The sequence below is a fragment of the Eubalaena glacialis genome, chromosome 3, assembly GCF_028564815.1.
Source record: "Eubalaena glacialis isolate mEubGla1 chromosome 3, mEubGla1.1.hap2.+ XY, whole genome shotgun sequence".
NCBI lineage: Eukaryota > Metazoa > Chordata > Mammalia > Artiodactyla > Balaenidae > Eubalaena > Eubalaena glacialis.
Genome location: NC_083718.1, coordinates 97,327,626 through 97,399,714, shown reverse-complemented (window position 1 = coordinate 97,399,714; position 72,089 = coordinate 97,327,626). Strand labels below are relative to the sequence as shown.

Here is a 72,089-nt window from a genome sequence, read left to right as displayed (position 1 = left end):
CCTGCAGCCTCTGAAAAGGAGACCCCAAACACAGTAAGTTAAACAAAATGAGAAGACAGAGAAATATGCAGCAGATGAAGAAGCAAGGTAAAAACCAACCAGACGAAACAAATGAAGAGGAAATAGGCAGTCTACCTGAAAAAGAATTCAGAGTAATGATAGGAAAGATGATCCAAAATCTTGGAAACAGAATGGAGAAAATACAAGAAACGTTTAACAAGAACCTAGAAGAACTGAAGAGCAAACAATGATGAACAACAAAATAAATGAAATAAAAAATTCTCTACAAGGAATCAATAGCAGAATAACTGAGGCAGAAGAACAAATAAGTAACATGGAGGATAAAATAGTGGAAATAACTACCGCAGAGCAGAATAAAGAAAAAAGAATGAAAAGACTGAGGACAGTCTCAGAGACCTCTGGGACAACATTAAATGCACCAATATTACAATTATAGGGGTCCCAGAAGAAGAAGAGAAAAAGAAACGGTCTGAGAAAATATTTGAAGAGATTATAGTTGAAAACTTCCCTAACATGGGCAAGGAAATACTCAGTCAAGTCCAGGAAGCACAGAGAGTCCCATACAGGATAAATCCAAGGAGAAACATGTCAAGACACATATTAATCAAACTATCAAAAATTAAATACAAAGAAAAAATATTAAAAGAATCAAGAGAAAAACAACAAATAACATAAAAGGGAATCCCCTTAAGGTTAACAGCTGACCTTTCAGCAGAACCTCTGCAAGCCAGAAGGGAGTGGCAGGACATATTTAAAGTGATGAAAGGGGAAAACCTACAACCAAGATTATTCTACTCAGCTAGGATGTCATTCAGATTTGATGGACAAATTAAAACCTTTACAGAGAGCAAAAGGTAAGAGAATTCAGCACCAACAAACCAGCTTTACAACAAAGGAACTTCTAAGACAAAGGAACTTCTCTAGGCAGGAAACACAAGAGAAGGAAAAGACCTATAAAAACAAACCCAAAACAATTAAGAAAATGGTAATAGGAACATACATATCAATAACTACCTTAAATGTAAATGGATTAAATGCTCCAACCAAAAGACATAGACTGGCTGAATGGATACAAAAACAAGACCTGTATATATGTTGTCTACAAGAGACCCACTTCAGACCTAGGGACACATACAGACTGAAAGTGAGGGGATGGAAAAAGATATTCCATGCAAATGGAAATCAAAAGAAAGCTGGAGTAGCAATTCTCATATCAGACAAAATAGACTTTAAAATAAAGACTATTACAAGGGACAAAGAAGGGCACTACATAATGATCAAGGGATCAATCTAAGAAGATATAACAATTGTAAATATTTATGCACCCAACATAGGAGCACCTCAATACATAAGGCAAATACTAACAGCCATAAAAGGGGAAATTGGCAGTAACACAATCACAGTAGGGGACTTTAACACCACACTTTCACCAATGGACAGATCATCCAAAATGAAAATAAATAAGGAAACACAAGCTTTAAATGACACATTAAACAAGATGGACTTAATTGATATTTATAAGACATTCCATCCAAAAATAACAGATTAGAATTTCTACTCAAGTGCTCATGGAACATTCTCCAGGATAGATCATATCTTGGGTCACAAATGAAGTCTTGGTAAATTTAAGAAAATTGAAATTGTATCAGGTATCTTTTCTGAACACAATGTTATGAGACTAGATATCAATTACAAGAAAAAAATGTGAAAATTACAAACACATGGGGCCAAACAATACACTATTAAATAACCAAAAGATCACTGAAGAAATTAAAGAGGAAATCAAAAAATGCCTAGAAATAAATGACAATGAAAACATGATGATGCAAAACTTATGGGATGCAGCAAAAGCATTTCTAAGAGGGAAGTTTATAGCAATACAATACTACCTCAAGAAACAAGAAAAGTCTCAAATAAATAACCGAACCTTACACCTAAAGCAAACAGAGAAAGAGGAATGAAAAAACCCCAAATTTAGCAGAAGGAAAGAAATCATAAAGATCAGAAATAAATGAAAAAGAAATGAAAGAAACAATAGCCTAGATCAATAAAACTAAAAGCTGGTTCTTTGAGAAGATAAACAAAAATAATAAACCATTAGCCAGACTCATCAAGAAAAAAAGGAAGACTTAGATCAACGGAATTAGAAATGAAAAAGGAGAAGAAACAACGGACATTGCAGAAATACAAAGGATCATGAGAGATTACTATAAGCAACTATATGTCAATAAAATGGACAACCTGGAAGAAATGGACAAATACTTAGAAAAGCACAACCTTCCAAGACTGAACCAGGAAGAAATAGAAAATACAAACAGGCCAAACACAAGCACTGAAATTGAAACTGTGTTTTAAAATCTTCCAATAAAGAAAAGCTCAGGACCAGAGGTCTTCACAGGAGAATTTTATCAAACATTTGGAGAGGAGCTAACACCTATTCTTCTCAAACTCTTTCAAAGTATAGCAGAGGGAGGAACACTCCCAAACTCATTCTACGAGGCCACCATCACCCTGATACCAAAACCAAAGATGTCACAAAAAAAGAAAACTACAGGCCAATATCACTGATGAACATAGATGCAAAACTCCTCAACTAAATACTAGCAAACAGAATCCAACAGCACATTAAAAGGATCATACTCTATGATCAAGTGGGTTTTATCCCAGGAATGCAAGGATTCTTCAATACACACAAATCAAACAACGTATACACCATATTAACAAATTGAAGGATAAAAACCATATGATCATCTCAATAGATGCAGAAAAAGCTTTCAACAAAATTCAACACCCATTTATGATAAAAACCCTCCAGAAAGTAGGCATAGAGGGAATTTACTTCAACATAATAAAGGCCCTATATGACAAACCCACAGCCAACATCGTTCTGAATGGTGAAAAACTGAAACCATTTCCACTAAGATCAGGAATAAGACAAGGTTGTCCACTCTCACCACTATTATTCAACATAGTTTTGGAAGTTTTAGCCACAGCAATCAGAGAAGTAAAAGAAAGAAAAGGAATCCAAATCAGAAAAGAAGTAAAGCTGTCACTGTTTGTAGATGACATGATACTATACATAGAGAATCCTAAAGATGTTACCAGAAAACTCCTAGAGCTAATCAATGAATCTGGTAAAGTAGCAGGATACAAAATTAATGCACAGATATCTCTTGCATTCCTATACATTAAAGATGAAAAATCTGAAAGAGATATTACAGAAACACTCCCATTTACCATTACAACAAAAAGAATAAAATACCTAGGAATAAGCACACCTAGGGAGACAAAAAACCTGTAGGCAGAAAACTATAAGACACTGATGAAAGAAATTAAAGATGATACGAACAGAGGGAGAGATGTACCATGTTCTTGGACCAGAAGAATCAACATTGTGAAAATGACTATACTACCCAAAGCAATCTACAGGTTCAATGCAATCCCTATCAACTACCAATGGCATTTTTCACAGAAGTAGAACAAAAAATTTCACAATTTGTATGGAAACACAAAAGACTCCGAATAGCCAAAGCAATCTTGAGAAAGAAAAACGGAGTTGGAGGAATCAAGCTCCCTGACTTCAGCCTATAATACAAAGCTACAGTAATCAAGACAGTATGGTACTGGCACAAAAATAAACATATACATCAATGGAACAGAATAGAAAGCCCAGAGATAAACCCACGCACATATGGTCACCTTACATTTGATAAAGGAGGCAAGAATATACAATGGAGAAAAGATAGCCTCTTCAATAAGTGGTCCTGGGAAAACTGGACAGCTACATGTAAAAGAATGAAATTAGGACAGTTCCTAACACCATACAGAAATATAAACTCCAAATGGATTAAAGACCTAAATGTAAGACCAGAGACTATAAAACTCTCTCTCTATGACAGAAATCACAGTAAGATCCTTTTTGATCCACCTCCTAGAGAAAGGAAAATAAAAACAAAAATAAACAAATGGCACCTAATGAAACGTAAAAGCTTTTGCACAGCAAATGAAACCATAAACAAGACAAAAAGACAACCCTCAGAATGGGAGAAAATATTTGCAAACAAAGCAACTGACAAAGGGTTAATCTCCAAAATATACAAACAGTACATGCAGCTCAATATCAAATAAACAAACAACCCAATCCAAAAATGGGCAAAAGACATAAACAAACATTTCTGCAAAGAGGATATAGAGATTGCCAACAAACACATGAAACGATGCTCAACATCACTAATCATTAGAGAAATGCAAACTGAAACTACAATGAGGTATCACCTCACACCAGTCAGAATGACCATCATCAAAAAATCTGCAAACAATAAAGGCTGGAGAGGGTGTGGAGAAAAGGGGACCCTCTTGCACTGTTGGTGGGAATGTAAATTGATACAGCCGCTACAGAGAACAGTATGGAGGTTCCATAAAAAACTAAAAATAGAACTGCCATAGGATCCAGCAATCCCACTACTGGGCGTATACCCTGAGAAAGCCATAATTCAAAAAGAGTCATGTACCAAAACGTTCATTGCAGCAATACTTACAATAGCCAGGACATGGAAGCAACCTAAGTGTCTGTCGATGGATGAATGGTTAAAGAAGATGTGGCACACAAACAACTAGTAAGACAGGAACACAACCCCACCCATTAGAAGAGAGGCTGCCTAAAATCATACTAAGTTCACAGACACCACCAAACAGCACTGGACGTGACCCTGCCCACCAGAAAGACAAGATCCAGCCCTAACCACCAGAACACAGGCACCAGTCCCCTCCACCAGGAAGCCTACACAACCCACTGAACTAACCTTAGCCACTGGGGGCAGACACCAAAAACAACGGGAACTACAAACCTGCAGCCTGTGAAAAGGAGACCCCAAACACAGTAAGTTAAGCAAAATGAGAAGACAGAGAAACACACAGCAGATGAAGGAGCAAGGTAAAAACCCACCAGACCAAACAAATGAAGAGGAAATAGGCAGTCTACCTGAAAAAGAATTCAGAGTAATGATAGGAAAGATGATCCAAAATCTTGGAAATAGAATGGAGAAAATGCAAGAAGTGTTTAACAAGTACCAAGAAGAATTAAAGAGCAAACAAACAACAATGGACAACCCAATAAATGAAATTAAAAATTCTGTAGAAGGAATCAATAGCAGAATAACTGAGGCAGAAGAACGGATAAGTGACCTGGAAGATAAAATAGTGGAAATAACTACCGCAGAGCAGGATAAAGAAAAAGAATGAAAAGAATTGAGGACAGTCTTAGAGACTTCTGGGACAACATTAAAATCACCAACATTCAAACCAAGAGGAAGAGAAAAAGAAAGTGTCTGAGAAAATATTTCAAGAGATTATAGTTGAAAGCTTCCCGAACATGGGAAAGGAAGTAGTCAATCAAGTCCAGGAAGCACAGAGAGTCCCATACAGGATAAATCCAAGGAGAAACACGCCAAGACACATATTAATCAAACTATCAAAAATGAAATACAAAGAAAAAATAGTAAGAGCAGCAAGGGAAAAACAACAATTAACATACAAGGGAATCCATATCAGGTTAACAGCTGATCTTTCAGCAGAAACTCTGCAGGCCAGAAGAGAGTGGCAGGGCATATTTAAAGTGATTAAAGGGAAAAACCTAGAACCAAGATTACCGGCAAGGATCTCATTCAGATTCGACAGAGAAGTTAAAACCTTTACAGACAAGCAAAAGTCAAGTGAATTCAGCACCACCAAACCAGGTGTACAGCAAATGCTAAAGGAACTTTTCTAGGCAGGGAACACAAGAGAGGTAAAAGACCTACAAAAACAAACCCAAAACAATTAAAAGAATGGTAATAGGAACATACATATTGATAATTACCTGAAATGTAAATGGGCTAAATGCTCCAACCAAAAGACACAGACTGGCTGAATAGATAGAAAAACAAGACCTATATATATGCTGTCTACAAGAGACCCACTTCAGACCTAAGGACACATACAGACTGAAAGTGAGGGGATGGAAAAAGATATTCCATGTGAATGAAAATCAGAAGAATGCTGGAGTAGCAATTCTAATATCAGACAAAATAGACTTTAAAATAAAGAATATTACAAGAGACAAGGAAAGACACTACATAATGATCAAGGGATCAATCCAAGAAGAAGATATAACAATTGGAAATATTTATGCACCCAACATAGGAGCACCTCAATACATAAGGCAATTGCTAACAGCCATAAAAGGGGAAATTGACAGTAACACAATAGTAATAGGGGATTTTAACACCCCACTTTCACCAATGGACTGATCAGCCAAACAGAAAATAAATAAGGAAACACAAGCTTTAAATGACACTTTAGACAAGATGGACTTAATTGATATTTATAGGACATTCCATCCAAAAACAACAGAATACTGTTTCTTCTCAAGTGCTCATGGAACATTCTCCAGGATAGATCATATCTTGAGTCACAAATGAAGTCTTGGTAAATTTAAGAAAATTGAAATTGTATCAAGTATCTTTTCCGACCACAACGCTATGAGACTAGATATCAATTACAGGAAAAAAACTGTAAAAAATACAAACACGTGGAGGCTAAACAATGTGCTACTAAATAACCAAGAGATCACTGAAGAAATCAAAAAGGAAACCAAAAAATACCTAGAAACAAATGACAATGAAAACACCATGACCCACAACATATGGGATGCAGCAAAAGCAGTTCTAAGAAGGAAGTTTATAACAATACAGTCCTACCTCAAGAAACAAGAAAAAACTCAAATAAACAACCTAACCTTACACCTAAAGCAATTAGAGAAAGAACTGTATGCCAATAAAGTGGGCAACCTGGAAGAAATGGACAAATGTTTAGAAATGCACAACCTTCCAAGACTGAACCAGGAAGAGATAGAAAATATAAACAGACCAATCACAAGCACTGAAATTGACACTGTGATTAAAAATCTTCCAACAAACAAAAGCCCAGGACCAGATGGCTTCACAGGAGAATTCTATCAAACATTTAGAGAAGTGTTAACACCTATCCTTCTCAAACTCTTCCAAAATATAGCAGAGGGAGGAACACTCCCAAACTCATTTTACGAGGCCACCATCACCCTGATACCAAAACCAGACACAGATGTCACAAAGAAAGAAAACTACAGGCCAATATCACTGATGAACGTAGATGCAAAAATCCTCAACTAAATACTAGCAAACAGAATCCAACAGCATGTTAAAAGGGTCATACACCATGATCAAGTGGGGTTTATCCCAGGAATGCAAGGATTCTTCAATATACATAGATCAATCAATGCGATATACCATATTAAAAACTTGAAGGATAAAAACCATATGATCATCTCAATAGATGCAGAAAAAACTTTTGACAAAATTCAATGCCCGTTTATGATAAAAACTCTCTAGAAGGTAGGCATAGAGAGAACCTATCACAACATAATAAAGGCCGTATATGACAAACCCACAGTAAGCATCATACTCAGTGGCGAAAAAATGAAAGCATTTCCACTAAGATCAGGAAGAAGAGAAGGATGTCCACTCTCGCCCCCTTACTCAACACAGTTTTTGAAGTCCTTGCCACAGCAATCAGAGAAGAAAAGGAAATAAAAGGAATCCAAATCTGAAAAGAAGACTAAAAGTGTTACTGTTTGCAGATGACATGATACTATACGTAGAGAATCCTAAAGTTGCTACCAGAAAACTACTAGAGCTAATCAATGATTTCGGTAAAGTAGCAGGATACAAAACTAGTGCACAGAAATCTCTTGCATTCCTATACACTAACGAAGAAAAATCTGAAAGAGAAATTAAGGAAACACTCCCATTTACCATTGCAACAAAAAGAATAAAATACTGAGGGATAAACCTACCTAAGGAGACAAAAGACCTGTATGCAGAAAACTATAAGACAGTGCTGAAAGAAATTAAAGACGATACAAACAGATGGAGAGATATACCATGTTCTTGGACCAGAAGAATCAACATTGTGAAAATGACTATACTACCCAGAGCAATCTACACATCAGTGCCATCCCTTTCAAACTACCACTGGCATTTTTCACAGAACCAGAACAAAGTATTTCACAATTTGTATGTATACACAAAAGACCCCAAATAGCCAAAGCAATCTTGAGAAAGAAAAACAGAGCTGGAGGAATCAGGCTCCTGGACTTCAGACTATACTACAAATCTTCAGTGATCAAGACAGTATGGTACTGGCACAAAACCCAAAATATAGATCAATGGAACAGGATAGAATGCCCACAGATAAACCCACGCACATATGGTCACCTTATCTTTGATAAAGGTGGTAAGAATATACAATGGAGAAAAGACAGCCTCTTCAATAAGTGGTGCTGGGAAAACTGGACAGCTACATGTAAAAGAATGAAATTAGAACACACCCTAACACCGTACACAAAAATGAACTCAAAATGGATTAAAGACCTAAATGTAAGGCCAGACAATATAAAACTCTTAGAGGATAACATAGGCAGAACAGTCTATGACATAAATCACAGCAAGATCCTTTTTGACCCACCTCCTAGAGAAATGGAAATAAAAACAATAATAAACAAATGGGACCTAATGAAACTTAAAAGCTTTTGCACAACAAAGGAAACCATAAACAAGATGAAAAGACAACCCTCAGAATATGAGAAAATATTTGCAAACAAAGCAACTGACAAAGGATTAATCTCCAAAATATACAAGGAACTCATGCAGCTCAATATCAGAAAAAAGAAACAGTCCTATCCAAAAATGGGCAGAAGAGCTAAATCGACATTTCTCCATAGAAGATATACAGATTGCCAACAAACATGAAAAGATGCTCAACATCACTAATCATTAGAGAAATGCAAATCAGAACTACAATGAGGTATCACCTCACACCGGTCAGAATGGCCATCATCAAAAATCTGCAAACAATAAATGCTGGAGAGGGTGTGGAGAAAAGGGAACCCTCCTGCACTGTTGGTGGGAATGTAAATTGATACAGCCACTATGGAGAACAGTATGGAGGTTCCTTAAAAAACAAAAAACAGAACTACCATGTGACCCAGCAATCCCACTACTGGGCATATACCCTGAGAAAAGCATAATTCAAAAAGAGTCATGTACCACAATGTTCATTGCAGCACTATTTACAATAACCAGGACATGGAAGCAACCTAAGTGTCCATCGACAGATGAATGGATAAAGAAAATGTGGCACATATATACAATGGAATATTACTCAGCCATAAAAAGAAATAAAATTGAGTTATTTATAGTGAGGTGGATTGACCTAGAGTCTGTCATACAGGGTGAAGTAAGTCAGAAAGAGAAAAAGAAATACATATGCTAACGCATATGTATGGAATCTTAACAACAACAACAAAAAGTTTCTGATGAACCTAGGGCCAGGACAGGAATAAAGATGCAGATGTAGAGAATAGACTTGAGGACACAGGGAGGGGAAAGGGTAAGCTGGGATGAAGTGAGAGAGTAGCATCAATATATATACACTACCAAATGTAAAGTAGATAGCTAGTGGGAAGGAGCTGCATAGCACAGGGAGATTAGCTTGGTGCTTTGTGACCACCTAGAGGGGTGGGATAATGAGGGTGGGATGGAGATGCAAGAGTGAGGAGATATGGGGATATATGTATACATAGAGCTGATTTACTTTGTTATACCGCAGAAACTAACACAACATTGTAAAGCAATTATACTCCAATAAAGATGTTTTTAAAAAAATGTACTAATTTTAACAAAAACTGGTATCAGCCCTGTAGTGGTGTTAACTGGAGTTATTAGCAAAAATGATGTATATTGCAACTTCATTTCTGTTTTAAAATAAGATAAACATCTTGCATATAATTAATTAAAAAAAAAAGAAGACGTGGCACATATATACAATGGAATATTACTCAGCCATGAAAAAGAATTGAAATTGATTTATTTGTAGTGAGGTGGATGGACTTAGAGTCTGCCATACAGAGTGAACTAAGTCAGAAAGAGAAAAGAAATACTCTATGCTAACACATATATATGGAATCTAAAAAAAAAACTTGGTTCTGATGAACCTAGGGGCAGGACAGGAATAAAGACGCAGACGTAAAGCATGGACTTGAGCACATGGGGAGGGGAAGGGCAAGTTGGGACGAAGTGAGAGAGTGGCATGGATCTATATACACTACCAAATGTAAAATAGTTAGCTAGTCGGAAGCACGCACATAGCACAGGGATATCAGCTTGGTGTTTTGTGACCACCTAGAGTGGTGGGATAGGGAGGATGGGAGGGAAACGCAAGAGGGAGGAGATATGGTGATATATGTATATGTATAGCTGATTTACTTTGTCATTAAGCAGAAACTAACACACCATTGTAAAGCAATTATACTCCAATAAAGATGTTAAAAAAAGAAAAACAAGACATAATGAAAAAAATAGGAAAAAAACAGTAAACAAAGGGAAAAGACACACAAAGCCTTCAGATATTGCAATCATTCAACACAGAGTATAAAACAGCAGTGTTGGGGACTTCCCTGGTGGCACAGTGGTTAAGAATCTGCCTGCCAATGCAGGGGACAGGGGTTCAATCCCTGGTCCGGGAAGATCCCACATGCCACAGAGCAACTAAGCCTGTGTGCCACAACTACTGAGCTTGCACTCTAGAGCCTGTGAGCCACAGCTACTGAGCCCTTGTGCCACAACTACTGAAGCCTGCATGCCTAGAGCCCGCGCTCTGCTACAAGAGAAGCCACTGCAATGAGAAGCCCGTGCACCGCAATGAAGTGTAGCCCCCACTAGCCGCAACTAGAAAAAGCCTGTGCACATCAATGAATACCCAACGCAGTTCCCCCCACTCCAAAAAAATAATAAATAAATAAATTTAATAAAACTGTGTTTAATGAAATAAAAGAAGAGCTGAAAATATCATTAGGGAATAGGAAACTATAAAAATTAATTCAACTGTTAAAAAAGAACTAGGTAAAACTTCTAGAAACAAATAATAACCAAATTTAAAATTCAGCTACTCAGTAGCAGATTAGGATAGACCAAGAAACAATTGATAAATTGAAACAGAGTTGAAGTAAGTTATGCAAAAGGCAGCATATATAGACAAAAAGATGTAGAAGGTAGAAAAGAGAGATTAAGAATTATGATGATAGATGAAATCTATAGTTGATTAGAGTCCCAGGTGAAGAGGAGATAGAAAATAGGGACGCTGTAATATCTGAGGAGATAAAAGCTGAGAATTTTCCTCAAACTGAAAAATATTGATGTATCTACAGATCTTCAAGAAGTTCAACAAATTCCAGTCATTACAAATGAAAAGAAATCCACACCTAGATACATCACTATTTTTTTTTTTTTGGCAGAAAATCTGAGACAAATATAAAATCCTAAAAGCTTTGAGAGAAAAATGCAGAGTACCAAAAGGAGTAACAGTTAGACTGACCACTGTTAGATCAGCAAAAACAATGAACTCAAGAAGATAATGTTAATAACATTTTTAATGGGTTAAAAAAGGTCAACCTATAATTCTATACCCAGCAATAATATTCTTCAAGAATGAAGATGAAATAAACATTTTCAAACAATAAGAACTGGGATTATTATCACCAGAAGTATTTTACTAGAATAAATTCTATGGCTGTACTTCAGTTTAGGCAGTTTGGTGGTTTGAGATTCAAGAAGGAACAAAGAGCCAAAAATGTGTAAATATGTGTATGAGTAAAAATAAATATTGACTATATAACACTTCTAATGGAGTTAAAATAATAGAACTAAGATAATCAAAATCAGTATTAGTTGAGACGAGAAAAAGTGAAGTTAAAATGTTCTAAGACTTCTGTATTACCTAGGTGAGGATAAGATATTGAAAGTTTTTATATTTGAATAAATTAAATGTGTATGTTTTAATTTATGTAGCAATCACTAAATGAGTAGAAATAGAAAGCATAACTTGTAATCTAATAAGAGGGGGATGGAAATATGAAGTCAGAAAGTCCAAAAGAAGCCAAGAAAGGAGAGAAAAATAAACCTAGACTAAAAGGCAAATACAAAAACAAAATAAAATGATAGATTTAAATCCAAAACAAATTAATTACAAATTTGGTAAAGCTAAAAACAGTTTGTTGTGGTAGACTGAAGAATTTTAATGGAATTCTATTTATGAGTTACATTTGAAACAGAAAGTATAAAAATACAAGGATGGAAATAGATAACCCATAGAACTACTCACATTTAAAAAATGGAACATGTGGCAAGTGGGATCTTTGTTCCCTGACCAGGGCATCGAACTTGTGCCCCCTGCATTTGAAGCATGGTGTCTTAATCATCAGACCACCAGGGAAGTCCGTGGCTATTCTATTTTAGTCCTTGAATCTGGGTCTGGCCATTTGATTTGCTTAGGGTCATGAGTTGTTAGCAAATAGAGACTTATTTAAATAATGTCCTATTGTTATTATTTGTTTTTTACTTTACAAAGTGCTCCTGTTAATATCTATCTATCTATCTATATATATGTATATGTTTTAGTTTTCTTTAAAAAACAAACAATGTGTAAACTCACATAACAGGAAGTACAGAGGTTGGACAAGCTTCAGGGTGGTTTGATTCAGTGGTACTGTGATTGCATCAAAGACTCAGAGTAATTTTGTCCATGGATCTGCTGTACACAGTGTTGTTTCCATCTTGAGACTGACTTTCTTCACAGGCTTAAGATAGCCATAATGTGCTTCTTTGTACGCATCCAGAGGAACAGAGGAAGAGTAACTTTACCTACACCATGGAACAAGAATTCTTCTCTCCAGTCTGGACCAACTTAAGTCCTATGCCTACCTCTGGACCAAAAACTGTTAGTAGAGAATGCTTTGGAATAAATGGCTTACATGACGATTCCTGGGCCACTACCTAGGGAAATAAACATGATTGACTTAATCAGGGCCCAGCTCAGAGTAGAACTAGTTTCTCTAACCATACTACAGTTACACAATGAGAAAGAAATGGAAATGAGGAGTGCACTACACTTAGTTCTGACCTTCTCATGGCTTAATGTTGTAAAATTGGGAAGTTCATATAAAACAAAGAGACCATAATATTGGTTGCTATTGGAGATTCTTATAAAATTATAAAAATTTTTTAAAATTTGGATTGCATACTTTATGGGTGTGAGCATGCAAACTGAAACTGACAGACGTACAAAAGGATTTTATAAACCTCATTTTCATTGGAGACTCCATCTATTTTTTTCTGGAAACCATTGGTTTCCTGTCAATTATTCTATTTATTTTTTGGTAATCTACCCTGAGACATATGTCTCATCTGCAGCTTTTTCCTAAGGAAAATATTTCTCTCCCAAGACCTTAGACTCATACTTTCAATCATCGTGAATTTCTCTAACCAAAATATGATTCTCTACTAATGCCATGCTTACTGTGGTTATCTTAGTCCATTTGGGCTGCTATAACATAAATATCACAGACTGAGTGGCTTATAACAACAATTTTTGTTTCTCACAATTCTGGAGTCTAGGAAGTCCAAGATCAAGGTCCTAGCAGATTCAGTGTCTTGTGAGGACCCACTTCCTGGTTCATAAATGATCATCTTCTGGCTGTGTCCTCACATAGTAGAAGGGGAAAGTTTGTTCTCTGGTGTCTCTTTTATAAGGACATTAATCCCATTCATGAGGGCTCCTCTTTCATGACCTAATCACCTCCCAAAGACATACAATGAAATAAAATCAGACAATAAGAATATAGTTGAAATATATTTATTAATATGTAAGGTTATAAGTATTACATTAAATTATTATAAAAAAGAGTGAACAGTATTACTTGATTCCTGTAAGAATGTGTGGTGTGTATGTGAGTGTGTGTGAGCTAAGAGAGGGAAAATAGAGAGAAAGAGAAAAAAATATGAAAGGATATACATCAAAATATTAATAGCAGTTATTTTTAGGTGATGGGATGTAGTAATTTTATTTTCTTCTTAAAAATAAACTTTTTAAAAACAGTCTGTTTTCAGTCCATCTGTGACTTCACGATTTATTTTTTATTTTGCAAAATGATGGCATGAAACTTTGTGTTACACAGGTCAGTCCAATGCTATGTTCTGAATCCCCCTAGCTTCAGTTCTGACTTTGACTTTCTACTGTTACTGATTTCTGCATATCATCATCATCATTATCATCATAATTTGCATTGCTTTATAGTTTACAAAGCTCTTCTTCTGTATTGTTTCATTTTCCCATTAGGAAAACAAAGGAAAAAATCTAATGACTTGACCAAATTTACACTGTAAAAAACTTCCAACAATATTTAGAGCTTAACTCTTTACACAACATTGGTGTTCAGAGTTTTAGTTTTTATAGGCAGTTAAATATGTCTTAATGCCTTCCTTTAGTCAATAGTTTTCTATTGGGGACATAAAATTTTAATTTTTTATTTATAAATTTTTAAAATTTTCTTTTGAACCAGATACATAGTAAACACTCAATAATGCTTGGTTTTGGATGTTGTGGTTTGATACTCTTGATTGCTGGTACTGATTTTGAATATAATGTTGTTGACTGCTGTTTGAGATGATGACTGCCTTGATTTCAATTGTTATCTTGTTGCTCAATTTATTATACTTCACTTTAACATCTTATCCACAATGTCTTTTGTGTAGTTTTATCACCTCTGTTCTTGAAAAATGTTCTTTCTCACCAGTCTTTTAATGATTAGCTTTTCAAGATTATCTCCCAATGTTAAAAAAATTCTATTGGAAAGGATGGAAACAAGAATAATTCACAATAAAAAAGATAAAATAGCAGTTGGATCTACTTTGTTGGATGCTCAGAATTAAAAGATGAAATTAAACAGCTCAACTAGTAGTGTTGCTGTGTCAAATATAGGTCTCCTAGTAGCCATTCTCCCTTTTTTCCTAATAATTACAGAACTTTCTCTCCTGCCAAAAAAATTTCAGCAGGGCAAATGACTATCAAGTAAGAGTTGACATTTCCAATGATGTAAGTGCAGTAATGTGTTCAATTTCCTTGTCAAATTATTAAAAGGAAATTGCTTGCTTTCACTTTCTCCTTTTCCTGATATTACCTTCTCCTTCTCCCTCTTATTTCCTGTTTCTTTCTTTCAAGAATATGAATGTGAGGATTGGGGCTACATATCCACCTTGAAATAATGAGGGAAAAGTCAAGATCATCACGGAAACCTCAGTCCTAAGATTCTGGGCCATCGAACCTATGCCAGTATCTGCTTAACTAACACTTCTTGTGACATGAGAAAAGTACCATCCAAAATGTGTTTAACCATTATATAGATAACTTTTCTGTTACTCATAGCTAAACACTATTCCTAACTGATTCATGAAAGAGCAAAGAGAAGGTAACTCTCACTGAGGAAAAAGAGACAAGATAAACTTCCTTCAGCAGAAACAGATTTTGCTACCTATTATTTACCTATTGCTATTATAAACATGCTGTATAACAAATGACAATAAAGCCTCAGTGGCATTAAATAGGAAACATTTATTGCTTATGAATCTGGAGCCTACTGGAGGTTGGCTAGGTGGCTCTGCTAATCTTGGTTGGGCTTGCTCACATATCCAAGGATGGGCTGTCTCTTGGCTGATCTAGGATGCCTCATATGGGTTGGCTTGGGTGAGTCTCTACCTGTTTACCATCCTCCAACACAATAGCCCTGGAATGTTCTCATGTTAGTTGCAGAGATACAAGAGCAAGGGTAAACTCAAGTGCTCAAGCACTTTTGAAGTCTCTATTTGCTAACAACTCATGAGCCTAAGCAAATCAAGTGACCAGACCCAGATTCAAGGACTAAAATAGAATAGCCACAGACTTCCCTGGTGGTCTGGTGGTTAAGACTCCATGCTTCCACTGCAGGCGATGCAGGTTCAATCCCCTGGTCAGGAAACTAAGATCCCACATGCCATGTGGTGCAGCCAAAAAAAAAAAAAAAGAATAGCCAGGACACAAATTATAGCACTATGTTAGGATAAAGCATTTGTTCACTTAGGAAAGAAGGTAGTAACTCAGGTTATCTCTACACTGGTTATTTTGGGGAAGTTAGGGATAGGTACCACTATCCCCCCTGAAGTTACTAACTTTGCCAGAAATTTTAAAACAGCTGAGATCAAACATCTACAAAGATAGATATGATCACCTTAGGACATGGCGATTAAGTTAAGACACTTTTGATTGCAATTATCAGAAATTCCACTTCCAATATCTTAACTAATAACACATTAAAGAAGTGGAAATATGGTAGAGTAGATAAGCTGAAAGATCTTCTACCTAAAAACGTCTAGAAATGCCTAAATTCTAGATTAAAACAACAACAACATCTTTCAGATGTGTGACTGAGCTCAAAGATAGGAAGAGGAAAAAAGCAGAGAAGGCAAAAACTAGGGGAGTGAGTGAGTGCTGAAGTCACAGTCACCTTTGGGGCATTTACCAATCTCAGAAGACAAGACACTTGTTTTTTAATGGCTACATGAGGCCAGGGAATAAAGCTTTGGGCTCAAATGAGGTATAGTTTGAATTTAGGCCTCAGTTTAAAGCTGAGACCCTACATGTCCTATATGTTCAGTGAAAGGGTGGATTAGAAAATAGGCAATTCTGTCAAAAAGAGATAGCAAAGACTATCTGAGTGGAAAGTAGAGTAATCTAAAATTCCTAACCACAGCCTTTCATCAATCATGTGGTAGGTAGAATAATGTCTCCCCCAAACCCCCAAGATAGCCATGTCTTAATCCCTGAAACCTGTGAATATGTTACCTTAAATGGCAAAAGGGACTCTGCAGATGTGGTTAAGTTAAGGATCTTGAGGTGGAAAAATCCTCAGTTATCCAGGTGGATCCAATGTAATCACAACTTCCATATAAGGAGGAGACAGGAAGGAGCATCAGAGAGGTATTTGACATCTGGTTTGTTTCACTTAACATAATGCCCTCCAAGTCCATCCGTGTTGCTGCAAATGGCAAAATTTCATTCTTTTTTATGGCTGAGTAATATTCCATTGTATGTGGAATCCACATCTTCTTCACCCATTCATCTGTTGATGGACACTTAGGTTGCTTCCATATCTTGGCAATTGTAAGTAATGCTGCTGTGAACATAGGGATGTATGTATCTTTTTGAATTAGTGTTTTTGGTTTCTTTTTGGATACATACCCAGCATTGGAATTGCTGGATCATATATTAGTTCTACTTTTAGTTTTTTGAGAAACCTCCATACTGCTTTCCATAGTGACTCTACCAATTTATATTTCCCACCAATAGTGTGCAGTTTCCTTTTCCTCCACATCCTCACCAATATTTGTTATTTGTGATCTTTTTGATGATAGCCATTCTGACAGATGTGAGGTAATATATTTTTGTGGTTTTAATTTGCATTTCTCTGATGATTAACGATGCTGAGCATCTTTTCATGTGCCTGTTGGCCATCTGTATGTCTTCCTTGGAAAAGTGTCTATTCAGGTCTTCTGCCCATTTTTTAATCAGGATTTTTTTTTTCATTTGAGTTGTATGAGCTGCTTATATATTTTGGATATTAACCCCTTATCAGATATAATGTTTGCAAATATCTTGTCCCATTCAGTAGATTGCTTTTTGTTTTGATGATTGTTTCCTTTGTTGTACAGAAGCTTTTTAGTTTGATTAGGTCCCATTTGTTTATTTTTGCTTTTATTTCCTTCACTTTAGGAGACAGATCCAAAGAAATATTGCTACAATTTATGTCAGAAAGTGTTCTGCTTATGTTTTCTTCCAGGAGTTTTACAGGTTCTGGTTTCACATTTAAGTTTTTAATCCATTTTGTGTTTATTTTTGTACATGGTGTTAGAGAATGTTCTGATTTCATTCTTTTACATGTAGCTGTCCAGTTTTCCCAGCACCACTTATTGAAGAGACTGTCTTTTCTCCACTGTATATTCTTGCCTCCTTTGTTGTAGATTAATTGACCATAAGTGTGTGGGTTTATTTCTTGGGTCTCCGGTCTGTTCCATTGATCTATGTGTCTGTTTTTGTGCCAATACCATACTGCTTTGATTACTGTAGCTTTGTAGTATATCAGAAAAGCATGGAATCTCTTTCCATTTATTTGTGTTTATTTCTTCCATTTCTTTTATCAATTTGTATCTTCTTCCATATCTTCAGTGTAGAGGTCTTTCACTTATTTGGTTAAATTTGTTCCTAGGTATTTTATTCCGTTGATGCAATTATAAATGGGATTGTTTTCTTATTTTCTCTTTCCAATAGTTGTTTTTAGTGTATAGACAAGCAACTTTTTTTGGTAAATTGATTTCATATCCTTCAATTTTACTGAATTTATTTATTAGTTCTAGCAGGTTTTTGTTTTGTTTTGTTTTGTTTTGTGTAGTGTCTTTAACGTTTTCTACCTATAATATCATGCTATCTGCAAACAGGGACAGTTTTACTTCTTCCTTTCAAATTTGGATGTCTTTTTTTTTTTTTTCCATTTTGCCTAATTGCTCAGTCTAGGACTTCCAGTACTATGTTTAATAAAAGAGGCAAGAATGGGTATCCTTGCCAGGTTCCTTATCTTAGAGGAAAAACTTTTAGGTTTTCACTATTGAGCATGGTATTAGCTGTGGGCTTCTCATATATGGCCTTAATATGTTGAGTTACATTCCTTCTATACTCAGTTTTTTGGGAGTTTTTTTTTTTTTTTTTAATCAGGAGTGGATGTTGAATTTTGACAAATGTTTTTTCTGCATCTATTGAGATAACCATATAATTTTTATCTTTCATTTTGTTAATGTGGTGTATCACATTAATTGATTTGTGGATGTTGAACCATCCTTGCATCTCTGGAACAAATCCCACTTGATCATGGTTTATGGTTCTTTTAAACATTGTTTAGTTTAGTTTGCTAATATTTTAATAATTTTTTGCATCTAGGTTGATCAGAGATATTGGCCTGTAATTAAGTTTTCTTTTACTGTCCTTGTCTGGCTTTGGTATCAAGTAATACTGGCCTTGTAAAATGAGTTTGGAAGTGTTTCCTTGTCTTCAATTTTTTTGGAAGAGTTTGAAAATGATTAATATTAATTCTTCTTTAAATGTTTGGTAGAATTCACCAGTGAAGTCATCTGGTCATGGACTTCTATTTTCTGAGAGGTTTTGATTACTGACTCAATCTCCTTATTAGTAATTGGACTTTTAGATTTTCTATTTCTTTATGGTTTAATCTTGATATGTTGTACATCTCTAGGAATTTGTTAATTTCTTCTAGGCTGTTCAATTTGTTTGTATATGATTGTTCAGAGTAATCTCTATAATCTTCAAACTTGTGGGGATCAATTATATTAATTTTCACTTATAATTTTATTTATTTGAGTTTTTCTCTTTTTTTTCTTGGTAAATCTATCAAAAGTTTGTCTACTTTTTAAATCTTTTTTAAAAAATAGCACTTAGTTTCCTTGATCTTTTCTATTATCTGTTTAGTCTCTATTTCATTTATTTCCACTCTGATCTTTGTTATTTCCCTCCTGCTACTACTAACTTTGGGTTTAGTTTGTTCTTTTTCTAGTTCCTTGAGGTAGAATGGTAGTTTGTTTATTTAGATTTTTTTTTTAACATAGGCATTTATTGCTATAAACTTCCCTCTTAGAACTTCTATCATTGCATCCCAAAGTTTTGGTATGTTGTATTTTCATTTTCATATGCCTCAAGATAGTTTTAGCTTCTCTTTTATTTCTTCTTTGACTCATTGGTTATTCAGGAGCATGTTGTTTAATCTCTGCATATTTGTGAATTTTATAGTTTTCTTCTTGTAATTGATTTCTAGTTGCATACTGTTTTGGTAAGAAAAGATGCTGGATATGACATCAATCTTAAATTTATTAAGATTTATTTTGTGGCCTAAAATATAATCTATCCTGGAAAATATTCCATGTGTGCTTGAGAAGAATGTATATTCTGTTGCTGTTAGATGTGATGGTCTGTAAATATCTTTTGGTCCATTTGATCTAAAGTGTAGTTTATTTATTTATTTTAAATAAATTTATTTATTTTTATTTATTTAATTTTAGCTTGTTGGGTCTTTGTTGCTGCACACGGGCTTTCTCTAGTTGTGGTGAGCAGGGGCTACTCTTTGTTGCGGTGTGCATGCTTCTCACTGCGGTGGCTTCTCTTGTTGTGGGGCATGGGCTCTAGGTGCACGGGCTTCAGTAGTTGTGGTGTATGGGCTTAGTTGCTCCATGGCATGTGGGATCTTCCCACACCAGGGCTCGAACCCATGTCACCTGCATTGGCAGGTGGATTCTTAACCACTGTGCCACGAGGGAAGTCCCTAAAGTGTAGTTTAAACTCAATGTTTCCTTATTGATTTTTCTGTCTGGACGATCTCTCTATTGTTGATAGCTACCTTCACTTTTTAAAATTCTTTTTTCTTTTTTCTCCTCTGATTGGATAATTCAACTGTCCTGTCTTCGAGTTTACTGATCCTTTCTTCTGCTTGATCTAGTCTTCTACTGAACCCCTCTATTTAATTTTTCAATTCAGTTATCATATATTTCAGTTCTGTGATTTCTGTTTTGGTACTTTTAAATATTTTCTATCTCTTCATCAAAATTCTCACTTTGTTCATGTATTACTCTCCTGACTTAAGTGAGCAACTTTATAACTATTACTTTGAACTCTCTATCAGGTAAATTGCTTATCTCTGTTTCATTAAGATATATTTTTGTAGATTTATCTTGTTCTTTTATTTGGGATATATTTCTTTTTTTCTTCATTTTCCTCAACTCTCTGTGTTGGTTTCTATACATCAGATAAAAACGCCACCTCTCCCCATCTCAACAGAGTGGTCCTGTGTAGGAGATGAACCTTGTCTATCAGTCCAGCCAAATCTCCTGATTGCCTCTCAAATCTTTGATTGTCCAAGCTTATTCTTAGTACCTCCCCATACCTGTACCAAGACCCATTAGCATCCCAAAGGAAAGATTACATTCAGCACCTAGATGCAGGCTGATTGGAAATCACATCCTCTGACAGCAACTGAGAAAGTATATAGTTAAGCTCCTTCCAAGGAAGAAGAAACTGGGAGATAGTTGATTTTGTCTGTTTTCTCTGTGCTGGGCCCAAGTGTATAGCTGTAGAGGTGTTCTCCTGCACCTGTTAAGAACTGCTTCTTTGTTTGCTATAGTACTATGGGACTTGTGAATTCAAACCCCATTGGCTATCAGAGCCAGGTAATCCAGAGGCCCATCCCTCAGGCAGCAGCCACACGATCTGAGGTACCAGATATGTGTACAAGCTCTTTCCAGGGAGATACTTGTGACTTTGGGGTGGGCTAGAGGGAGAAGAGTGTCCAGCATCTTCCACAGAAACTGGAGAGGACTATAGCCAGCTCCCAGATGCATGCTATATTAGAAGCCTGACCCTCAGGTAGAAGCTCTTAAAGTATTCAGATAGAACTTTCTCAGGGAAAAACTAGAAGCAATTTTGCCTGCTTCCTCTCTGTTGAACCTTGGGGAGACAGCCATGATGAGTGACTGCACCTGCTAACAACTGTTTCTTTGCTATAGTTTTGTGGGTCTTGTGAATGCAAACCTTGTTGGCTTTCAGAGCTAGGTGTTTTGGGAGCCTGTCATTCAAGTTGGAGTCTTAAAAGTTGGGGTCCTAAATATGGGGCCCAAACTTTTAATTCCTCAGGTAGAAGTTTGGAATTGGGTGTTTCCTCCCAATTGTATGACACTGTGCTGAGCATGGGGCTTATGGCAAACATGTCTCACTCTGCTTTCCTACCTGTTTTGCTGTGGGTATTTTCTTACTCACCCAATATGTAGGAGTCACACAGCTTGCTTCTGGATTTCTTTCAGAGGTAATTGCTCTCTGTGTAGTAACAGAACATTCATTGTGTCCATGAGAGAAGTGGGGTTAGGAGCCTCCTATGTCATCATCTCAGCTGACCCCTCTTTCCCTCAGTCTTCTTTTAAAGTCGTTTTACTTATATCTCATTTTATTGACATTATCTGTTTGTACTCAACCTCCCTAATTGGACTCTAAATAACATGAAGGCAAGGAGTGTACCTTCATAATTTCCAGTCTGCATTACCAAATTAGCACAGAGTACATAGTCAATAAATGAACAAAGACAAAAACCAAATGGAACCAGGAATTCTAGTAGGTAAATAGGTCCCTTCCTTCTGAACCTTCAGGCATGATATCTGGAAAACAGTTTGAGCAAGACAAATTTGGAATGAGTGAATTAGAGCCATGGTTGCCAAGAAAGCCTTTTATGATTGGAAGGGAACCACCAAACAATTTATGTAGGCTCAAGGAGTCACTCTGAGAAATAGTTCTGTTTCTTCTTCCATTTTACAAGAAAAATAGTAGGAAATAAAGATGAAGAGGAACTTTGAAATAAAACCTTATAAAGCAAAAAGCGATGCCCCTCCCATCTTTTAACTATTGTTCACAAGTCACTTAAAAGTCCTAAGAAGGTAAATTAATATCTTCTCTTCTCACAGGTTATGAACAGGGAAGTAAGACTGGACTAGATCCACCTATCAACAGAGCCTGAAGCCCAGGTGCTGGAGCAGTCCACATTCCCCACAGTGCTTCTGGCCTTAAGCAAAAATTCACCTTGCTATGAGGCTCAGACAATAAATAAAATAACCTATGAGGAACTGGAGCTGGAGTTCATATATATTTTTAAAATCTTTATCTTCACTTAAATTTTATTCAATGCAAGTAATTTATTTCTTTACTATTCACATGTCTATTTTAAAATATGGCTAAGGAGTAGGATTGTGTGGTCCACATTTCCTCTGTCTGTGGTCTGCATGTGAAGAATCTTGACTGGTTAGTCATTGTTGAGAGTTTTGCTAAACTACTCGATAATATTGCTGCCCCAGCATCCATTTTGTGTGACCAAGCAGCCTGCAGGGGCCTTAAACTAACTAGCCCCCATCCAGTGAGTGCATGCCCTAGATAACACCATTACAGTCATAAGTAAATGTAAGATCCTGATATGACTCCCCCAGCCACCTTTGGGTAATTACTCTCCCCTGCCTGCCAAGGCCTTCTCCTTGTGCACCCCTTAAATAAGATGCTCCACAAAGCTCACCAAAATCCCACTCTTTTTGGTTTGAATTGACCAATCTGGACTTAGCCAGAAAACACCAAAATATTCCACCTGTAGACCCTAATAAAGGCATGTGCCCCAGGTCCTGCCATGCTCTCTCTTCCTGTACCCTGCCTTGACTTCCTCTCATGGCCCCATGAGGCATGCAGTGCACCTCCTCCAGGACTTGTGAGTAATAAACTTCTCTATTTCAATTCCTTTTCTTGAACTATGGCTCAGCAACCAGATACCCAGGGCTCTACTTAACAAATGCTCATTTAACAAAGTTGCAAAAATTCCCTCAGGGGAAAAAAAAAATTAAGAAACCTTAATTTCCCTCAGGGAAAAAAAAAATTAAGAAACCTTAATTCCATAAGGTTTCTGCTCACAAAATTCCCTAAAGAAAATAACCAGCCCCTAAAGGGGCTGAAAATCCAATCACTTAGAATAACTGCAAACTTCATGGTAACACTATAGATTTTTGTTTTCATTATTTCTTGCAAATAGTTATTATCTACTATGTGCCAGTTATTTTCTACTGTGTGGAGACACACAGAGTATCTGCACTGGATATAGTAGCAGACAAGACAGAAACATCCCTGCTCTTGTAGGATTATAGTCTTAAGGGGGAGATGGTCAACAACCAAGTAAACAAGTAAAATGAAATGAAATAGTGATACCTGACACAAAGAAATAAAAACAGGGCATAGTCTAGACAGAGTCAACAATTACAAAGTCTCTGAGATAGAAGGGGGCTTGAGGTTCTTAAGGGATGGGGACAAGGGAGTAAAAGAGAAAATGTAATAGGCAAACATACAGTGAACTTTCCATTATATCCACAAAGTCACCTTCCCAATCGTCTTGAATAACTGCACTTAACACATTAGGCTCAAACATGCTATTATTTTAACACCTTTTATTTTCTTTTTAGAAATTTTCACCTTTTTTAGACTTACAGTATGTAGACATTATAATTTAAATTCTTCTTGAAGCCAAAGGAACAGAGTTATAATTGCTAGTTGCACTGTGGTATATGGCTTGAAAGTCCAAAGTATTTAGCTGGAATATGTACCAGCTGCAGAACATAACTGAAGCTTGTATCCTTAAATAAATTTGCATCAGTGGCTTGGTTTCCAAAAAATAAATATCTTTTCTTTTTAAGAGTAGAAAAGGGTTTCACAACCTCTTAGAAATTGAGAAGTAGCCTTTCTGAAAAATAACTAATTGGCTTAATTACTGAATCAGGCTTCTCCTAAATGACTTTGCTCTAAATAAAATAATCTTTGCTTTTTTTTTTAGGTATAATTTGCCATTAAAAATTTTTTTAGCATCAGTAACTGCTTCCATTACCTAGTCAGCCTCAATTCAGGTTTTAGAGCCCTTCCTTTAACTTAACAGGGCAACAATATCATTTTGTGAAGGTTGGAGGAAGGGGCTTGATAAAACAGAAAGAACACTTTATATGAAGTCAGATATTTGCTCACATATTTATTCATTCATTGATTTATAAATATTTATTAAAAATCTTACTATGTGCCAGGCTCTGAGGTAGATAGAGTAGAGGCTGAAATAGACATGCTCTGTCTTCATGGAGCTTTTAGTCCATTTCCAGTTCCCTCACATTCTTCTCGCTGGGTAATTCTGAACAAGTCATATCACCTCTAAAAGCCTGGATTTCCTCATGAGTAAAATAAGCAATATGTAAGAAGGGTTGTGAGGATTATAGATAATAGCATAGGCTTAGCACAATGTCTGGCATATGGTGGTTACTTAGTAGATTTCAATAAGGACATCCTACCCAGAGGTCTCATGTATTCAGATAGTTCATTAGAGGAAAATATTTCAGTTCTAAAGAACAAATGAGGTAGTTTCAATTAATTGATTATTTTATTACTGTTTCATTTGTTACACTTATTGGATAGCTGTATAAATATGTTAGTTTGAGCTAATAGCTCTCCAGTTTGCTAATGTCTATCAGTAAATGATAACTTTAATTCCATAAGGTTTCTGCTCACAAATGTACACGTCCCAGAACAGGACTTGCCTTGGTTACTATTTTTAATCAATAACAAGAATCCAAGATGACACAAGTTCTTTAGAATCCTAATTAATGGCTTTGGTGATAAATGTTTACTATCACAGATACTTGTTTCAGTTTCCACCAAACCTACACAATAAAGATGTGCACAGTAATTTTTCTTCCTGAGGATAGAAAAAGATTGAATATTTCCTTCAAAATGTTACTTTAATCCATTCTACCAAAACATAACATAATGATACATTTTCAATAGTTAAATTAAAGCTCTTTACAAAGGTCATATAAATACAGAGTCATTATTAAAGTAGAAGCTTAACACAAAGCAAGGGGAAAAAGAGATTTCCTCTAAGGTAACTTGGTTTCATATTATTTTCAAAATAACAATTCCCCACAAATGTCACTTGGGAAATGCCCATGAGCACCAATATCAGAGGAAGTTATGGATTTGCCCACAGAGGGACTTAAGTTTACACAGAGGAAGGAGGTTGAAAGATGGGGCCAAAACTCAACTGGCCTCCTAAGGTTCATGTGGAAAGACAGTTTCAACTTTGTTTTTGTCAGTTGCACAGGGAGGTGTATTTTTGGATAAAAGCAGGATTCCAGCTGTCTAGCTCAGTTCTATGAATCAAGGGGAGATTTACATGCATTGTCTCTGTGGCCTGACTCCCCAAATTTGATGTGGACCCCTCTGAGGCACTGACAGGTAGAGCTTATCTATTCTGCTGGTATATGCTTCAGTTTTCCCTGTTTTAAATCTGGCCTTTACTAGATGAGGTCAGAGATACAATTCCCTGGCATACTAAATCAGTTATCAGTTTAGTGAGAAAATCAAATTATTTGTCTGTCTGGTAGACCAACTGTTCATCTGAATTAACCAACAGGTGGCAAGAGACAACAGCCCTTATCAATAAGCCAAATGTTGGCTGACTTGATTGGTTAATTTATTGACCACTGAATTCAGCTAAGAGAATGGCTCCGTTTCAGATAGCACCTGAGTCATTTCATGTCTTTCCTTGCTTTTTTGTTAGTGGAAGCTATAAAACCTCTGATTATTTACTGAGTATTTGTGTTTTTACTTTGCTTTGTGGTAAGTCTCTTCTCTTTCCCACAAGCTTGCTTTATGTGTGTGTCCTGAGGGAATGGAATGCGTCCCAATTAGGAAAAATATTCAAGTTGGAAGGGATGTTAAAAATCATCAAATCCAAATAACTCTCCAGTGCTTTAGTCTCCTTTGTCTTTATAATTTGTCCTCTCAATATCTCCAATGAAGGGAAGCAGATGCCTTCCTTTTAGCAGAAGAGCTCATCTACCTATAGATAGCACTAACTGGGCTGGCATACTTGGGAGGAAGGAGGGAGTGGAAGAGAAAGAGATGAAGAAGAGAGGAGGGGTGGAATGCGCTACAATTTATTGAGCCCTTACTCTGGACCCAGCTCTGTGCAGACATGAATCACAGACATATCATGTGATTTGGGGTTGTGGCTCTAGAGTCCAGCAGTGTGCATGCACAGAGTTAACACAGGAGCGTGTTAGCAGAGTCTACATCTCTACCTTTTTCAATAATATCCTTTTTTGATTTCCTTGCTTCTGCTGAGGTGATAGAGGGAGAGATAGTAGCTGTATATTAGGGTCAGAGGTGGGGGATTAGTATCATCAACCTCTCTGTTGCCCTTAAAAGCTTCATCTGCTCAGACCTAGAGGCAGTAGAGTTGCTCTTCCCTTAAAGGTTATAAAATGGTTTTGCTCACATATATTCGTGGTTGAGCAGGAATTTGAATCTAGGCCAGTTTAATTTTAGAGCCTGTGCTCTTAACCAGCCTTCACTGTCTTTCTAGTCAGTTCTCTCATACCATTCACCTGCTTTCTATTCTCTATCATGCCTTCCTGCACTGCATCAAGATAGTGCAGCAGACATGTAATTGCCTGGTAGAGGGAAAGCAGTAATTTCCTATGCACATATCCAGAAAGTGTTAGATTTTTTTTTAAGGTAATAAAGAAAGGACATAAAAGTAGCAGTGTGAAAGCAAGTACAGGAGACAGGTAGAGAAGGTTGTCAGAGTTTGTGACCCTTTATGGAATTGTTCCCTCACCAACTGACAAAGCAAGTCTCACCTTCCCTGAAGTTAAAACTTGGATGAGAGGTTTCCTTGTGGAACCGTTCCCCTTCCCACCTCTGTGAGATAATGCAAACTAGCCATGTACCCAAGCCCCATGAGAGGCAGTGTTCATGGTTAGGAGTGAGGGATCCAGAGCAAGTCTGAATCTCACCTCTTCCACTTTCTAGCTGATGACCATGGTTAAGTTATTTAGCTTCTCCGTGACTCAACCTGGAAAGTAAAGATAATAAGAGTACTCACCACATAGGGTTGTTGTGATGATTAAGTGGGTTACATATTTTCAGTACTTAGGACAGTGCCTGGGATCAAGTTCTATCATCATCATTAGCAGCAACAAGCAGCAACATCCAGGAGTTTGGTTGTATTCTGTCAGACCGAAGCCCTCTCCCTGAGATCTCAGGTTGTTATTTGTGCTTTGCAGGGGATTGAGAGAAGTTCTCTCTTTGTGCCTTCTCCATGCTCCACTGAATGGGCTCAGTCTGAATCGCCAGTTGCTGGACATCTTCTGGGCACCAGGAATTTTGGTCAGCACAGATTCCAGGTTAGTTCTGTGAGCCCCTTTGAAAAGCTGGAACCAGATCTCCACAAAATGGTATCTAGGACACTGGGTCAATTTTAAAATGGGATTAATGTATTGAAGGCTTTTGTATGATAAGAGATAGCAGGACGAGCTTAACTACTCACACAATTACATGCACACACACTGCAGGATGTGGCAAAAGAAATGGCCACATTTCTCTGCTGCTTCCTTCTCACAGCAATCACGATGGTCCTATTGTCTAGACTAACCTTCTGTGGACCCAATGAAATTGATCACTTCTTTTGTGACTTCACCTCTCTGGTCCATCTCTCCTGCATGGACACTTCACTGACCGAGACCATTGCCTATGCCACCTCTTCTGCAGTGACTCTGATCCCATTTCTTCTCATCACAACCTCCTACTCCTGCATTCTTGCTACTGTCCTAAGAACTCCATCTGGCACAGGCTGGCAAAAGGCCTTCTCCACCTGCTCCTCTCTCCTTACCATGGTCATGGTGTTCTATGGGACACTGACTGCCACATACTTTGTGCCCTCAGCCAACTCTTCCCAACTCTTGCACAAAGGATTTTCTCTACTTTATACCATCTTAACACCCATGTTCCACCCCATCATCTATATAGCCTGAGAAACAGAAACATCCATGAAACCCTGAAGAAGTGCTTGAGTAAGAAGCCAGGTTTCCTTAGAAGATGCAAATAGGAAAAGAACTATATTTGTTCAATGGTTCATAAACTGGATTGAGTAATTTAGAGTCTACATAAAAGGCAATTACTTAAACTATTAGTTACCAAAGACTGATGACCAGATGCCTGTGAGTATGGCTGAGAACACTGCTGAATTCTGACAGCGTCAGGTGAACTGGTGTCCCAGGAATGGTCTAAGCAGGTCAGATTCTGCTCCATTCTGCTCCAGGATCCTTGTGTAGAAGCTCATCTCCAAAATGAGCTGATAATGCTGGTCACTCATTTGTTCAAATACTCATTGAGGGTCTACTATGTCCAAGGCATTGTACAAAATATAAGTGCAAAATAAACAAAAACAGAGGAAGTCCCTGCGCTCATTAAATTCACAGTCATGGGGGAAGACAAACGTTAATCAAATAACTAGTATAAAACTACATATATAAATATAAAATTACACTTGTGATCCAAAATTAAGAATAATAAGATGACTACTACACACCTATTAGAATGGCCAAAGTCCAGAATACTGACAACACCAAATGCTGGTGAGGATATGGAGCAACAGAAACTCATTCATTGCTAGTGGGAATGCAAAACAGTACAAATGCTTTGGAAGACAGTTTGGGCATTTCTTACAAAATTGAACATACTTTTACCATATGTTTGAGCAATCACACCCCTTGGTATTTACCCAAATGAGTTGAGAACGTATGTTCACACAAAAAACTGCACCTATTTATAGCAATTTTATTTATAATTGCCAAAACTTGGAAGCAACCAAGATGTCCTTCAGCTGATGAATGGAAAAATAAACTGTGATACATAGACAATGGAATGTTATTCAGCACTAAAAAGAAATGAGCTATCAAGCCATGAAAATACATGGAGGAAACTTAAATGCATATTACTAAGTGAAAGAAGTCAATCTGAAAATGCTATATAGTGTTTTATCCCAAATATATGATGTTCTGGAAAAGGCAAAACTTTGGAGACAGTAAAAAGATCAGTGGTTGCCAGTCTTGCACTCAAGACTTAGAAGTGGGAAACAAAGATTTGGGGAAATGAGGGCTAGGCAGAGGACCCATGATGAATCTATGATGCTCCATCTCCCCTGCTATTATGGTGGCAGGCTCAGTTGGAAGCTGGAGCGTTGTATTTATTGAGTTCCACCTCTTCCTACCAGGCCCTCTCCCAGGTTCTTGCCTGAACTTGCTCCCCCTCCTACTGGCACATGTTCTCGGTAAGTTAGAACATAGGGTGTGGTGGGCATGTATTTTTTGCTCTATGCAACTCTAAAGAGCTGAGTTGACTTCTGAGTAGGAAAGCTGAGGTCAGCATTGCACACTCAGATGCTGCCTGCCTTCTTTTCTGGCTCCTACAAATTATGCTTCCCTAGTGCTGAGTTTAGGATTATCTCTTGCCTAAACTTTCTTCTGAAGCCTTCTTCTTTTTTTGAGTTAAGCAAAGAGATTATGTTCACCATGCGTAGGGGTTACTCAAAACCCTGGATGGGAAACAGCACATACAAGACTATGATGGGTATCTGAAAACATTCTCAGACCTTGCTTTATGAAGAGAGAATTGCCCTCTTCTTGCTCCTCTTGTAAACTAGGAAAATATTGTGTGATCATCTTAGGGTACTCCCGGTAAAAGTAAAACTTGTCAGGTTTCATTTATCCACAGGTGGCTCATTGGGAGCAAGGGTTAATGTCAGACTAGCTCTGCAGGAAATTGGATAGGAGAGCAGGCTTTTGTGTCATGGGAAAGTTTTTAATTTTAGCTCTGCCACTTTCTTGTAATGTGCTTTGGGCAAGTTACCTAAACTCACCAATTTTAGCCTTTCTCATCTGTAAAGGAGGACATGCCATGCCCATCTCACACTGTCCCTAAGTGAGAACATGCATTGTCTGTCTGGCCCATAGCAAGTCCTCAGTAAATGGTAGCTCTTGTAACGCTTCTTCTAGGTTCCACCTTCTGTACCAAATCCCAGCCAAAACTATTATGTAGTCAAAATTCATTTTTGATATTACAAAGTAATAAATATTCAGAATGTTTAAGGCCCAGAGAGAATGTATGGATTACACAATATCTTCTTCACAAGAAGTGATCCCCTAGGGGATTAAGTGGACTTTCCCCAGGTAACACAGACTAGAATCCAGAAATTCTATATCTGAGTCCTGTCCTCTCTCCCCTATACCATACCACCTACCAACTCAGTAGGTTTTCTCCTTGCCTAGGGACACATAAGGAACATTCCTGTATATGCCAGCATCACTGTTTGGTTATACTTGGCTAGGAGAGAGTGTAGTGTATCACAGCACATGCCAGAGCCATGGAACTTCCCCTCCAGCCTCAAGCCTTACATTCCATCTCCTACAAGCCTGCAGCTCTACTCAGGTAACAAAGCCTCAGAATGTTTGTGGCCAGCACAATTGCCAGCAACTGGGGAAACTTATCCACTACTCCTTCTGCAGGAAGCCACAGCTCTCAACCTCTCAAATGGGGAAGGGGACATGTTGGGGATAGAACTAGCTTCCTATTTCCATTGAGACATGGCAATGAAACATGAAGCCTGGGGAGTCTCTTCCAAGTTAGTGAGGGCTGCAGGAATGGAAAAGCCACAGTCCTGCTCCCACAACTGAAAATAAGCCCCAACACTGGCAAAGAACCCAGGGGTCTCATCTCACCCAAACCAGTGGTTTTCTGACCTTAGATTTGGGCAAAGGTGCCTGAGAATCCACCAAAGGCGAGGAAGAGGTTAAGCAGTCTCTGAGCCCCACCCCTGCACTCACTGAGCAATTCTGTTTTGATGTATCTTATTTATTCCATTTAAAGCTTCATTTGAATAAAGACTTTTGCTGCTAAATACGTGTACACACAAACACACAAACACACAATTTTTTTTTACTAGACCTTTCCTTTCATTATAGCTTCCCTTATTTTCCCTGCTGGAAAAAAATACAAAAACATGAAGGTCATGTTTGGATTAGTTTACGTCCCATAAAGTCAAGAACAGTTGGTGTGCCCTGACTGAGAGGACAAGACAGAGACAGTATTTAGAGAAGACCACAGCTTCTAGGATGATGATTTCTGCAGGAAATTTTGTATGTCAATTACCTGCACTGTATTTTTTAAGCCTCTGAATCTCTGTAACTGACTTCTACCAGGTTGAAGCAACACTTGCCAGTGACTTTCCCAGGTTTATCAGAGATGCCTGTCCTTGCGGGACACTGGACACCTCCAGGTAGCATGACCACACCCTGACATATTTGTGCCTTTAGGCTCAGGAGTGGGTTGGTCTGCAAAAGAAGCCTCTTGTCACTCACAGACTTAGATTCCTTCTGAGGAGAAGTGAAGGGAAGGTTACACGATGACCTGTAAGTTTCTCATTCTTGTCCCAGGGCTGTGCAGGCCGTACTGGTAGATGAGAGGGATATAGATGTACAACCAACTAGATGGAGTCAGGAGAGAAGGTCATAGCCCCTCCTGCCATCATAGGGAGTAGCTGTGTTTTCACAGAGACCTGTCACCTTGCTCTCTCTGATCTCAGGCAGGAGGACAAGAAAACCCACATACAATCTTGGTGGTTTCTCACTGGTCCACACCTGCTCGAGCTCAAAGAATATGGGACCTTAGTAAGAGAGAGTCACAACTTTCAGGCAGAAATCAAGAGTCTTCAGCACAAGAGGTCCACTCCTTGTGCATGCTCCTGGGGTCTGACCACCCCCCCTAACCACTGAGAGAGTGGAGGGTTGTGGTATCTGCTTAGTTCTTTCTTAGCTGAGAGACCTGGGGCAAGTCTCTTCAGCACTTTAGGTTTTAGGCTATGAGTCTGAAAAATCGGGAAGATTGGCTAAGTGTTTTCTAAGGAATATGCTGAAGATAACAAGTAACATTCATATCATACTTTAAATTTTATAAAGCTCTTTCACATAGTTTCTCATTTGGCTATAAAGTAGAAATGATCCCCACAGCACAAATGAAGAAACTAAGATTCAAAGATGTTAAATGACTTCCTTAAAGTATCTCTCTGAATACCTTTTGGTTTCCAACCCTCTGTTATTTCCTTTACAGTGTACTCCTAGCTCTGAGTTCCATAATTCAGTTATTCTCTTCTGGGTATGTGCTATAAACTGGAAGTGTTCCCCAAATTCATATGTTGAAACATAATCCTCAATGTGATGGTATTAGTAGGTGGGGCCTTTGGGAAATAATTAGGTCATAAGGGTGGAGCACTCATGAATGGAATCAGTGTCCTTATAAAAGAGACCCCAGAGCTCTCCATCTCTCCTCTGTGCCTTGTGAGGACACAGCAAGAAAACGACCTTCTATCAACTAGGAAGCAGGCTCTCACCAGACACCAAACCTGCTGGCACCTTGATCTCAGACTTCCCAGTCTCCAGAACTATGAGAAATTAATTTCTGTTGTTTATAAGCTACCCAATCTACGGTATTTTTGTCATAGCAGACTGAACATACTAAGACAGTACTTTTTAAATTTTTTAAATTTATTTTTTATTGAGATAACATTGATTTATAACACTATAAGTTTCAGTGTGCAACACTGTATTTCTACTTCTACAGCCCATATCACTCCTAGGGCCTAAATCAGGTAGGCATAATATATCATAGACATTACGTTAAAAAGTGCCAGGCACTTCCCTGGTGGCACAGTGGTTAAGAATCCGCCTGCCAATGCAGGGGACACGGGTTTGAGCCCTGGTCTGGGAAGATCCCATATGGGGTGGAGCAACTAAGCCCGTGGGTAATAACTACTGAGCCTGCACTCTAGAGCCCATGAGCCACAGCTACTGAGCCCATGTGCCACAACTACTGAAGCCCACGTGCCTAAAGCCCATGCTCTGCAACAAGAGAAGCCACCACAATGAGAAACCTGTGCACCACAACGAAGAGTAGCACCCCCTCGCCACAATTAGAGAAAGCCCGCATGCAGCAACGAAGACTCAACACAGCCAAAAAAAAAAAAGTGCCAAACTTTTTGGCAGTATGTCATCTGGGACAATGATGCCAGTAGGGGGCTGCTTTGGATGCAGGTTTCCCAATCCCAATGTCACATTGGATTATGCCTTAAAAGCAAGGCAGTATCATTGTTGGTTATTATAGCTGGAATTTTAAAAAAAATGCTCTCTACCCTCAGCTTGGGATTCTATCTGTATTCTTCTCATATTTCAATATTTTCCAATAATAAAAACAGACTCACTCATCTTAAAAAAAAAAAAAAAAAAAAGGAGGCCTAAATGGGAACCCAGTGATTTCTCCATGTCTATGTGAGGTTTTGTCCATTCAGGAGGCATTTTGGCAGGTACTACTGCATGATAATGCAGCATCAATATTTTGTGTTCCCACTCCTTATCTGGCCAACTTCAAGTCTCCTAAACACCCAGGTTCTGTTATCACCTGTGATGCTTGATCAATAACATGAACCGAGAAAACCAAACCATGAGTCTGACCTTCTGCTATATCCTTTTTCTAATTTAGTTTTTTTCATAGTTTTTGAGCATTCTTCTGGATTATTCAACAACATGGGCTGCCCTGACATTGTCTTATTCTCCATTTTTTTTTCTTGTTCCTCCAAATGGATTGTAAACATCTAATGGTCAGAAACAACATTAAGTTCTCAATGAAATCTTGTAGGATTCGGTCTGAGTGGGTATACAGTTCTCTACCCTTCCCTGACTCCCAGGCCACAGCTGCCTCTGGTTGTCGAGCATTTGGATCAGCACTTGGGATGATGGAGAGGAGTACATTAAAGAAAACATTTTCTCCATCAAAATGATCATCCATTTCTGCTATGAGGAACTCTTGTCTTGAGATATTCTTCCTGATATTCCTAAAATCCTCTCTCTAATAACCACTTCTCTCTCCATAGATGTTCACTCTACTTATCTCTCTCTCTTTCTCTTACTTTCTCCTCCCTTCCCAAATCTCCAGTTCTCCTAACTTTCAGGCCTGAAGTTATTCAAACATTTATAGAGCACTTCTTATGCGCCAGACACAATTGTTCTACATACACAGAGCAACACAGAGGTTTACAGAGCTTTGAGTCTAGAGGTGAGAGAATATTCCAAAGACAAGAGGGGAGGGAGGGAGGGAGAGTGAGAGAGAGAGAGAGAAAGAAAGAGAACTAGAGTGATTTGTTCACACAATACAAAGGAATTCAATAACCAGTATGGCAGTACAGTAGGGGTGGGTGTGGGGAAGGACTGGACAGCTGAGTGTTAGGAGTTAATAGGACCTGCTTAAAACCTATGGGAAGCCATTGAAGAGTTTTAAACTGGGGAGTGACATGATTAAATATGCATTTTTAGAAGGTGCTCTTCGGGACTGAGGCAGAAAACATCCAACCTGATCTTGAAGGAGGCTGGTATCCAGTGACCCAGGTGAGAGATAAGGATTAGTGTAATGGCCCTGGAGTGATATGAAGTAGCCTGATTTGAAAAACATTTAGGCAAAGGTATAATTTAAAAGACTTGGTGGTTGATAGCATTGACATAACTCTTTAGGCCCAGGATGGAGCTGCTCCTGCCCCAGGTGCCATGTCAGCAAACTGAAATTTTTTATAACTTTTGTGTCCTTGTAAATGCTTTGCTTGACTGGTCAACACATCAACTCTAGGTGCTATACTTATTTCCTTGTTCCTTCTCACCCCAAACAACTTTGACTATGTGGCCCCAGTCAACCAGATATTTTTCTCTTTTTCTCTTCTTTGCTCTTTATTTTCTATTCTATAAAAGCTTCCTGCTTTCTGCCCCACTTTGCAGTTCTCTGAATGGAGACTGTCTACTTCAAGAAATGTTAAATGAAATTTGCTCCTGTCACCAAAATTGTCTTCTTTAATCATTTTTTAGCAATAATATGTGGTAGCGTGGGAGAGAGTGTAGCCTAAAAGGATGCTTTGAATCTGACTTGGGCAACTGAGAGTTTAGTCACGCTTTCCCTGAGATGGTAATGGGGGTGAGGGGGTGGAAATCAGGCTGAGTGGGAGGAAGCTGAGTTTACTAAGCTGAATTTTGGATACTGTACTTGAGGTGCCTGTGTGGCGCTCAAGTGAGAGACCAGGTTGCACATAGAGATGTGCATCTTTGACACAGAGAGATAGTAATCAAACTCATCAAGAAGTCTTTCTTCAATTACTCCACTTCAGGGGCCTGTCAGTGTGACAGCAGCCTCGGATGAGGGGCAGTGATTTCTCAGAGTGATGCCAGCTGAAGAGAGGAGAGTTTATAACAGCATTTCCTGAAGTATAGTTACACTGAAAAATTGTTCCCTGAGAAATACCTCACACACACACACACACACACACACACACACACACACACATTGTTCTATGATCAAACAAGTTTGGGAAAAGCTACATATTTAGGGAATCTTAAGAGAATATTAGGGACTGACACAACACAGTCTGCAGTAAAGAACCTTTTCTTCTTTGTTTAACTCAGCTTTCCCCATGAGCCAACCCTGGCCAGAAGTTATTCCAGAGTCTTTATGTCTCAGGGCAAAGGAAGATAGCAGAATTATTATTGGATGTTACTATTAATAAACTGAAGCTGAGAGGTTGAGAGTTTCTCAGTATCTCACAGCTAACAGAAATAAAGCTGGGACTGAAACCCAGATCTTGGGACTCTAACCCTGGAGCTCCCTCTACTAACCAAATCATTTCTACTAGTGCCCGCTGGATTGTGCCTTGGAGTTTGCCCCTGACAATACCCTTACATAAGGACAGTCCAGCTTTTGAGACATGGAAATCTGAAAATAGTGACCCAATCAAACTGGAGACTACAGATCTTCTGGAAGGTAGCTGGAGGGAGGGTGGAGAGAAGGTGGAGTGGCTTAAGAGACATTCTTAAGTCTCAGTCTTAGAAAACTTCTTAAATTATTGATTCTTGGGTTCCACTCCAGTCTGTCTACCTGAATGGGACTGAAGAAGTATGGTGGGGTCAGGCATACTTAATCTTGAACAGATCCACAGGTAATTCTGAGATGTCACCTTGATTGAGAAGCACTGCCCTTTTTTAGACAAAAATCAATGCCAAAATCTCCCCAGAACCCACCAGTTCTCATAGATTCCTGCCTGAACCAGCTTGGACTTCCAGTTTTTCCTGAGTTGCAGAGAAACTGGTTTAGACATTTGGGTGGGTTGTGGAGTAAGCTTCTAAAACCCACGGGGGAAGGATTGTATCTTTGAGGCTAAAGAGGGCGGGCCCAGCCCCACTTCCTCCGTCTCCTCATCTGGGCTTCCTGTCATCACAGTGTGATCACATTTATTCCCCCTTCACTTCTCCTTTTACACAAATAGCCCCGACATCCGTGTTACCAGCCTTGTCTCGGAGCCTCATTGATAATCACCAATTCTGCCTAAAAGACTGAGGAAAAGAGCCTGCAAAAGGTAAGATTGGTGATATTTTAATCTGGTTTGAGAGCAGAGACCTGAACCATATTATGTGGGCTAGGATATCTTCTTAGGAGTCTCTATATACCTCTCTAGTAACTTTACAATTTCCTGAAACTTTTGCAGATATTTACTGCAGGTAGTAAAATTATGAACAAGATTCTAGTGACCCTCAAAAGGCAATCAGGCCGGAAGGAGTTTCAATTAACCGGATTCCCATTATCTGATATCTCTTTGGGTCAGGGCATTTATGTGCTTAAATTGCTTCAGAACTTGAATTTCTCTGTCTGGTCATTTCTGTTGACCAGAGCCATCTGTACAAGATGAAGCTGGGGAGATTTCCTACATGCGCTGGTCTTCAGAAGATTTGTCTTGTGATTTTAAAGTGAGCAGAGAACCAACAGTCATAGCTATTTTAAAAGGCAGCTGGGAGATGCAGATCTTCTTCATTTGAGAAATTTTCAAAAGTAAAGTTAGTGACTCCCACTGTGATTCTTAGAGACACTAAACAGAAGGACTGCTATAAATCACAATACCCAGCTCAGAGTCAAGGACACAGGATATGCTCAGAACCTGTATTTTGAGAAGTAAAAGCTAGACACCACTAAGAGATGCTTAGATTGGTTGTTTTTAAAGGGCAGGAAGACCACTGTGATCCTCAGGTTTCCCCCAAATAAAATTATCCTTAGTATTCAAAACAAGAATATTGATAAATATAATATGACATGCACCAACTTTGCATGACTTGCAAAACAAACTTGATATTGCAATGATTTCTAATTCAGGTCCCATAACTAATAACTGAGGTCTTATGGACTCAGAAAGTGATAGCTAAGTTTTGGTCCTGGCTTTCTGTAACCACTATAGTCACTGGGGGTAAGGTTACCACAGGGAACTCTAGATGAAAACTTTCTCCTTCCAATATTTGCAAGGATTTTACTGGGAATGGAGGGGAAAGTCCCCTAGAACCATACTCACTCACCTAACAATGAGGCATGGGAATGGGGAAAAGGGCTCTAGATTCCCAAAGCACCTCAGGGGTTATTGCGCTTTGAATTTAAAAAATAAAGACTAGACTTTTTAATGAATTAATTTAATAATCAGATGTTAAGTACCTCCTAGGGCCAGGCACTGTGCCTGGGAGGAAGGGGGCAAAGTAGAAGGAAGATATTTGTCCAGCAAACAATCTTGCCCTTAAGGAACTCCCTTGGGAGATAAGAAATATCAGATATGTATGCAAGGGCTTTGGAAGAGAACTGAGCAAAAGCAGAATCTTAGCTGCTGGCTAAACAAAGTTTTGCTTTCTCAATCTCTACCAGAATCTGCACTATTTTGAAATTGTGGTTGAATTAGAGCAGAGGCTGAACTGAAACATGATTTCCTGTGATGTTTCCTGTGTGGGTCAATTAGAGTATTTAACCTTTAAATGAAAGGATTGGACATCTTTATACCAGCAAGGAATGATTCAAAGCCCAGCCTTTTACATCTACTACTATCTAAGTGACCTTGCATTTGGTAATTGACAAGAGACACACACTGGAAACCTCAAACTCTGTTGGTCTGTAGTTTCTTATGTCCTCAGGTTGACTTCTGACCGTGCAGAGGGCTTCAGACTAGGACCTGAGGTCTGTCTAACCTTCCTCACTCCTACTTTGCAACATGCCAGCAGCTAGGCATATGCTAAGCACTGGAGACCCAAGGATAACTGATGTGGTTAACAATTTCAAAGCATTTGTAGAGTAACATGAAGGACAGACACAGCAATACACAAATATGACACAATGTGATCTTTTCTATAATGGAGCAAGCATGTGCACAAAATGTAGGAGTTCAGGAGTGTGCCAAAGACTCCCTGGGAGAGGTGACTGCTTGGGTTCATTTTCAAGGAAGGATGAGTTTGCTATGGAGACTGGGGGTAATGGCATTTCAGACAAGACACAGTATATGCAAACTCAAAGAAATGTGAACACCCAGGCATGCTAGAAATGAGAGTAAGCAAATGAGATTGGACTATAACAAACCATGGTTGCAGGACCACAGGAAGTAGGAAATTTCTCCTACTTGGTTCTAGAACCCCAACACCTGAAAGTGGAAGGCAAGATCTCTAACCAGGAGGGTCTCAAGCCCAGCCCTGGACGGAGCTATGCCTGAAACCTCCACTTGACAGGCTTGATGGAATGTGGCTTGAAATGAGGGTGAGAGTCAGATTTCTTCTTCTTCAACCTAGGTTTTCCCCCTAGATTTAAGTGAAAGGTGGAGCTTTTTGCAAGGTTACAGCCATTCTCTTTCTCTCAGCTTCTGTTTCCGGAAATGCTGTGTTGATTTAGTTACGGTGGTTTGGTTTATGTTCCTGAATTAGTCAGCCTACAGTACTTCCTGTACCGAGTGAGCGTCCAATTTGTACAGATCACCATGGGCCTAGAGACTGGACACCTGCCTTCAGGAACCTCCAGGACCCAACTGCCACTGCAGGTGCAGAGCACTGAAGCAGAGTAATGCAGAGACATTAGACGGCTCTGCAAAGTGGGCCTCCAGGGTGGCTGCTAGGACAGAGGAGGAGAGGATTGCAACTGGAGGTTGGGTGGTCAGTTTGGGAAGGACATCTGGAAGTAGGCCTTCAGAAAGAGGAAGATAACATTTTTCTAAAGCCAGTGGGTGAGCCCTCAGGCTGTCCATCTCTGTGTTGGGATATAGAGGCAATTCCTCTATTCATTTCCCATTTCGCAGTAGAGTTCCTCCCCAAGCAGTAGCAACAATACATCCTAGCTATGGCCAAAAGTTGTTCAGCCACAAGGATACATTTCCATAACCATTTAAAATAAATACACTGTATTCCAAGTGTTAGAATGTTGATACTTAAAGGGAACTTAGAGATTATTTAAGCTTAAATAAAATGTCCAACTCATAGTGGGAGCCCTGTTTTGCTATTATAATGTTCCAATTTGTGTATTTTTCAGGTCAGGTGACTTGTCCAAAGTCATAAAATTACTTAACTAGTTATCTAGAATGTTTCCTGAGTCTCTGTGAAATGTTCTTTTCTCCACACTACACTATACACTTTTTTCTTATAGACTTCTTTTTAAATAGGCATCATTAAACTGTGTTATTTGTTCACATAAAGAAGTTTCCAGTGCTTTTTAACATAGGTAGACATGAAAATACAGCTTAACTATAAATCCAGATGATCTGAAATCAATATGCTAACAAATCAAGTATTTAATGTTTATTTAATTTGTCAAACTTTTGTTTGACATTTTATATTTCAGGAGAACTAGATTGAAGAATAAAGGTGAGAAATGATTTTGATAACTCACATCTTTTAAAATTTGTTCAAGTAAATTTGAACTCATGGCTTAATATTTACTCTATATTAGGAACAAATAGAGGCCTTAAAGAATTATCCCATGGTTTATTCTTCTAAAAATAGTTATTGTAGAATCGCAGTATTTATACCATGAGGGACTTAAATCATAATGATTTCAAGATAGGAATCCTTCAGATCATTTACTTATGTTCAACTTTTTTTTTTTTTTTTACTTTTTATTTTGACAAAAATTTGTACTTACAGAAAAGTTACAAAAACAATACCAAGAATTTCTGAACCCCCTTCATTCAGATTTCTCAAATATTAACGTTTTATCACATTTTCTTTATCTTTCTCCAGCTTTCTCATTTGAGGGTAATTGCTGACATGATATCTTTTCCCCTTAAGTGTTTTAGTGTGTATTTTCTACAAACGAAAACATCCTCTTATATATCCACTTTATAATGATCAAAATCAAGATTTTAACACTGATACAATACTATTACCACTCTATAGATTTTATTCAGATTCCACCAATTGCCCACTAATATTTTTTACAGCAAAGGGAAATCTCTGATCGTACATTGTTTTTCACCGTCGTCTCTCTAGTCTCCTATCTGGAACAGTTCCTGAGTCTTTCTTTGTGTTGCATGACGTTGATATTCTTGAAGAGTACAGGCAAGTATTTTCTAGACTGTCTCTCCATTTTGGTATTTCTGATGTTTCCTTGTGACTAGATTCAGGCTATTCCAACTTTTGATAGGAATATCGCAGAAACGGCTTTCGTTATCCCACAGAGAGCCTTGTCCACCGTGGGCATAGCTTGCCTGAACACACCATGGACAGTTCTCTAGGACAGGGACCCTCCACAGCAAAATTCTACACATTTTATGCTAAGGAAAGAGAACCACTAGTCCACTGAGTCTGGAACAATGGTAACTGTTTTGTGGAACTGTTCCTGATTTAAGTCCCTGTCTCAGCTCAGCAGCTAGGAACATCTATGATTTTTCTGTTGAGTGATCATCTTCCTAAGCTCTCAAATGGAGGAAAATGAGACCCCCAAGATCATCTGGATTTGTTTTTCCTCATTTTTTCTCTTCTCTTTGCTTCTTCCTTCTTTCTCTCTTTTATAAATCACCAGTTCCTCTCCCTTGAGGACAACCTTGAAAGGAAATTCTCACCGGAACACAATTTCAGGGAAGAATAAGATGACAGACACATTCTTTTGACAAAGTTATGGAGAGGTGAGAGGAAACTAATGCATGAAAGTTGATGGTTTGATTTGGTTTAATTTTAGTATCACCCCTCCCCCCGTAACTGCTTATTACTCCATGAATAGACATACATGCAAAACCCACATCCTACCTCAGCCACTGCTCACAGGGGTTAAAACTGTGAAAGATGGAAGGAGTCCTCCTGGAGGCTCATCACATTTCAGTGGAGGGAGTTGAGTTGGGAAGTGGGAGGTAAGAACTCGGAGCCTGGGACAATGGAAGGAATGTAGGCTTGGGAGACTGAAAGACCTTGGCCTGTGCCCTGTCATTGCTGATTATTAGCTGGGTGATCTTGTGCCAGTTACATAGGCTGTCTGAGTCTTGGACTTCCTGTTTGAAAAGTGGGGCTATTGACACCTAAGTTACGAGGTTGATATGAGGATTATAAATAAAATTTATTTATGAAGAGCTTGGCATTTTGCAGAGTTCAGTGAACTATATCATTTATCTAAATTTATTTTGTCAAGACGGCCATGATTTGGGAGCCCTCATGGAGAACAGATTTCCTTTCCTATTTAGAAAAAACTTATGTTAATAATGGCCCCAATATTGTTCAGCAATGAATTAAAGACCTCCACAGACTCTGTGTAGGAATAAATGGGAAGCCAATAATTACCATGCTGGATGTAAGAACATTACATGTTCTTCTATGTAAATTAGCAAATAGATCTGTATATCAAGAAATGTCTGGAAAGATGTTCACCAAAAATGTTAATGGTGGTTATCTCTGGGATGTGGAGTTTCATAAGATTTTATGCTTTCTTCTTTGTACTCTCTTTATGGTTTAAATTTTTTCACAAGAACACACAAAACTTTTTTTAAAAGATATTTACAAAAAATGAAACAAGCAAAGGATACTAAAAAGGCCTTCTGGCATCTAATGTATTTTATTCCTGAAAATCTAGAGGAAATTTCAGAGTCACCCTTAAGAATGGACTGTTAAGGAGTCTCTGAACTTGATCTTTTCCTCAGTTTTCACTGAACGAGGCACTCTGATACTGAACCATCTAGGAAATATTATCTCATTTAACTCTCAGAACAACCTATGAGGTATGTATTAATGTATCACCAGTTTAAAGATGAGGAAATTGAAAAAGTTAGAGAGATTAAGGAAGTTGATATTCTTGAAAAGTACAGGCAAGTATTTTCTAGACCGTCTCTCCATTTTGGTATTTCAGATTTCTCAAATATTAATGTTTTATCACATTTTCCACTGCTAGAATTCAAAACTAAACCTGCCCACGTCCATTACTAGTGTTTGTCAAACTGTGTTCCCTGGAACACTATGTTCTCTGAGCTGTTAATAAGTAATCTGTAATATATGAATAGGTTTGTAGTTATATAAGTAGACTTTTCTCTTAGACACCCACAATGTACGTTAGTATATATCAGTTTTCACAGAAGTCACTCATTAAAAAAACTGTTTATTATTTTATGTTTTATTTTTATTTAATCTCACTTCCAAAATTATTGACCATGGATTCCTCTCGCTCCCTATGGTTTTGTTTGGGTTTTTTTGTTTGAGGAATATTTATTAACATCTCATAAATCTAATAGTCCATGTAACACCAAAGCTGTCTTGCTGTGGCTCCAAATCTAAAATTGGATCATATAAGGCTGGAGAGCAAGAATTGATAGTTTCTTGGAACGTCTGTCCAACTTTAGTCACTTCTAAGCTTGATTACCTTCAAGACTGTATTAGATGACTGGCAAGTATGGGTTAAAGAAAAGAAAGAGATTGAACTAGAAATCCATGAGACAGCTTATCAGCCTGAGCTGCTCTTTGCTTGGAGGAAAATTAGTAAAGGGTGAACTTCCTCCTTGGCCTCCACGTCAGGTGTGGGAGGTGCTGCAATTACTGCAGTTCAGTCACAGAGGTTTCCTGGAAGCTGACGTCAGGGACTTTCTTCACAGGGCCACATGAGTCACAGATTTTGACTGCAGAGGGGTGTCAGTTTTTCCAGTGGGGTTGGAAGGGGTGGGAACTCAATAACTGACCAGCTACAGTGAAGAAAGGAAAGGGGAATTCTCTCTTGATTTATGTGACGTTCTCTCTTGATTTATGTAAAAGCTGGGTTCATTGTTGCATATGGTAAAAGTAATAATGATCTTCACAAAATGGGCAGCTTTTCTCCTTCAGTTTGGTGCAAGTCTAAGTGGAAAATCAGGAAGGAGAAAGAGGTTCTTTTTCCTGTCTGTGAAGGAAAGAATCAGTGGGGATATCTGCAGGTTTGTGGGCACCTCATTAGTTGGTGCTCTGTGGACAATTAGATTACAAGGTCCTGAAGCAGCTGTCACAGGATCTGAAGATATTGGACATGAGGTGACTCTAGGAGGCATCTGGCCCAATCTTCATCTGGGTCAGTTATTTTCCATGTCTAAAAAATTAGTTTAATGGCACAATAAATCTCAAGCCCAAAGCTCCTCACTCTGCAGTGTCATGTTCATTCCACTATACCAGATTATTTAGAGTTAATGAGCAAAGTTCCAGTCATTTGTTCATTCAAACATCTTAATTTTTTAGTGTAATTAGGTACTGTGTTAGGCCTCGAGGATTCAAAGATGAATCCCTCAAGGAGCTGACAGTCTAGTGAGCTGAGTTTCAGGATGATTAGTAGCTAACCTAATTAAGGGGTCAGAGGGAAAGAAAGGGGCAAATTCCAGCAAAGGACTGCTGAGCAAAGGTAAGGAAGGAAGCATGGAGAAAAGTATTCAATGTTACTTCCTAGATTTTAAAGTATAAGACCGAGAATGTTGCAATGAATTTGGAGAGATGGACAGGAGCAAATTAGGAAGGACCTTTTAACATATGTATACATGCATAAAACCATAACTACAAACACTGTAATTTAACAATACTTTAATACAAAAAATAAAATAAAATAAAGTTGTAAATTTTCCTCTAAAAAAAAAAAACTGAAGAGCAACAGTCAGCTCTACCAACCACCAGTACCTCCCATCAGGAAACTTGCACAAGCCTCTTAGATAGCCTCATCCACCAGAGGGCAGACAGCAGAAGCAAGAAGAACTACAATCCTGCAGCCTGGGAAACTAAAACCACATTCACAAAAGATAGACAAGATGAAAATGCAGAGGGCTATGTACCAGATGAAGGAACAAGATAAAACCCCAGAAAAACAACCAAATGAAGGGGAGATAGGCAACCTTCCAGAAAAAGAATTCAGAATAATGATAGTGAAGATGATCCAGGACCTCGGAAAAAGAATGGAGGTAAAGGTCGAGAAGATGCAAGAAATGTTTAACAAAGACCTAGAAGAATTAAAGAACAAACAAACAGAGATGAATAATACAATAACTGAAATGAAAACTACACTAGAAGGAATCAATAGCAGAATAACTGAGGCAGAAGAATGGATAAGTGACCTGGAAGACAGAATGGTGGAATTCACTTCTGAGAAACAGAATAAAGAAAAAAGAATGAAAAGAAATGAAGACAGCATAAGAGACCTCTGGGACAACATTAAACACAACAACATTCGCATTATAGGGGTCCCAGAAGGAGAAGAGAGAGAGAAAGGACCAGAGAAAACATTTGCAGAGATTATAGTCAAAAACTTCCCTAACATGGGAAAGGAAATAGCCACCCAAGTCCAGGAAGCACAGCAAGTCCCATACAGGATAAACCCAAGGAGAAACACGCAGAGACACATAGTAATCAAATTGGCAAAAATTAAAGACAAAGAAAAATTATTGAAAGCAGCAAGGGAAAAATGACAAATAACATACAAGGGAACTCCCATAAGGTCAACAGCTGATTTCTCAGCAGAAACTCTAAAAGCCAGAAGGGAGTGGCATGATATACTTAAAGTGATGAAACGGAAGAACCTACAATCAAGATTACTCTAGCCGGCAAGGATCTCATTCAGATTCGATGGAGAAATCAAAAGCTTTACAGACAAGCAACAGCTAAGAGAATTCAGCACCACCAAACCAGTTCTACAACAAATGCTAAAGGAACTTCTCTAAGTGGGAAGCACAAGAGAAGAAAAGGACCTACAAAAACAAACCCAAAACAATTAAGAAAATGGTCATAGGAACATACATATCAATAATTACCTTGAACGTGAATGGATTAAATGCTCCAACCAAAACACACAGGCTTGCTGAATGGATATAAAAACAAGACCCATATATATGCTGTCTACAAGAGACCCACCTCAGACCTAGGGGCACATACAGACTGAAAGGGAGGGGATGGAAAAAGATATTCCATGCAAATGGAAATCAAAAGAGAGCTGGAGTAGCTATACTCATATCAGATAAAATAGACTTTAAAATAAAGAATGTTACAAGAGACAAGGAAGGACACTACATAATGATCAAGGGATCAATCCAAGAAGAAGATATAGCAATTATAAATATATATGCACCCAACATAGGAGCACCTCAATACATAAGGCAACTGCTAACCACTGTAAAAGAGGAAATTGACAGTAACACAATAATAGTGGGGGACTTTAACACCTCACTTACACCAATGGAAAGATCATCCAAAATGAAAATAAATAAGTAAACAGAAGCTTTAAATGACACAATAGACCAGGTAGATTTAATTGATATTTATAGGACATTCCATCCAAAAACAGCAGATTACACTTTCTTCTCAAGTGCACATGTAACATTCTCCAGGATAGATCACATCTTGGGTCACATATCAAGCCTCAGTAAATTTAAGAAAATTGAAATCATATCAAGCCTCTTTTCTGACCACAACACTATGAGATTAGAAATCAGTTACAGGGGAAAAAACATAAAAAACACAAACACATGGAGGCTAAAAACTATGTTACTAAATAACCAAGAGATCACTGAAGAAATCAAAGAGGAAATCAAAAAATACCTAGAGACAAATGACAATGAAAACACGATGATCCAAAACCTATGGGATACAGCAAATGCAGTTCTAAGAAGGAAGTTTATAGCTATACAAGCCTACCTCAAGAAAAAAGAAAAATCTCAAATAAACAATCTAACCTTACACCTAAAGGAACTAGAGAAAGAAGAACAAACAAAACCCAAAGTTAGCAGAAGGAAAGAAATCATAAAGATCAAAGCAGAAATAAATGAAGTAGAAACAAAGAAAACAATAGCAAAGATCAATAAAACTAAAAGCTGGTTCTTTGAGAAGATAAACAAAATTGATAAACCATTAGCAAGACTCATCAAGAAAAAGAGGGAGAGGACTCAAATCAAAAAAATCAGAAATGGGGCTTCCCTGGTGGCGCAGTGGTTGAGAATCTGCCTGCCAATGCAGGGGACACGGGTTCGAGCCCTGGTCTGGGAAGATCCCACATGCCGCGGAGCAGCTGGGCCCGTGAGACACAATTACTGAGCCTGCGCGTCTGGAGCCTGTGCTCCGCAACAAGAGAGGCAGCGATAGTGAGAAGCCCACGCACCGCAATGAAGAGTGGCCCCCGCTTGCCACAACTAGAGAAAGCCCTCACACAGAAACAAAGACCCAACACAGCCATAAATAAATAAAAATAAATAAAATTTAAAAAAAATCAGAAATGAAAAAGGAGAAGTTACAAGAGACACCGCAGGAAAACAAAGCATCCTAAGAGACTACTACCAGCAACTTTATGCCAATAAAATGGACAACCTGGAAGAAATGGACAAATTCTTAGAAAGATATAACCTTCCAAGACTGAACCAGGAAGAAATAGAAAATATGAACAGACCAATCACAAGTAATGAAATTTAAACTGCAATTAAAAATCTTCCAACAAACCAAAGTCCAGGCCCAGACGGCTTCACAGGTGAATTCTATCAAACATTTAGAGAAGAGCTAACACCCATCCTTCTCAAACTCTTTCAAAAAATTGCAGAGGAAGGAACACTGCCAAACTCATTCTATGAGGCCACCATCACCCTGATACCAAAACCAGACAAAGATACTACAAAAAAAGAAAATTACAGACCAATATCACTGATGAATATAGATGCAAAAATCCTCAGCAAAATACTAGCAAACAGAATCCAACAACACATTAAAAGGATCATACACCATGATCAAGTTGGATTTATCCCAGCAATGCAAGGATCTTCAATATACGCAAATCAATCAATGTGATACACCGTATTAACAAATTGAAGAATAAAAACCATATGATCATCTCAGTAGATGCAGAAAAAGCTTTTGACAAAATTCAACACACATTTATGATAAAAACTTTCCAGAAAGTGGGCAAAGAGGGAACCGACCTCAACATAATAAAGGCCATGGACGACAAACCCACAGCAAACATCATTCTCAATGGTGAAAAACTGAAAGCATTTCCTCTAAGATCAGGAACAAGACAAGGATGTCCACTCTCACCGCTATTATTCAACATAGTTTTGGAAGTCCTAGCCACAGCAATCAGAGAAGAAAAAGAAATAAAAGGAATACAAATTGGAAAAGAAGAAGTAAAACTGTCACTGTTTGCAGATGACATGATCCTATACATAGAGAATCCTAAAGATGCCACCAGAAAACTACTAGAGCTAATCCATGAATTTGGTAAAGTTTCAGGATACAAAATTAATGCACAGAAATCTCTTGCATTCCTATGCACTAATGATGACAAATCTGAAAGAGAAATTAAGGAAACACTCCCATTTACTATTGGGACAAAAAGAATAAAACACCTAGGAATAAACCTTCCTAGGGAGACAAAAGACCTATATGCAGAAAACAATAAGACACTGATGAAAGAAATTAAAGATGATACCAACAGATGGAGAGATATGCCATGTTCTTGGATTGGAAGAATCAATATTGTGAAAATGACTATACTACCCAAAGCAATCTACAGATTCAGTGCAATCCCTATCAAATTACCAATGGCATTTTTTATGGAACTAGAACAAAAAATCTTAAAATGTGCATGGAGACACAAAAGACTCCGAATAGCCAAAGCAGTCTTCAGGGAAAAAACAGAGCTGGAGGAATCAGACTCCCTGACTTCAGACTATACTACAAAGCTACAGTAATCAGGACAATATGGTACTGGCACAAAAACAGAAACATAGATCAATGGAACAAGATAGAAAGCCTAGAGGTAAACCCACGTACCTATGGTCAACTAATCTATGACAAAGGAGGCAAGGATATACAATGGAGAAAAGACAGTCTCTTCAACAAGTGGTGCTGGGAAAACTGGACAGCTACATGTAAAAGAATGAAATTGGAACACTCCCCAACACCATACACAAAAATAAACTCAAAATGGATTAGAAACCTAAATGTAAGACTGGATACTATAAAACTCTTAGAGGAAAACATTGGAAGAATACTCTTTGACGTAAATCACAGCAAGATCTTTTTTGATCCACCTCCTACAGTAATGGAAATAAAAACAAAAATAAACAAATGGGACCTAATGAAACTTAAAAGCTTTTGCACAGCAAAGAAACCATAAACAAGACTAAAAGACAACCGTCAGAATGGGAGAAAATATTTGCAAATGAATCAACGGACAAAGGATTAATCTCCAAAATATATAAATAGCTCATGTAGCTCAATATTAAAAAAACAAACAACCCAATCCAAAAATGGGCAGAGGACCTAAATAGACATTTCTCCAAAGAAGACATACAGATGGCCAAGAAGCACATGAAAACCTGCTCAGCATCAGTAATTATTAGAGAAATGCAAATCAAAACTACAATGAGGTATCACCTCACAACAGTTAGAATCGGCTTCATCAGAAAATCTACAAACAACAAATTCTGGAGTGGGTGTGGAGAAAAGGGAACCCTCTTGCACTGTTGGTGGGAATCTAAACTGATACAGCCACTATGGAGAACAGTATGGAGGTTCCTTAAAAAACTAAAAATAGAATTACCATATGATCCAGCAATCCCACTACTGGGCATATACCCAGAGAAAACCACAATTCAAAAAGACACATGCACCCCAATGTTCATTGCAACACTATTTACAATAGCAAGGTCATGGAAGCAACCTAAATGCCCATCAACAGACGAATGGATAAAGAAGATGTGGTACATATATACAATGGAATATTACTCAGCCATAAAAAGGAACGAAATTGGGTCATTTGTTGAGACGTGGATGGATCTAGAGACTGTCATACAGAGTGAAGTAAGTCAGAAAGAGAAAAACAAATATCGTATATTAACACATATATGTGGAACCTAGAAAAATGGTACAGATGAACCAGTTTGCAGGGCAGAAATTGAGACACAGATGTAGAGAACAAACCTATGGACACCAAGGGGGGAAAGTTTTTGGGGGGTGGGTGTGGTGGTGTGCTGAATTGGGCGATTGGGATTGACATGTATACACTGATGTGTATAACATTGATGACTAATAAGAACCTGCTGTATAAAAAAAAATAAATAAAATTTAAAAATTAAAAAAAGATGCTAAGTTGTGACAACAATAGAAAAAGAATACGGACCGCACGCAGTAGCTACCTAAAAAAAATAAATAACCGTCACTACAGTCAAGGTAACAAACATATTCATCACTCACAAAAGATTATTCACGGTCTTTTGTGATCTCTTCTTCCTGTCCTTCCCTGCTCCCCCTCTATTTACCCCACCCCATACTCCTCTACCCCAGTCCCCAGGCAATCATCCATCTGCTTTCTGTTGCTATAGTTTTCATTTTCTAAAATGTTATATAACTGTAATCACACATTAGGTACTCCTGTTTTGTCTCGCTTCTTTCACTCACCTTAATCATTTGGAGATTCATCTATGCTCTAGAGTGTACCAACAGTTCATTCCTTTTTATTCCTGAGTAGTATACCATTATATAGTTATACCACTGTTTATTTATCCATTCACCTGTTGTTAGAGCTCTAGGTTGTAAATTAGCTTCCTGGACCTAATTCCAACATGTGTGTGTGGCAGCTTCCCCACACTAACAAGCAATTCTTGGAGACCAGCAGAGTGTCCAAGAATTCAACTCAATTCTGACACTGTCTACCCAGAGATAGAATCAGATTCCATTAGTAACGGGCTCAGTCCCACAAGACTTCCTTCCACTTAAGATACCAGTCCCAAGCCCAGGTTGTTACCTGTGCTTCTGACCTACTTCCTATAAGTCAGAAGTTCCCATAACCTCTTTTTGGAATCTGGATAGAATCCCTTTATCTCATATGTGATTTGGAAATATTTTCTCCTCATCTGTGGCTTGTCTTTTCATTCTCTTAACAGTATCTTTTGAAGAGCAGAAGTTTTTTAAAATTTTATAGAAGTCCAATTTATCAGTTCTTTTATGGATTTTGCTTTTGGCACCTTATCAGAGAATTCTTTGCCTAACGAGGTTGCAAATATTTTCTCCTATATTTTCTTCTGGAGTATTATAGTTGTAGGTTTTATATTTAGGTCTATGATCTATTTTTTTACTTAATTTTTGAGATATATGTATCCAAATTAATTTTTTTTTGCATATTTGCAATATCCAACTGTTCCAGTATCATGTTGAAAAAAATAACCTTTCTCTGTTGTATTAACTTTGTATCTTAGTTGCAAATCAGTTGTTCACATATCTCTAGTTCTCTATTCTGTTCCATTAATCTATTTGTTTATCTTCATGCCAATACTATGCCTTCTTTATTGTTGTGACTTCATAGAAAGTAGCAAAGTCAGGTAGTGCTTGTCCTCCACCTTTGTTCTTTATTAAATTTGTTTTTGCTATTCTAAGACCTTTGCATTCCCAAGTGAATTTTAGAATCAATATTCAAATGTCTACAAAGAAGTCAGCTGTGACATTGATTGCAATTACAATGAATCTATAGATAAATTTGGGAAGAATTGACATTTTAACAGCACTGTCTCTTAGCCCATGTACATGGTATATCTCTCCGTTTATTTATATCTTTTTCAATTTCTCTCAGCAATGTTTTTTTGTTTATTTATGTTTGTTTTTGTTTTTTAGTTTTCAGTGTGTAGGTGTTTCACATCTTTTGTAAGATTAATCCCTAAATATTTCATAGTTTGATGCTATTGTAAATGTATTTTTTAAAAATTGACTTCTGATTATTTGTTGCTAATGTACAGAAGTACTATGGATTTTCTTTCTTTATTTAAGTATAGTTGATTTATAATATTGTATTATTTCAGGTGTACAGCATAGTGATTCAGTATTTTTGCAGATTATACTCCATTATAGGTTATTACAAGATGATGGATATAATTCCCTGTGCTATACAGTATATCCTTGTTGCTTATCTATTTTATATATAGTAATTTGTATCTGTTATCCCATACCCTTAATTTGTTCCTCCCTCTTCCCTTTCCCATTTGGTAATTACAAGTTTATTTTCTATATCTATGAATCTGTTTCTGTTCTGCATATACATTCATTTGTATTATTTTTTAGATTCCACATGCAAGCAATATCATATAGTATTTGGCTTTCTCTGACTTATTTAACTATGCACAATATTCTCTAGGTCCATCCACATTGTTGCAAATGGCAGTATTTCATTCTTTTTTATGGCTAATATATATATATATATATATATATATATATATATAATGTATATATTTCTTTATTCAATTCAATATCTCCTTTATTCAATCGTCTGTTGATAGGCACTTGGGTTGCTTCCATGTCTTGGCTATTTTCAATAGTGCTGCTATGAACATTAGGGTGCAATTATCTTTTTGGATTAGAGTTTTTGGTTTTTCTGGGTATATAACCATGAGTAGAACTGCTAGATAATATGGTAGTTCTATTTTTAGTTTTTTGAGGAACCTCCATAGTTCCTTAGTGGTTGCACCAATTTACATTCCCACCAACAGTGTACAAGGGTTCCCTTTTCTCCACATCCTCACCAACATTTGTTATTTGTAGACTTTTTGATGACAGCCATTCTGACAGATGTGAGGTGATACCTCACTGTGGTTTTGATTTGCATTTCTCTAATAATTAGTGATGCTGAGTATCTTTTCATGTTCCTGTTAGCCATCTATCTGCACGTCTTCTTTGGAAAAATGTCTGTTCAAGTCTTCTGCCCATTTTTTATTGGATTATCTGTTTTTTTGATATTGAGTTGTATGAGCTGTTTATATATTTTGGATACTAACCCCTTGTTGGTTTCATAATTTGCAAATATTTTCTCCCATCCCATAGGTTGTTTTTTTATTTTGTTGATGGTTTCCTTTGCTGTGCAAAAACTTTTAACTTTAATTAGGTCTCATTTGTTTATCTTTGCTTTTATTTCTTTTGCCTTAGGAGACTGATGCAAGAAAATATTGCTATGATTTATGTTGAGAGTGTTCAGCCTATGTTCTGCTCTGGGAGTTTTATAGCTTCCGATCTTACATTTAGGTCATTAAACCATTTTGCATTTATTTTTGTATATGGTGTAAGAGAATGTTCTAACCTCTCTGTTTTACATGTGGCTGTCCAGTTTTCCCAGCACAACTTTTTGAAGAGACTGTCTTTTCTCCATTGTGTATTCTTGCCTCTTTTGCCATATATTAATTGACCATAGGTGCATGGGTTTATTTCTGGGCTCTCTATTCAGTTCCATTGATCTATGTATCTGTTTTTGGGCCGATACCATGCTGTTTTGATTACCGTAACTTTGTATTGATCTTATGGATAAGATCTTATAGAAAAACCCAAAAGAACTTTTTGGCCAACCCAATAGTACGTGTGAAGTCTGGGAGGGTTATAATCTCAGCTTTGTTCTTTTTTCTCTGTACATTGACCAAGTATCTCCCAGACTGAGATATATCTATGGATAAATTATTTGTTTAACTAGAATTTTTAATTAATTTAACTCTTAAGATGTGAAATTTACCAGTCCTTATCTCCAAATTTTTGAGATTCCTTATGATAGCACTTTGCACAGGCAATATCAAGTAATGAAAGATGAATTTGTCAAGTCCCAAAGAACAGTACTAACTGCCATGGAAATACAAAGATTTTCAGCTGGATTGATGAAGGAGGTGACATTCAAATGAACACATTCAAATGAGTGTAGTCTTTTTGAGCAGCTAACCCTTGACTATGAGGACTGGGAAATACTCAAATCCATCTAAATAAACTTGGGTTCCATTTATTGAATACTGGTCATATATCAGTCTCTGTGGTAAGATGATTTAACCTTTACTTCTACCCTATAATGTATAAGTATTACCCCATTTTACACAGGGATAAATTGTAACTGGAAATGTTAAGTAGGTTTACAAATCTCACACACCTTTTCGGTGGCATATGTGAAAGTTGACTTCAAGTTTGACTTCAAAGCTTATGTAATAAATCAGCATACTTTTATTTTTTTTACCTCCTAAGCATTTCCAAATAAAATTAAAATCCACCTTTATTTGAACTTGGTTAAAGTAATTATTAACAATTAAGAATAATTCTGAGGGTCAAGATAAGAAGGAAGGGAAAAGAGAAGGACAAAGTAAAGAAATAGGAAAATGGTATGAGATAGATAGATATAAGTATTTGACCTTTTTAACAGAGAAGATTACTCTATTATGTAACATAAGTAGCTCATCAGGCTTATTTATAGCCTGAATGAACCATCCCTTAAGACCATCTGATTTCTGGGTATCTTGACACTGCAACAAGGGTATGATGGATTATAAAAGCAATCTATGCACTAGAAAAAGCATAGTTCTAATGGAAGAAAAAACATTTGACTTTCTTGCTTTGTATATCAGTTTTATGTGCAGTTTTAAAATATGAGTCACTCTACAGAAACTCAATACTTCTGAGAGAAAATTCAAAACTGTGTATCTGGATCTCTAGAATTGAGGACCAGACTTTGGATACTGATGTCCTCACTGAAAAACAAAATTCTATTTTTAAAAAATTCAAGCTCTCATTGTAATCTCTTTTTGTTTCTTCACTGGATATTTGTTGGTCAGTGTTATCTCTGCTGTAAGATTGACATTTTCTGGAGGATAGCTATTGCTTAGTCATGTTTATATCTCCCACAGCACCTAGAACAGAAAACACCATATATGTTTCTTCAGTAGAAGAATGAATGAGGCATAGATATGTTCCCCCCGTTTTCATGTGGAGAAGTTCATAGACCAAACGTAGAATGTATATGCATCTCAAGGTATTTAAGAAACTGGTGGATCAAGTCACTGACTTTCTCCACAGCTGATTGACCAGCCTATCCCTGATCCCAGGGCTGCCTTCAGTCCCTGAGCACTGGCCTGGTATGTGTCACTGACTCACCCTCCTCTAAGAATGGCTCTGTTGCTTACTTCTAGAGTGCTTAATTCAATGTTAAGCATCTTTAGCTTGCTGACTTGAAAAAAACGTGAGTGTCCAAGATGAAACAATTGGTTCCTCAGTTCAGAGACTAAAAGAGCAAGAAGTTTGGGGAAACTTTCCAGAAAAGATTCACAGCTCAAACCCAAGGTGATGCTGCAGATCTTTGAACCCTGGACATATGTGTCCTCTGATCTCTGGTGCCACTTTGCAGAGCCAGGTCACTTATGTCCTCTTTTCTTCCTTCTACTTTTTAGGGCAAGAATATCTCAGCATGGGCATGAGTAGCTTGAAATTGCTGAAGTATGTCCTGTTTTTCTTCAATTTGATCTTTTGGGTAAGTCTGTCTCTTCTGAGCATGGTTGAACTCACCTCTTCCTAGCTACACTCTACTTATCTCTCCTCTCCTGAAGAGCCTGGTGTGGAGTGGAACCCACACATGCCCAGGTCAGGTGCAGTATACCCAGCCTAAGAAGAAGGGAATGATAATTTTCTCCCCTCTTTCTGCAAAATTGAAAGATACCAGTGCAGTTGGGGATACTGTTTCTCTGGGAACTTTAGGCTATTACTGCTCACTGCTGACATCTATGGGTGAGAAACCGAAGACTCTACATTCTCTGTATTGAATGGCTCTTTTTTTCTTGCTCCCTCAATGCCCAAACCTGACCCCTTGGAAAAAATAGCTGATTGAAAAGGAAGTCACCTTTTCTGGGGAGGTGTCACTATACCAGATTCAGCAATTGAATTTCAGACATAGAATAGGTTGGTTCTCATGTTTCTATGAGAAGATTCTTAAAAGTTTGGCTTCTCTAGTTTTCTGCCAAGAAAGATGAACTTCTCAACCAGGGTATTCTCTTTACATGGTTGTGGTTTCCAAAGGGAAGACCATATATAAGCAGCTGAGGGAACAAGGAGTAGGGATCTGAATCATGAAGATCTGGAAGCAAGACTGGGAATCTGAAGCATGAAGATACTGTGTTACCCATAGGAATGAGCTTTCCCTGGTATCTGATATGGGTAAGATGAGGCATGAGTGGGACATCCAGGAGATGATGATAACTTTTTTTCTAGGTGCATGGGGAAATCTGGGTAAAGAGTTTGTTGGGTAGAACCAATAGAAAAAGGTGATTCTAATCTCAATTAAGTGAGTATGAGGAGATATTCAAGAACCACATTTTATTTCAGAATGTTATGTGATTCCTCCTTTCAGCTCTGTGGCTGTTGCATTTTGGGCTTTGGGATCTACCTCCTGATCCATAACAATTTTGGAGTGCTCTTCCATAACCTCCCCTCTCTCACGCTGGGCAACGTGCTTGTCATCGTGGGTTCCATTATCATGGTGGTTGCCTTCCTGGGCTGCATGGGATCCATCAAGGAGAATAAGTGCCTACTTATGTCGGTGAGTTACTCTCACAGCTGATGTGGTGTCCTAAGTGGGGTGACATGATGCCTTGGCTTAAGCCACAGGCAAGATGTTTTCTGGCAGCTCACCTATTAGTGCAGGGAAATCATAGGAACATAAAATTGGCACCTCAGGTCAGTCCACTCTGTCTAGACCAGTAGTATTTTGTTTTTGACTGGGGTCCCAGGGGTAGATAAGAGAGGGCATTGCTATCCTCCTTGACATCCATTTTACACTGTTAATGACGACCTTATCATTATAATTTGCCTTCATAACTTTTATTTCTTTTTTTTCTATAGATTTCATCATTTATTTTATTTTATTTTTAAAATTTTTATTGGAGTATAATTGATTAACAATGTTGTGTTAGTTTTGGGTGTACAGCAAAGTGAATCTGTTATACATAAACATATATCCACTCTTTTTTTGTTTTTAGATTCTTTTCCCATGTAGGCCATTACAGAGTATTGAGTAGAGTTCCCTGTGCTATACAGCAGGTTCTTATTAGTTATCTGTTTTATATATAGTAGTGTTTCTATGTCAATCCTAATTTCCCAATTTATCCCCCCCCCCATTTCTTATTTATATCTGGTTGAAATCAACTGTCATCCATCTGCCTAAATCCTCCTCACATTATTATATATTTCCAGGATCTGACTCAGAGTCACTAACTGATGGAAAATATAGTCTCTAGATTCTTCTGAGTGCTGTAACCCTCCTAATATGGCAGAGGATGCTTACCTATCTGATATCTGCACTAGATACACCTTAGTTTGAGTGACCCAACAGGGTGAAGGCCTAGGCTGCAGCCATTGAGGTCTAACATGAGAGATGCTAGAGCTTTTCACTTGCTCCCTGTCAGTTACCTATCCGAAGGAGCACCTTTAGACTTAGGTTTTTCCTGTAAGATCTATGGAGGAAGAGCTCTTCATTTCTCTGGTGTGCTCAGAACAGAGCTTGGTATAACAGTGCCACTCTATCCATAAATATGGGTTCCCAATCACCTTTCTTTTTCCTCAAGTCATGTGGTTAATCTTCTTTCCATTATGGGTCAACTGTTAAACTGGAGTCAAGAGATAGAATAAGAGGGCTTCCCTGGTGACACAGTAGTTAAGAATCCACCTGCCAATGCAGGGGGCACGGCTTCGAGCCCTGGTCCGGGAAGATCCCACATGTCGCAGAGCAACTAAGCCCGTGTGTCACAACTACTGAGCCTGCACTGTAGAGCCCCGTGAGCCACGACTACTGAAGACCGTGCACCTAGAGCCCGTGCTCTGCAACAAGAGAAGCCACCACAATGAGAAACCGGCGCACAGCAACGAAGACCCAACACAGCCAAAAATAAATAAATTAATTAAAAAAGAAAAAAAAAAGGGGGATAGAATAAGAAAGTCCTTGTTCTCAGATAGTTCCCAGACTAGTGGCAAAAGATGGAAGATTATAGACTTGGGAAAAAGGTTTTCAGTAGTCAAAATTTGTGTTGGGGTAAAAAATGAAGGAAAGTGAATAAGTGAAAATGTGTTTTCTGTTAATTGTGATTAGCATAAGCACCTAGAGTTGGAGATAAATATGAGTTAAGACCATGATTAGAGCACCTTTTCTCCCCATCTGTACAGGGCTCCTCTCAACCTCTACTATCACCTTCCTCCACCCCAAAATAGCCCTTTGCTTGCAGAAAGGACCAGGTCCCAAACTCTAAAGACACATGGTTTAGTTTACTAGTTTTTGCTCAGTTGTTTCAATAGGCTGATGCCAAAACTTCTTCACTGATTCAACAAATGGTATTGCCTATTCATTATGCACATGTAGCTCAGTAGGCACAATGGGAAGAAGAGAACAAAGTTAGAAGACAGCTGATCTGCCCTCTAGAGTCTTGGAGTCTAGTTGTAGGAAAAGAACAAATATTCCTCACAAAACAAGAGAAAGCTTATGAAGGCTCGAACAGGCAGGAACAGAACCTGCAGCACATGTGCAGAGACATGCCTGGATGCTCCCAGGGTGAAGTAGAAGTGGGGGAGGAATGAGGATCAGTGCTGTGAGCATCTCTCTGCTTTGTCCCAGTTCTTTGTCCTGCTGCTGATTATCCTCCTTGCTGAGGTGACCTTGGCCATCCTGCTCTTCGTGTATGAACAGAAGGTAAGTTATAGAGAATAAAACTCATTGTTGTATTGCTAAGAGTGGGTAGTGTGCAGTGGAGAAGAAATTGGCACAAAATAAGTCCTATAATAGAGTTAGAATCAAAGTAGAAGGATGAAGGAAAGAGGGATTAATTGCAATTGGGGAGAGAAAAAAAATCATGAAGGAGATTGCATTTGAGTGGTGTTTTGAAGGATGAATAGGAAGAACAGTAAAAAAACAAGTTTATCTTCCTCCTATTTACCTATTTACTTTTCTCCATGTGTTTGGCGGTACAGAATATCTGTCTCAGTGCCTAAGAGAACTCATGCTTTGATTGTCCATTTTCCTCCTTTGTAAAACCAGAGTTCTGGAAGGACAAGAGACCACTGTGTACTTCTTCCTTCAATGGCATTTCATCCTCAGCATTTCTTCCTATATATAAGCTCCCTTCCCTCACTTCCTAGTTCTGAGGAGACCATTTGGAAGGGAGGAGCAGATAGAACCATTTTATTAGCCTACATTAGAAATTCCTTGTTCCTTGAACTCACTTGCTTTTTACAATGTCTTCTCTGCTGGAATGTGCCCCACCCAGCTGAATGACTATGTGGCTGAGGGTCTGACTGACAGCATCCAGCAATATTACTCAGACAACAGCACCAAGGCGGCATGGGACTCCATCCAGTCATTTGTGAGTACAAGTGGAATCCTCCTCAGCTCAGCCCAGACATAATTTTCCAACCTCAGTCCCTGGGGACTAGACGGGTCTTCCTTTCATGAAAGTTTCAGAATCTAAGGTCCACAGCCCCTAGGTTCAGAATAATGCTTGGCTCTCACAAACAGGAGAGCACAGGAATCAGCTTGATTGGTACAAAGTTGTCTACATTCTCTCTTTTACCCTTCACCCACTCAGACTCATTTTTTAAGCCCTACTAAGATGTAAGAAAGACCCAAACATGTTATACTGGATTCGTTTATGTATTTTCCAAAATTTTTCTGAAAACAGAAATTGTTTAATGCAAGAAATCTTTTTTGAAGTCCTGAGTATCCCAAATCATTCTTGTTATCTAGCTCACCAGCACCCCATTCCTCATGCCCTAACCCACCAACAAACATATATATTAAATTGGTATTCCTGCCTTGGTGTGTTGGGGTCAGGGAGCCAGCATGACAGTGGCATAGCTTGTGTCTCAGACAATACCATTATGACCACATGGAGTCACCTGTGGCCCTGCTATGCCTGCTTAGTGTGGAGTAAAAGAAATAGCACAGGAATTAAAGCCCAGAGACCAGGATTGGGTGGTCTTGGAAAAGTCACTTAACATTTCTGGATCCCCAATTCTTTCTTTTTCTTTCCTTTTTTTTTTTAAAATCCTGTTTAGAAGCCTTCTTATTATAGAATTTCTAGACTTATACAAAAGAAAAGAGAATAATAGAAAAATGAATCTCTGAGTACATATCACCCAGCTTCAATAGTCAACATTTTGCCGATGTTGTTTTAGCTAAACCTCTATGCTTTTCTTGCTAGTATTTATTAAAGCAAATAATATATATTATATCATTTAAAATTAAATATAAAGATAAGTTCTTTTTTAACAAACACTTTATTTTTTTAGAGCAGTCTTAGGTTTACAACAGAACTGAGAGGGAGGTACAGAGATTTCCCATATACTCCCACACATGCATAGTCTCCCCCATTATCAACATCACTCACCAGAATGGTACATTTTTTTAAATGAAGGATGAGCCTACATTGACAAATAATTATCACCCAAAGTCCATAGTTAACATTAGGGTTCACTCTTGGTGTTGCACATTCTATTCATTTGAACAAATTTATAATGACATATGTGCATCATTATAATATCATACAGAGTAGTTTCCCTACCATAAAAATCCTCTGTGCTCTGCCTATTTATACCTCCTCCTACCCTCATCCTTGGCAATCACTGATCTTTTTATTATCTCCATAGTTTTGCCTTTTCCAGAATGTCATATAGTTGAAGTTATACTGTATATAATCATTTCAAGCTGGCTTCTTCCACTTACTAATATACTTTTAAGATCCCTCCATGTCTTTTCATGGCTTGATAGCTCATTGACTTTTAGTGTTAATATTCCATTCTCTGGATATACCACAGTTTACTTATTCATTCACCTATTGAAGGACATCTTGGTTGCTTTCAAGTTTTGGCAATTATGAATAAAGCTGCTATAATCATCCATGAGCAGTTTTTTTCTGTGGACATAACTTTTCAACTCCTTTGGATAAATACCGAGGAACATGATTGCTGGTTCATTTGGTGAAAGTATGTATAATTTGTAAAAAACCTCCAAATGGTCTTCCAAAGCATCTGTACCATTTCTCATTCCCACCAGCAATGTATGGGTGTTCCTGTTGCTCCACATCTCATGAGTATTTAGTGTCAGTGTTCCAGATTTTGACCACCTTCATAGGTGTGTACTGGTAGCTCATTGTTTTAATTTTCATTTCCTTGATGACATATGATGTGGATTTTCATATGTTTATTTGCCATCTGTATATCTTCTGTGGTGAGGTGTCTGTTAAGGTCATTGGTTCATTTTTTAATCAGGTTGGTTGTTTTCTTATTGTTGCGTTTTAAGAGGTTTTTTTTTTTAATATTTAGGCAACAATCCTTTATCAGATGTGTCTTTTGCAAATATTTTCTCCCAGTCTGTGGCTTGTCTTCTAATTCTCCTGATATTGTCTTTTGCAGAATATAAGTTTTTAATTTTAACTGAGTCCAGCTTATCAATTATTTCTTTCATGGGTCATACCTTTGGTGTTGTTTCAAAAAATGTATCATCATAACCAAGGTCATGTAGGTTTTCTCCTGTATTATCTTCTAGAATTTTTATAGTTTTGTGTTTTACTTTTAGGTCTATGATCTATTTGGAGTTAATTTTTGTGACGGGTGTAAGGTCTCAGTCTAGATTTTTTTCTTTCTTTCTTTCTTTCTTTTTTTTTTTTTTGCATGTGAATGTCCAGTTGTTCCAGCACCATTTGTTAAACAGACTATCTTTTTTCCATTGTATTGCCTTTGCTCCTTTGTCAAAGATCATTTGACTATATTTATGCAGGTCTGTTTCTGGGCTCTCTAAATCTATTTGTCTATTCTTTCACCAATACCACACTGTCTTGATTATTGTAGCTTTATAGTAAGTCTTGAGGCTGGGTAGCATCAGTCCTCCAACTTTGTTCTTTTTCTTCAATATTGTATTGACTATTCTGGGTCTTTTGCCTCTCTATATAAACTTTAGAATCAGTTGGCTCATATCCATAAAATAACTGGCTGGGATTTTGATTGGGGTAGCACTGAATCTATAGATCAAGTTGGGAAGAACTAATACCTTAACATTGAGTCTTCCTATCCACGAACATGGCATATCTCCCCATTTACTTGGTTCTTCTTTGATTTTGTTCATCAGAGTTTTATGAGTTTTTTCCTCATACAGATCTTGTACATATTTTGTTAGATTTATATTGAATACCTAAGTATTTCATTTCGGGGGATGCTAATGTAAATGGTATTGTGTTTTTAATTTCAAATTCCACTTATTCATTGTTGTAATATAGGAAAGCAATTGGCTTTTGTATATTAACTTTATGTTCTGCAACCTTGTTATAATTGCTTGTTAGTCCCAGGAATTTTTTATGTCAATTCTTTCAGATTCTCTTCATAGATGATCATATCACCTGTGAACAAAAACAGTTTTATGTCTTCCTTCCCACTCTGTATACTCTTTCTTTCTTTCTTTTTTATATTTTTGTGTTCCCCTCTAAAGTTTTCACTGTGTACATCTCTTATTTTCCCCAATTCAGTTAACATTTTTATTACCGATATTTTGAATTCTTTATCTGTAAATTATTTCTATTGCATTATTTATTTTTACAGGGGTTTTCTTTTGCTCTTTCAATTGAGAGCAGGTCCTCTGCCTTTTCATTTTGCTTAACTTTCTCTGCCTCTATGAATTTAGGTGAAAGAGTTACCTATTGCAGTCTTGAAGGGGTGTTGTTATGTGGGAGTGTCCCTGTATAGACTATGCATGCCCAAAGCCTTTGGTGGGAGAGCTGGATTTGATGTGGATGCAAGTCACATCTTTCCTTAGTGTGTGCTGACAGCTATCACCTTGGTGGGGAGTAGGACTAGAGGTGGAAGGGCTAGATCTAGAGCCAGATGTAAGGTGGAACTTCCCCTCTGCTCAGTAATCATCACTGCCCTATCAGTGGCAGGGTCTGATCCAAGTTGCTGGAGCCAAAACCCTGAGAGTCAGACCTGAACTGGCTCTGTTCCCTTAGTGTGTGTTTTCCCCTCTGCCTGCACTGGGACCCTTGCAAGTGGGACCCATGTGGGCTCTTGGCTCATGTCAGCTGAAGACAGACATCTGAGCTGTCTTTGATATGCTGCTTCACAGACATCTGCAATTGTTTCCCTCATTCTGCTCAGAAGCAGCCTTGGGTGCAAATCCTCTTGTCCCTCACAGCCAATCACTGCCCCCAGCCTCTGCCTCCCCTGCCTTGTTGTGGAGCCATGCCTCAGGGCAGGTGGGGTCCGCATGGACTCTCAGTGTATGGCGGGCGGGGGGAAGGTGGTGGAACAGCCTCCATCAGAGATCTAGGATGTTTCTGATGCACTGCTTGAGTAAACACCAACAATGGCAGCTGCTGCCCCACCCAGGCTCCGCCACGATACTGGGTCACCTCTGTGTCCCATGGTTTGCATCTTCTCCTTGGTCATGGCCACCCCAGATCCAGTGCTGCACTGTGACATGGAATGAGTGGGGCCAGAGCATTTGCTTGGCTTGGGTTAGGGCATGCGAGTAGGTGGTTGCAAGAAATCTGGCAGCTGCTAAAGCAGACATCTCTCCACCCTGCCTTGGAGGCAAGCCAGCATGCATGCGCTCCTCACGAGTGGAGTCCAGGCTTCCACAGCCCTCCTGTTAATCCAACCAGTACTCCAGTCAGACAAGGTACCTTTTCTCCCAAGCATAGGACCCCACGACTGGGGCTCCAAATTTGTGGTTCTCACCACTCACTCCCCAGGGTCGGTATCCCACCCATGCATTCTCCCTTTCACTCTGAGTCCCCTCCCAGGGGCACAGGTCCTGACCTAATCACTTTTTTTCCCTTCCTACCCAATTAAATGTGTATTTTTTTTACAGCCTTGGTTGTACAGGAGTCCTTCTGCCAGTTTTTAGTTAGTTTTCAGTGAGAATTTTTCCACATGTAGATGTATTTTTGATGTGTTCATAGGAGGAGGTGAGCTTCACGTCCTCATACTCCACCATCTTGATCAATCTCTCCAGGCCACCTTTTTTTTTTTTTTCTTCTTTGGCTGTGTTGGGTCTTCGTTTCTGTGCGAGGGCTTTCTCTAGTTGCGGCAAGCGGGGGCCACTCTTCATCGCGGTGCGCAGGCCTCTCACTATCGCGGCCTCTCTTGTTGCGGAGCACAGGCTCCAGACGCGCAGGCTCAGTAATTGTGGCTTACGGACCTAGTTGCTCTGTGGCATGTGGGATCTTCCCAGACCAGGGCTTGAACACGTGTCCCCTGCATTGGCAGGCAGATTCCCAACCACTGTGCCACCAGGGAAGCCCCAGACCACCTTTTACTTTTGATGATTTTCTCTATTGATTTCCTGTTTTCAATTTCATTGATTTCTGCTTTAATTCTCATTTATTTTTCTTCTTACTTTGAATTTAATTTGCTCTTCTTTTTCTAGTTTTCTAAGATATACACTGAGATTATTGATTTTTTGATCTTTCTTCTTTTCTAATATTTTTATTCAGTGTATAAATTTCCCTCTAAGCACTGCTTTTGTTGCATCCCATATATTTTTATAAGTTGTGTTTCCATGTGTGTTTTCATTTTTATATATGTTTTCAAATATTTTAAAATTTCTCTTGAGATTTCTTCTCTGATCATGTGTTATTTAGAAGTGTGTTGTTTAATCTTCTAGTAAAATAATGACTTTTTAATACACCTAAAATTTTACAATAATTCTTTAATATCATTAATAAATGTCTATAATCATTTACCTAAAAATATTATTTTTAATTGGTTTCTTCCAACCAAGATCCAAACGAGGTCCACATATTATATTTGGATAATATGTCTCTAAATCTCTTTTAATGTATGATAGTATCTCTCTGTGTTCATGCTATTTACTTGTGGAAAGAAATTAGGTTGTTTGTCCTGTAGAATTCCCCAATTTCTGGATTTGGCTATTTGCTTCTCAAAGTATTTTAGCAACAGGGAGTCTCTGTCTCCCATACTTGTGAATCTGGAGGCTTGATAAAGGTTCTATTTGTGGTGAGACTAACATAGATATTTCCTACAGCATCACATAAGAAGGCACAGAATATGATTGTCCTACTTTTTGTGATCTTAAGACTTGTTGGTGAGTGTCAGAGGACAGAGGGAACAAAAACTGCCCAACGAACTGAGAAGGCATCTTGAGACCAAAAAGTGAAGCATGCAGCTCCATATAATCAATGGATCAGCTTATTATAGGGTAACTTACAGAGTGGGATTGGGAGTAGGCAGATGATTTGGAGGCATTTGCAGATGCATTCCACATTGCCAAGGGGCCATTGGGATGGTCTTATAGGTAACCTAGGGTATGGGGGTAGATACTTGGAAACAGGACGTGCATTCCTAAGTCAAGATTAGCCATCTTACATTCCATCACTTCAATATGTTCTTCCTCTTGTATTTTCTTTGACATAATGTCCTAAGTTGCAGAACATGCCATCCAGACAGTCCTCTCTAGTGCCAGCGCCTCTTTAGTCTTCTCTAGTTCCCAGGTGAACTGTAATTCCTTTTCTGTGCTAATATTTAGAGTCCATAACAAAGGTCATGCAACAGCTGCAATAGCTTGCTCACTTTTTTTTCACCCCACTTTTGCTTTGCTACCTCTTCGGTTAATACATCTAGTATGCCCTTTGGTGTTTTCAGGGTATCCCTCTACTCTTGCACCAGCCTGAAGTGTTCCATAAATATAGCCAGATGACCCCACATGGAAATGGCTGGCCAGCCTGGGATTTCCCCCACAGACAACAAGCTTTTCCCTGTTTGGCCCCTTCACCCATTCCTGCATTATCTTCAGTCTCCTGCCTGGCTTGCCAATTGTCCAAGGATGGAGGGAACGAAAAGTGCCTAGTGAACTGAGGAGGCATCTTGAGACCAAAAAACAAGGCAGGCAGCTCCATATGATCACTGGGTCAGTTTATTATAGGGTAACTTACTCACAGGGTAGTATTAGGATCTGGAGGACAACGATCAAGGAGCATTTGCAGCTACACTCCACACTGCCAAGGAGCCATTGGGACAATTTTATAGTTAACTTAGAGTATGGAGGTAGATGCTTGGAAACAGGACATACATTCCTAAGTCAGAATGAATGGTAACTAGTCTTGTGGGCACTGGGAGTACATCAGCAAAGGTTATCATCATTGTTTGGGGACTAACAGAGCATAGAGGCCACAATATCTATTAATTACAAAGCTCTTTATGACATAGAAGTGATTTACTGTACCCTGGGTAGGGTCAGCGGTAGGACAGGAGAAACTGTAAGGGCCCAAGATAGCATCAGCTATGCTAACAGCCATACAATGGATCTAGGTGTGGTCAGCCTGATCCCTCCATTATAAAGTCTCCTGTGTGCCTAATTTTTTATTTGTAAAATGTGAATAAATTAAATATGCCTTTTCTACTTCAAGAAGTTTTGTGTGAAGGAAATGGTATCACAGGTTTGAAAATACTTAGTTTTAAGGAGCCATAGTAGTCAGGCCAATTCTGGATTTTCTGCTACAGAGTCAGATCTGAAGGGTCTACCGTTTCTCCAAGGCCCATGGTTTTCTTTCTGTTATCTTACTAACCATCACTTGTTTGGGGTTTGGCTTTCAGCTGCAATGTTGCGGTGTAAATGGCACGAGTGATTGGATGGGCAGCCCACCAGCATCTTGCCCCTCAGACCCACAAGTTAAGGTAATTTATTTTTAGAAATCTTCTGCTATTGGCCACTGTGATTAAACTTTTAATTACCTTAGAAACTCCAGTCGTACAGGACCTAGTCCTCCCAGCAAGAAACAGGAAACCTTAAACAAAAGAGAGACCAGGGAAACAACCCATATAACTAGACAAATAAGAAAAACAAACAAAAAAAGAGTAAGTTCATCTAGATTAGAGATGCCATGAAGAATCTTGCTACTCTAAACTATTACATTAGAGGGCAAAATTTATGTGATAGTGGCAGAAGACTATGTCTAGATTTTTCTTGAGCAAGAATTAGGTCTTCTTATGGTTGAAAGTGAAATTGTAAGGTTGAAGCAGAAAAGCTTCTCTCTCTACCTGTTTCCCTGCTCTCCTTCCTTGGAGATGGCAGCATCCAACCCTTTAGCAGAATGAATCATAAGTGAAGGAGTGAGGAGCTGGGGAAGAGAGAGTTGATGGAACTTCTGACTAGACCCAGAGAAGAAGCCCAAATCAACTTTCAACTAGACTAAGTCCCTAAGGTCCTGTTACCCCATGTTACTCACTTGAGGTTGTTTGGAAATCTCTGGAATTTGGGAGGGTCTGTGAAGAAAGACTGGGACACCTACCAACCAGCAACTGCCCTGCAGCTTGACAGGCCTATTATATGTTTACTGGCTTTTGAAGCAGAAGCTGAAATGCAACCAGTCCTAGGATTGCATAACCTATATTCCCATTTGTCAATCCCAAGACACTAGTGAATATTCAATAAACACAAAGACATATGTTGTTGACCTGCCTCTTAGGATCTAGTTTAACTCAGTGTGTAAAGATCTAAGACTTCTACTTTAGATGACACTGTAATGATAACAATACCAGAAAAGTCTCTAGTTTAATATTTTCTATTTTATGCCCATTTCTTCATCCATATAAAAAAATAAAAATATAATGCCTGGCCTAAGTCTCTTGGCATAAGGCAAAATATAAACTATCTTCCCAAATAAGCCTCCTGATAAAGTTGAGTAATATAGTAGTGTCATGTGTACTTGTAATTTTTTCTAGGGTTGCTATGTAAAAGCAAAACTGTGGTTTCACTCCAATTTCCTGTATATTGGAATCATCACTATCTGTGTATGTGTGATCCAGGTAAGAGCTTAACCAGAGGACTACTTTGAGGATTAAATGTCATGTAATTTTTAGAACAGTACCAGGTACATAAATATGAGCTCCCCCAGTCAAGTAGAAAATGATGTTATTACCAGTTTAAGGCATACAGAAAATACGCTGTAAGATCTATCTGGTCAATTTATCCCTAAGGGAAATGAGTGTTTCATTGTCAAATTAAAAGCCACCAAGCAGAACCTTACTTTGGTCCCTCACAGAGCTGGTCTGGAAAAGCCTGTGATGAATAAAGCATTCCGCCTGAAAAATTGGCCTTGTGTGCTAAGCAGGAGTTGGTGATGAAAACTGTAATCAATTTCCTCATTGCTTCTCTGCTTAGTTTGACAAGTCAAGGGTGAATGGGGGGTAGTTTTTTGTTTTTTTATTATGTGATATTTCTACCATTTTTATACCCAAGTGTCTTGAGTGTATCACAGATTAACTAAGACCTAATCAAGAAGCTCAGAGAGAAATGATTTTTCTCTGCTTGGAAACCAAGGAGGCCTAAGGCAAGGGTAGAGATGACTCACTGCACAAAGTGTTGACCTGTGCAGAGCTTGATTATACCAGCAGCAGGACTTCTGTGATCTCTTAAGGAGACAAAAGATGTCCCAACACTTTATACTCTACTGTCTTACCATCATTACCCCCACTTGTCTCCCCACTGCCATTCTAAAGCTAAAGGAGAAAACTCCTGAGAAAGAATTAGAAGGATAGTAGGAAGGGTAGTCTCAGTGTGATGGACAATTTCTTTTTCTCTGGGACTGATCCCAGGGACTGTGGGTGAGATGTTTCCACCTGTAAAGACCTCACATTTTCCCAACTCTTCCCTCAGGTATTGGGGATGTCCTTTGCACTGACGTTGAATTGCCAGATTGACAAAACCAGCCAGGTCCTAGGATTATGACCTGCGGCTGCCTTGTGCTGGAGAGACTTGTTTCATCACTGGAAATCCAAAACCACTTGTAACATGAAGCCCTAAATGACCACCTCCTGAACTGGTGTCTTTGTCCCCCTCCCATCTCTTCCCTGTTGAGTCCCTGTCTCATACAACCAGAGAAGAGGGTGTTGGTCAGGCACTTCCCATCTCAGATAACAAGACAATCCTTTACCATTCATGGCAGCAGCCTTGTCACTCATTAATAACTGAGCATTTATCAGACATGAAAGTCCAAGAGAACCTGTGGTACTAATGGCTCAAGATCAAAGGATGGGTCTGCAGCTTGAGTTTTTGCATCTTCCCATTGTCAAACAAGTCTCTGGCCTCTAAATCATGCCCAGTCCACTCTCCAAAGTCAATCAAGAGATAAGCTTAAGGGAGCTCTGGGGCCAGGTTCACTGGATCGTTGTCACAATCCTCTGTTTCCTTTTGGCTGGGGGCCTTGGCTACAGGAATGACAGAGTACCCTTTCTTCAAAGGTTAGGTTTCATTTCAATTTCTTTATTAAAGGGTCTTATTGATTCATCTAAGTCTTTCCAAAATAAACTATCCAATGACTCACATCCTGATTTCTGCCAATCTCTTAGCCTTTGATTTACATAACTATGAAGGAATTCAGCAGGATAGGTATTTCTGGTGGTTTAGGTGATAATCACATTCAAAAGAGTTCTGGTGTTATTTCTCTTTCAGATAAGGTTTTGTTAATGTACTATTTTAATTCTTCAATAAATAAAATAGCTTATGCTCTGTCAATCACTACATTCTCATTCTTTTGTCTCAAATATAATTTCCATGACTCAGCCTGATTACCCTGCCAGCAAGTTAGGGATATTAGTTATCTATTGCTACATAATGAATTACTCCAAAACTTGTCGCTGAGAACAATGAACATTTATTATCTGACAGTTTTTGTTGATCATGAATCTGGGAGCAGCTTTACTGAGTGATTCTGGCTCATGATCTCTCACATGACTACAATCAAGATGTCAGCTGCAGTTATCTCAAGTCTCAACTAGAAGAGGATACACTTCCAAGTTCTCATATGGCTCCTGATAGGCATCAGTTCTTTGCCACATGCACCTTTCCATAGCACTGCCTTATGACATGGAAGCTGATTCTCCCCATAGTAAGGTATTCAAGAGACAGCATGAAATACAGCACCCAAAACAAGCCATACACTCCTTTTATAACCTAACTCAGAAGTGCCATCACATCAGTCCTGCTGTATACTATTCCTTAGAAGTAAGTTGAAAAGTTCACACTCAAGGGGAGGAAATTACACAAGTGTGTAGATACTATGGGGTGGAGATCACTGGGGGCTATCTTAGAGGTGGTCAACTACACCATGTTTGTTGGGTCAGGAGAAGCTAAATTTAATTGTCTATATGATAACCATACTTTGAAAGCAAAAGATCAGACCACATCTAATACAGAGTCAAACGTAGAGAAGTTAAAGAAAGGGGTGACAGAATTGGTTTCTATTCTCAAAGATTTGTGTAAGATCTCCAACTTCCTTTTAGGAAAATTGGTCAAATTCATAGCAGTTTATAGGGAAATCTATATCTTTTGTACTTTCCTGAGGCAAAGGAGCAGAGGGGACATTCTCATGATTATCACAAGTATCAAACATGTCTCACATTCAACATGCACAAATAAAACTTATTGTATCTTCCAAGCCTGTTTCTTTTCTTTGTTCCCCCATATCAGTGAGTGATAAGACCACCTTCTGATTGCCCTAGCCAGAAACCTGGGCTTTGTCCTAACTCTAGCCTGCCCTTCACTCCCAACATCCATTCAGTCATAAACTTCTAAGGATTCAGCTGCAAAATACCTAATTCATCCACTCTCCCCATTTCATTTCTTACCTATATTCCCTCAGTTGTCTACTATCTGTTCTCCTAGTACCCACTATTGACCCCATCTAAGCTATTCTCCATACAGTAGCCAAAATAATATTTCTAAAACGTAAATATAATAAGGAGACTTTCGAACTCTGGGTCAAGATGGCAGAGTAGGAGAAAGTGGAGTTTGCATCTCCTCACAGGTACAGCAGGGGTGCATCAGAACACTTCTCACAGAGCACCTGCTGGGCATTAATGGAGAACCTTGGACACCTGGGGGACAGGAGGGGTCCCTGTGCAGCTGGGTGGGACATGGAAGGGAAGGTGGGAGGGAAGAGTGATGGAGACGGGACAGGTCTGGCACCCCTAGGGAGAGGGGCTGGGGGAGAGGAGAGGTTTCAGCACTCAGGGGGACCCACTAGTGGTGGGGGGATCAACAGAGATGGGGGGACCTTCAAGGGGCGGGGGGTCAGAGGGATGCCCTGCAAAGGTCTGTGGGGGGAGAGAGGGGTGGGACCTGTGTGTGGTCTGTGCTAGGCCCCTACACACACCAGCTTGGGTTGTGTGTCCCCTGGTGGGGAGAAGGGCTGGGTACTGGACAGTGGGGTTTGGAGGGTGGACCCAGGGAGGGGACGGCTGTGGGAGGTGGGGAGATGACCTGGGATGGCAGGGAGGAAGGGTTCCACAGCCAGGAAGGTTGGTGGAGGAGGCCCAGGCCACCAGGGAAGTGGGGCGCAATTGTTGAGTGGTGTGCAGAGGGAAAGGCCACCATTGCAACACCCTTCCCTGCCCACCAACCTGGCCTCCTTGGGCAGTGGCAGGGGCACACACCTGAGCAGGCTCACCCGCCCCTCAAACCAGGGTTCCCCACCACCACTCGGGCACCAGCAAGCCTGCTAGGGTGCTGGGCCTGAGCCCTAACCTCATGGAGGTCTCTTCAGGCCATATAAGTCCCATGCCTGAGCCCTGCCCCTGCTGAGGCCTCCTCTGTCTTCTTGGGTCCCAATGGACCCAAGTACAACAGCCCCCAGCGCTTCTGGGGGCTGCTCGGGTCCTGGTGGACCTGAGCACTGTCCCCCACAAAGCCTACAAAGGCTGCACAGGTCCTGGTGGCCCATGTGCCGCCCCTGACAAAGCCCCTCCTAGGGCTGCAAGGGTCCAGGCAGGCTGAGCACCACCATTCTCCAAAGCCTCCTCAAGCCATGATGGCCCCTGTGGACACACCCATAGAAGCCTACCCCCAAGCTGACTTGCACGAGCATATGTGCTCTGGGCCAGCTTCAGAAGCAGACACTGGTGAAAGAAACACACACAGAGGTGGGGCGGACCCAGCGGGTCCAGATAACTACCTAAAGGTGTTGGAGGCCCTCCTAGGGAGGCAGTGGTTGGATGTAGCTCACTGTGGGGGCAATGAAATTGATAGCAGAGGCACCAGGGAGTTTTAATTTAAAAAAATTTTTTTAAGTTAAAAAAAATTTTTTTGCTGTTGTGTTTTGTTGATTCATTTTTATTTTTATTTTTTCTAATATATTTTTCTAATTTTATTTTATTTTTTATTCTTTGTTATTGTTCTGCTCTTTTTTGTTTGTTGTCTGTTTTTCTTTTTTGTTCCTTTTTGCTGCACCTCTTGGCTTGTGGGATCTTAGTTTCCAGGCTGGAGGTTGGGCCTGAGCACCTGTGGTGGGAGCATTGGACTAACAGAGAACTTCAGACACCAGGGAACAATAATCTCTGTGAGCTCTCACAGAGATCCTCATCTTGGCACCAAGATCCAGCTCCACCCAACTGCCTGCAAACTCCAGTGCTGGATGCCTCAAGCCAAACAAGCAGCAAGACAGGAACATAGCCCCACCCATCAACAAAAATGAGATGACAGAGAAATATGTTACAGATAGAGGAACAAGGTAAAAGCCTGCAAAA

General features: G+C 38.7%; 1 protein-coding gene across 1 annotated transcript; it reads left to right on the top strand.

Moving 5' to 3' along the window:
• Nucleotides 1-36,821: 36,821 nt before the first annotated feature.
• On the top strand, nucleotides 36,822-69,032 carry CD53 (CD53 molecule). The gene is made up of 8 exons (XM_061186192.1): nucleotides 36,822-36,910; nucleotides 54,974-55,053; nucleotides 55,927-56,115; nucleotides 58,180-58,254; nucleotides 58,829-58,924; nucleotides 66,162-66,242; nucleotides 67,290-67,373; nucleotides 68,224-69,032. The coding sequence occupies exons 2-8, from the start codon at nucleotides 54,991-54,993 to the stop codon at nucleotides 68,293-68,295; spliced, it is 660 nt and encodes a 219-aa protein (XP_061042175.1). The 5' UTR covers nucleotides 36,822-36,910; nucleotides 54,974-54,990; the 3' UTR covers nucleotides 68,296-69,032.
• The last annotated feature ends 3,057 nt before the right edge of the window (nucleotides 69,033-72,089 follow it).

Bases quoted from the DNA above. Each gene is read 5' to 3' on its own strand.
- CD53 (XM_061186192.1), top strand. From the start codon at position 54,991: ATGGGCATGAGTAGCTTGAAATTGCTGAAGTATGTCCTGTTTTTCTTC. The intron at 66,243-67,289 runs GTAATTTATTTT...AATTTTTTCTAG, and splicing joins CCTCAGACCCACAAGTTAAG to GGTTGCTATGTAAAAGCAAA. The intron at 67,374-68,223 runs GTAAGAGCTTAA...CTCTTCCCTCAG, and splicing joins TCTGTGTATGTGTGATCCAG to GTATTGGGGATGTCCTTTGC.